The sequence below is a fragment of the Mesocricetus auratus genome, unplaced genomic scaffold, assembly GCF_017639785.1.
Source record: "Mesocricetus auratus isolate SY011 unplaced genomic scaffold, BCM_Maur_2.0 Super-Scaffold_100004, whole genome shotgun sequence".
Lineage (NCBI taxonomy): Eukaryota > Metazoa > Chordata > Mammalia > Rodentia > Cricetidae > Mesocricetus > Mesocricetus auratus.
This window is the reverse complement of record NW_024429189.1, coordinates 14,965,515-15,037,603: the sequence shown is the minus strand read 5'-3', so window position 1 is coordinate 15,037,603 and position 72,089 is coordinate 14,965,515. Positions and strand designations below refer to the sequence as shown.

Here is a 72,089-nt window from a genome sequence, read left to right as displayed (position 1 = left end):
CTTACAAGAAAACCAGAGTGAAAACACTGGAAATATGCAAGAGCTTCAGTTCTTCCCCATTTCAACATCTACTGTCACAAAGATAATACTATCACTATACATATGACAAGTGATTAATACCTAGAATATATAAAGAACTCAAAAAAAATACTGAGACAAAGAAGACAAATGATGCATTTTTAAAAGTGGGCCTAAACCCTGAACAGAGAATTTTCGAAGGAAAAAAACTGCTAAAAATTTCAATAATTGTTCATCATCCCCTGAAATTATGGAAATGAAAATAAAAACTACTCTGAGATTTCATCTTACCTCAGTAGAAATGGCAAAGACAGGAAAACAATAAAAAACAAATGCTAGATGATGTGTGAGGAAAAACGGAGCCCACATTCACTATTGGTAGGATTGCCACTAGGGAAATCAGTATGGAGAATTATCAAAAAGCTGAAGTAAATCTACCCTATGAAGCAGCTATATCACTCACTCTCTGGTATATGCCCAAAGAGTTTGACATACAACTCCACAGAGAATTGCTTAGCCGTGTTCATTACTGCTCTATTCACAACAGCTAGGGAATGGAAAGCATAAATGCCCTTCAATTGATGGATGGATAATGAAAATGTGCTACATATACACCATGGAATACTATTCAGCTGTAAAGAAAACTGAATTCATCCACTTTTCAGGGATATCAGTAAAACTAGAAAAGATCCTATTGAATGAGGTAATCCAGACCCAGAAAGACAGAATTGTGTGTTTTCCCTCATCTGAGACTCCTAGTTCTAAATCTTCAGAAGTGAGTAATATATCGTGCAAAAACAAGATGACCATCATTGGGGTGAGGGATATAGCAGAGTACAAGTGCTCTGATAGGGAAATGGGGTAAGGGGGCTCTAATTGGGGATAAGAAAGAAGTTAAATACAAAAAGAGAAAAGAGGGGAAAGCAACAATAGGAATGTCTAAAAAAGAAAAAAAACTATGATAAACATAAGAGTATAAATATGCATTTATAACTGAAATAAAAACTCTGTGTCTTTTTTTAGTTAATCTTCTGTCCTATCACTTTGTTGAAGGTGTAGAGTTTTTCGGGTCACTTATGTAAACTATCATATCATCTGCAAATAGTGAAAGTTTGACTTCTTCCTTTCCAATTTGTATCCCCTTGATCTCCTTTTGTTGTCTTATTGCTCTAGATAGAACTTCAAGTACAATATTGAAAAGATAAGGTGAGAATGGAAAGCCTTGTCTTGTTCCTGATTTTAGAGGAATTGCATTGAGTTTCTCTCCATTTTGTTTGATGTTGACTGTTAGTTTGTTGTATATTGCTTTTATTATGTTAGGGTATGTTCCTGTTACCCAAGATCTCTCTAAGACCTGTATAATGAAGGGGTGTTAGATTTTGTCAAACAGTTTTTCAGCATCTACTGAGAAGATCATGTGGTTTTCTTTTTCAGTTTGTTTATATGGTGGATTACATTGATGGATTTTCATATGTTGAACCATCCCTGCATCCCTAAGATAAAGCCTACATGATCATGGTGGATGATTTTTCTGGTGTGTTTTTTGATTCGATTTGCCAGTATTTTTTTAATTTTTAATTTTTATTTTTAAATTTAACTTAGAAACAAGGTTGCTTCACATGTCAATTCCAGCTGTCTCTCCCTCCCCTCCTCCCACACCCTCTGACCAACCTCACATCCCTCCTCTCCCAATCCCCATTCCTTTCCCCAGGGAGGGTGAGGCCCTCCATGGTGGGGGTCCATAGTCTGTCATTTTATCCAGGGAAGTGCCAAGGTTCTCCCCCAAGAATCCAGACTGAGAGATCATCTCTCATTGTGGTATGGGAGCCCAAAGTCCATTTGTATGCCAGGGATAAACACTGATCTACAACCCAAGGCCGCATAGATTGCCTAAGCCTCCACACTGACACCCACATTCAGGAGGTCTGGATTAGTCCCATGCTAGATTCCCAGCCAACAGTCTGGGGTTCAAGAGCTCCCCCTTGCTCAGGTCAGTTGTTTCTGTGGGTTAAACAAGCCCACTCTTTATCCCTATGTTCATCAGTCCTCCCTCTCTGTCACTGGGTTCCTTGAGTTCAGCTCAGACCCAGCATATACCAAAAGATGCATATTCATACAACAAGGATGTCTGTTTCACTGTATTCATAGCAGCATTATTTGTAATAGCCAGAACCTGGAAGCAACCTAGATGCTCCTCATCTGAACAGTGGATAGAGAAAATGTGGTACGTTTACACAATGGAATACCATTCAACAGAAAAAACAATGGAATCTTGAAATTTGCAGGAACATGGACAGTATTGGAAGAAACCATTCTGAGTCACAAAAAGACAAGCATGATATGTACTCACTCATATGTGGATTTTAGACATGGATCAAGGGAGTGCCAGCCTACAATCCCACTGCCAGAGAGTCTAGGAAACAAAACCTTCAACCAATGACTGATGGAAACAGAGGCAGATTTGCCAGTATTTTAATGAGTATTTTTGTATCAATGTTTATGAGGGAAATTGATCTGCTTTCAAAGTGTCCCATTAGTTTGGGTATGTCATGTCTTCATTCTTATTGAATTATAGGAAATCTTTAATTTCTATTTTTATTTCTTCCTTGACCCAGGAAATGTGTAATTGTGTGTTGTTCAATTTCCATGAGTTATAGGGTTTCTGCAATTTGTGTTGTTGTTGAATTCTAACTTTAAAGCATGGTGGTCTGATAAGATACGGGGTGTTATTCCAATTTTTTGTACCAATTGTGGTTTGTTATGTTGCCAAGTACGTGGTAGATTTCAGAGAAGGTTCCATTTTGGGTGCAATGTTCTACAGGTGTCAGTTAAACCAAAGTGTAGCATAACTTCTGTTAGTTCCTTTGTTAAGTTTCTGTCTGGTGGTCCTGTCTAGTGGTAAGAGTAGATTGCTGAACTCTCCCACTAGAAGTGTGTGAGGTTTTATGTGTCATTTGAGTTTTAGTAATGTTTCTTTTACAAACATGGGTGCCTTTGTATATGAGGCATAGATGTTCAGAATTGAAGCTTCATCTTGATGAATTTCTCCTGTGATGAATATGAAATGACATTTTCATCTCTTTTGATTGATTTTAGTTTAAAGTCTAATTTGTTAATTGTTAGAATTGCTACAGCTGCTTGTTTCTTGGATCCATTGATTGGAAATTCTTTCCCCAACTCTAAATTCTGAGGTACATTCTGTCTTTGAAGTAGAGGTGTGTTTCTTGTATGCAGCAGAAGGATGAATTCTGCCTTTGTGTCCATTCTGTAAGCCTGTGTCTTTTTATAGGAAAGTTAAGATCATTGACATTGAGGGATATTAATGACCATTGATTGTTCATTGTTGTTTGTTTCTGGATTTGGTGGTGGTGGTGGTATTCTGTGTGGATTTCCACACCTTTTTTGGCTATTGGTAAAGTGGGATTATCTATTTTGTCTGTGTTTTTCAGGGTGTAGTTGACTTCCTTGGATTGGAGTTTTCCTTCCATAACTTTCTATGCTGGATTAGTGAATATTTATTGTTTAAATCTGGTTTTGTCATGTAATATCTTTTTTTCTCCATCTATAGTGATTGAAAGCTTTGCTGGGCATAGTAATCTGGCCTGGTCCGTAGTCTCTTAGTGTTGGTAGAATAACTATCCAGGACCTTCTGGCTTTCAGAGTTTCCACAGAGAAGTCAGGTGTAATTCTGATAGGCTTGCCTTTATATGTTTGCCTTTATATGGCCTTTTTCTTTTGATTCCCTTAATATTCTTTCTTTATTCTGTATGTTTGGTATTTTGATTATTATGTGGTGAGGGGACATTTGTGGCCCACTCTATTTGGTATTATATAAGCTTCTTGTACTCTCATTGGCATGTCTCTCTTTAGGTTAGTAAAGTTTTTTTCTATGATTTTGTTGAATGTGTTTTCTGCACCTTTGAGCTGGGTTTCTTCACCTTCTTCTATACCTATTATTTCTAGGTTTGGTCTTTTCATGCTGTCCCATATTTCCTGGATGTTTTGCATTAGGGATTTGTTGAACTTATGATTTTCTTTGGTTGATAAAACTATTTCTCCTAGTGTATCTTCAATGTCAAGATTGGTATAGCTGGATCTTGAGTCAGATTTATTCCCAGTTTTCTCAGGAACCACTGTATTGATTTCCACAGTGGCTGTACAAGTTTGCACTCCCACCAACAGTGACAAAGTGTTCCCTTTGCTCCACGTCTTTGACAGCATGATCTGTTACTTGTACCTTTTGTCTTAGACATTCTCACAGATAGAAGACAGAATCTTAATGCACTTTTGATTTGCATTTCTCATGGTTAAGAATGTTGAACATTTCTTTAAGAGTTTCTTGACCATTTGAGATTCCTCTATTGAGAATTCTCTATTTAGATCTGTAGCCCATTTTTAATAGTATTATTTTCTGGGTTTTTTTATATCTAGTTTCTTTAGTTCTTTTTTTATTTTGGATATTATTCCTCTATCAGATATGGAATTGGTAAAAAAAAAACTTCCCATTTTGTATATTTTTCACTTTGTCCAATTGGCAGTGTCATTTGAACTGGAGAATCTTTTCAGTTTCATGAGGTCCCATTTATTTATCATTGATCTTAGTGCCTTTACTATCTGTGTTCCCTTCAGAAAACTATCTTCTGTATCAATGCATTTCAGGTTGTTCCCATCTTCTTTCCTATCAAGTTCAGTGTATCTGGTTTTATGTTATGTCTTTGGTCCATTTGTACTTGTTTTCTGCAAGGTGATAAATATGAATCTATTTACATTCTTCCCATATGAAGACATTCAGTTAGACCAGTACCATTTGTTGAAAATGCTTTCTTTTTCCCATTGTATATTTCTGGCTTCTTTATCAATAGTCAGGTGTCCATAGGTGTGTGGATTTATGTCTGGGTCTTTGATTCAATCCCACTGAGCAATGTGCCTGTTTTGGTTTTGTTTGTTTGTTTTTCATTTTTTAATTCATCTATTTATTTTACATCCTGGCCAAAGCTTCCCCCCATCCTCCCCTCCAAGTACCTCTTCCCCATTCCTTCCCTCCCACCTTCCTCTTCTGTCTCCATCCAGGAAAGGGAAGATCTCCTATCAGTAGCAATAAAGCATGGTATATCATATTGCAGTAAGACTAAGAGTCTTGCCATGTATTGAGGCTGTGCAAGGTGACCCAGTATGAGGAGTAAGGTCCTAAAAGCATGTGAAAGAGTCAGAGAGAGCCCCCATTCCCACTATTAGAAGTCCCAAAAGAGAACCAAGCCAATGTGTCTGGTTTTATGCAAACACAGTGAAATTCTCATTACTATAGCTCTGAGGTACAGCTTGAAATCAGGGATGATGACACCTCTGGAAGTTCTTTTATTGTTCAGCATTGTTTTAGTTATCCTGTGTTTTGTTTGTTTGTTTGTTTTTCCATATGAAGCTGAATATTGCTCTTTCAAGGTCTGTAAAGAATTGTGTTTGAATTTTTACAGGGATTGCATTGAATCTGTAGATTGTTTTTGATAGGATAGCCATTTTTACTATGTTGGTCCCACCAATCAATGAGCATGGGAGATGTTTCCATCTTCTGATAACTTCTTCAATTTCTTTATTCAAATATTTGAAATTTTTATCATACAAGTCTGGTTAGAGTGATCCCAAAATACTTTATATTTGTTGCTATCATGAAGTGTGTTATTTCCCTGATTTCTTTCTATCTGACATTAGTATATAGGAGGCCTACTGATTTTTTAGCATTAATCCTGTATCTAGCCACTTCACAGAAGGTGTTTCTTAGCTGTAGGAGATCCCTGCTAGAATTTTTTTTTCTGGTTTTTCAAGACCCTACTAGAATTTTTGAGGTCACTTACGTATACTATGGGGGAAGTCCTTCTGTGTATATATTTGTTTTATTGGCTGATAAATAAAGCACTGTTGGCCAATAGAGAAGCAAGATAGGTGGGACTAGGAGTCAAAGAGAATTCTGGGAAATGTAGTCAAGAGTAGGGAGTCACCATGTGATCCTAGGAGGAGAGAATGCACGAGCCTGGCATTCTCAGTAAGATAAGACCTTATAGAAATCTATAATAGTAGTCATGGGTTAATACTTAAGACAGACCTAACCAACGATAAGCCCTGGATATTGGCCAACATCATTGTAACTAATACAGTCTCTGTGTATTATTTGGGGTTGACACAGCTCTGGGACCAGGCTGGCGGGAAGAGTTATTGTAACACTATCATACCAAATGCAAATAATTAACATTTTTTATTTCTTTCTTTCCAACAAGTAAAAATTCAAAACTTGAGTGTAATGTGAGGTTTTCTCTGACTCGGCTGGGTCCCACTGCCCTTCTCTGCCCCAAAGAAACACGCATACACTATATTAGTTATAATAACTATTTACCCATATTCTAATAATACATGTCTTCCCATGTGGCCTTAACTTATCAGAGAAAAGGTCCAGGTGTCTTACTCCCTTGGAGTCTACATCGCATCTGCTCAGTGTCCCCACAGGGAAGGGAAGAGATGAGAGCGATTTCCTGCTTATATACTGATTCTGCCCTGATATATCACTTCCTGCCTGGATCACATGGCAACTTCTCTTTACTACATTTGCCAGAATCCTCCTTGACTCCTAGTCCCACCTATCTTGCTTCCCTATTGCCCAACAGTGCTTTATTAATCAACCAATAAGACAAACATATACACAGAAGAACATTCCCCATCACTTGGGCATTTTTGGGAGGGGGAACTTTGAATGCTGCTTCCATTTCCTTAGGGATTGTAAGCCTATCTAAAATTTTATATGATCTTGATTCAACTTTGGTGAGGGATTATCTATTGAGAAAATTACCCATTTCTTCTAGATTTTCTAGTTTTGTGGAGTACACTTTTTTTAAGTATCCAAATGATTCTTTGGACTTCCTTGGTTTTTGTTTTGGTAATTTGAATATTCTTTCTCAGTCTTTTAGTTAGTTTGGATAAGGGATTATCTCTCATGTTGGTTTTCTCATAGAATCAACTCTTTGTTTCATTGATTCTTTGTATTGTTCTCTTTGCTTCTATTTTTATTTATTTCAGCCCTCAGTTTGATTATTTTCAGCTCTCCACATGTCTTGACAAGTACTAGAGCTGTCAGGTGTGCTGTTAGATTTCTCTAATTTTTTATGTAAGTACCTAGTGATATAATTTTCCATTTAGCAATGTGTTTCATCATGTTCCTTTAATTTGGGGTATGTTGTATACTCATTTTCACTGAATTATACAGTCTTTCATCTCTATTTATTTATTTATTTCTGTCTTGACCAAGTTTTCACTTAGTTGATCAGTTTCCATGAGTTTGTAGGTTTTCTGTTGTTTCTCTTGTGGAAATCTAGCTTTAATCCTTGGTAGGATGCAAGGGTTATTTCAATTTTCTTATACCTGTTGAGATTTACCTCATGGTCAAGTATGTTGTCAATTTTGGAGAAAGTTCCATTAGGTGCTGAGAAGAAGGTATATTCTTTTGTGTTTGGGTGAAATGTTCTGTATACAAATTATCTGTTAGGTCTGATTGATTTATAATATCTATCCACTCCAGTATTTCTTTGGTTATTTTTTTGCCTGAACGACCTACCCTTTGATGAGAGTGGAGTATTGAAGTCTCCCACTACCAACATGTGAGGGTCGATGTGTGATTTAAGGTTTAGTACTGTTTCTCTTACAAATGTGGGTAACCTTGAGTTTGGGGCATAGATGTTAAGACTTGAAAGATCATCTTGGTGGATTTTTCCTGTGATGAGCCCTTCTCCATATCTTTTAATTTTGATTGGAGGTCTATTTTGTTAGATATTAAAATGGATACACCAGCTTGTTTCTTGGGTCCATTTTCTTGAAAAATCTTTTTCTAGTCCTTTACTATTAGGTGATGTCTTTCTTTGATGTTAAGGCATATTTCTTGTATGATGTGGAAGGATGAATCTTTTTTCTACAACCATTCTTTTTATTGGGGGATTTAGTTCATTGATGTTTAGACATATCAGTGACCAATGACTGTTAATTCCTAATTGTTTTGTTGGTCGTGGTAGGGGTGGTGATGATGATGATGATGATGATTATGATGTATGCATGTGTGTATGTGATTATGTGTGCAGGTTTCCCTTTTTTTTCCACTCACGTGAGATCATTTCTTTCCTCTATTTTCATGGGTGTAGTTAACCTCCTTGAGTTGGAGTTTTACATCTAGTACCTTCTGTAAGGTTGGATTTGTATATAGATACTTTTTAAATTTGACTTTTTCACTTAATATCTTTTTTCTCCCATCTATGGTGATTGAAAGTTTTGCATGGTAAAGTAGTCTAGGATGTTATCTGTGATCTCTTAAATTCTGAAGGACATATGCCCAGGCACTTCTGGTTTTAAGAGTCTCCACTATGAAGTTAGGTATAATTCTAATAAATCTTCCTTTAGATGTTGCTTTGTCTTTTTCCAATATAGTTCTTAATAGTCTCTTTTTGTTCGGTATGTATAGTGTTTTGACTATTATGTAGCTAGGGGAACTTCTTTTCTGGTGAAATCTATTTGGTGTTCTGTATAATTTTTATGCCTTTATAGGTATGTCCTTTTTTAGGTTAGGAAATTTTTCTTCTATGATTTTGTTGAAAATATTTTCTGAGTTTTTGATCTGGAATTCTTTTCCTTCTTCTATTCCTACTATGTATGTTTGGTCTTTTCATAACTTTCCCAGATTTTCTGGATGTTTTGTATCTGGAATTTTTTAGATTTATAATTTTTGACTGATGTATCTATTTCTTCTATTGTATGTTCATGTCTGAGATTTTGTCTTCTAGCTCTTGTATTGTTGGTAAAGCTTGCCTTTGTAGCTCCTGTTTGATTACCTAGATTTTAATTTCCAAGATTCATTCAGTTTGTATTTTCTTTATCACTTCTATTTCCACCTTCAGATCTTGAACAGTTTTATTCATTTCCCTCAACTGTTTGTCTCTATTTCTTGAATTCTTTAAGATATTTATTCATTTTCTCCAATTTTTTGTTTGTCTTTTCCTCAATCTATTTCAAAGATTTATTTGTGTCCTTCCTAAGGACATCTATCATCTTTATAGAGTTGATTTTAAGGTCTTTTTCTTATGATTTAGCTATGTTGGAGTATTCAGGGCTTGCTCTTGTACAATAGATGGGCTTTGATGGTATGTATTGCCTTGACTGTTGTTGATTGTGTTCTTAAGTTAGTACCTAGGCATCTGGGTTTAGGATGATTATAGATCTAAGTGACCCTTTCTGAGTTTGTGTTTGTTGGATGCATGTTTTATTCCTCAGTTTCTGTTTCTTCTCTGGTTTTCTGGCCAGTTTGGCCTGTGATTGATCTGGAGTTCTCAACCTGAGTTGGGGGCTGGATTTCTGGTAGCACACATTGCCTCTTGTCTGACTTGTGAGCTAGGACATTGAAACAAGGAGGGATGGAGATATTGGACACTGGAGGGGGGATGAGATTGTAAGGTTCATTGGCAGGCAGACTACTTGGAGTTATATATGGTACCTGTATAGCCACTTATAGCACAGGGGGTCTCCACCTGAGTTTGGGTTCATTTGTTTCAATCTAGCATATTTTGTTTTGATTTTCAAGGCCAATGATTGAATACATAGCCTTGCACATGCTAGGCAAATATTTTATTTCTGTGGTTTATCCCTTGTTCTTAGTCTTATATTCTATTTTAAGACAGGGTCTTATTAATGCCCAGGCTGGATGTGACCTCATTTCATGGTAATTTTGGCAGTTTTTCCTTTTATTTTTCTATGTATAAGTGATGTGTGTATACATACATGGATGTATATGTGCAAGGTGTGAAAACCCATGGTTATCTGTGCATATGGTGGCCTAGGGCTGATGTCAGGGATCATTTTTCTTTACTCTTCTGCCTTGCATCACCATAGCAGAGTTTATCAGTGAAAACTAAAGCTCAGTTTCACTAGCCAGCCTACTCTGGGATCCTCAGAATCCTCCTTCCAGGGCTAGAATTACAAGAGGGCTACTATGCCAACTCAAAATTTTTTGTGAGTTCTGAAATTGGAACTACCATTCTCAGGCTTGACTAGCAAGGACTTAATGACTGATCCATCTCTTCATCCCAATTTTGGCATTTTTATATATAAAAAACAATCATTTTTCATTTTATGGAATTAAATCTATTCACCATTCCCTTTAAGCATTTTAAGAAAGTCATTTAAATCTACATAGCAAACCATTTATATTTTTATATGTATATCTACAGAGCAAAGTAAAGTCATTTGCATCTTCCTTCCAGTGTTGTGTATTGGTTTTTCCTTATTTATCCTTTCTCTCCCTAGGACTTATTCTCTGTATGATTAAATGGGATTTGCTAAATTAATCTTTCTCTAAAGCTGAGATCAGTTGAAAATGATGGTGAGCTTTAGCCTGAGAATCCTCCTTACTTATCTCCCTAGACAAAGAAATGCATATTGCATGATATGATGGATATGGTGTGGGAGCTAATATCCATGCCCATTACATATGGTATGGTTCCTAATGCCCTTGTCACTTCAGATGTAATTGTCCAAAGTGCTGCTAATAAAATATAGGGAATTTTTAAACACATTTAATGTATGTTTTAATTAGCTAGAACTACTAAAAAATCAAGAATGTAAATACAAACAAGCTTTTGGTTTTGCCAAATAACTTTTCTATAGTGAAATATCCATCTTGACCACAGCTGTAGTGCTGACCATGCCAGTTTGGGTGTGGTCACAAGTGGGGATGTGATGGGCCGGGTTTAGGTCTGAGGTAGGGACAGGTAGCTGCCTCTCTCTTGCTTCCCATCGGGTCATAGAGGGAGCCTGGGTGAATTCTTAGAGCCGGAACTCTTGCAGCGGTCACCTGCTATTTGTGTAAGTTCATTCTCCCTGAATAAACTTCACTTAACCTGTACTGAGTCTAGTGAATCTTGATTCCCATGCAATACTTTTCTAGTTCTCAAAGGCTCCCAAACAGACCAAGTTTATTTCGGACAATGTCATTGGTAAGCATTATCATGGGTTTAACATAGACTACGCTAATTCTATCTGTGACCTAAATAAAGTTGATGTAGTCATTAAGTAGCATAACACTAGTGAGGTGATAGATCCTTAATGTAGCAAAGGCACAAACAATTGAACAAATTCTTTTGGCTTTATTACTCCTATCAAAACTCAACACAAAAGAGTAAAGCAATAGAGGAGAATGAAAACATATGAACAAAAACTTTTATCCAAAGTTTCAAACTAATAATAAATTTTACTGCAATGGTTGACTTCTATACCAAATGTAGGAGTTTTCATAGCTTGGGGCCCTAAATCCTTAGGGCTACAGAAATCACAAATATAACACAGTTTCTATAATTAACATTTTCTATTTCTAATCCTGCTATGTTTCTGCTCTAATAAAAATATGGAGATCCATAAAAACTAGTTCCTAAGATCAGATGGTTTTCATGAGTCAGAGTGTTTCAAACTCCAAGTCCAGGATAGGGATTTTAAAAATATCAAATCTATAATCAACTTATCCTAAGTTTTATCAAAATAAAAACATTTGCTGAGGAAAGGAATTGACTGGGAGATAGACTAGAATTTCACCTTTGTCACTTTCATCTAAATCAAACAAAACAATATCCATGCAGCTTTAAAGGCACAAATAAAACATGTTCAAAAATGCAGCTGACTTCTTAGTGACTAAATTTTTTGTTATATAATGCTAAGCTTTTAAACTGTAAATCCACCTTCCCTGTTAGAGCCTCGGCATCAAGACACTCAGCAGAACTTCAGTGTTCCTGTTCAGAGAATATATTTTGGTAAAAGACCCCCAAGGAATGTTAAAGGATCATCAAGTGACCAAGTTAATCATCTAAGTACTCCAGATGGTGCACTTCAAAACTATCTATCTTTATGCTTGGCTCAGAATCCACCAGAGCAAAGGGGACATGAGAAATGGAGATACACTTTATCTATAGACACTGCAATACGTCTTTTTGTGTTAAATTATATTTAATAAAGGTACTTTATTTAAGACATGCAAACAATAAACTGTGGTGAAAAGAGATCGTTCATAAAATAGTTCAAAAATCCTTCTTATTTACAGTAAAACCTACATCATTTCCAAGCACAGATAGACTACTACAGACTGGGACATCACCAAAGAGCATCAGGTGTTTTTCTGAACACTTATTTCTCCGTGGTTGGCCTAGAAGATAACAGTTCTTTTCCAAGCCAAATGCTCAGATTTGGCTTTAAAATCATGGTTATAATCATGTCATCAGTGGGAACTAAGACAGTGAAAGTAAAATTGGGTTATGGTGAATTTTAAGTGGTTAACTTAAGCCTTTTCTGGTGGGCTAATAACATCTTTTGGACCTAAAAAAAAGGTCATTTTCACAGTGGTTTTAGAAAAAGTAATCAAGTGTCCATAATTCTGGTCACCTGCATAACATCTGAGAATAATGACAATGTTAAATATCTTTGAAATGCCCCAGTCTGGGTGCCCCTGTCCACTCAAGCTGAAATACTCAGGGTAAGTCGAAGGGACTCTAATAACATTAAATCATTGTGTCCTGCACATGCTCAGAACCAATCCCTTCCAAATTTGAATGCATATAAAAATTTGAAGAGCTTCAATTATTTTAAATCGCCATGTGCAGTGTAGAGAGAGAGTTCGCATTGTTGTAGTGCCTGGCATTTTTTAAGTACTTCAGCTTGGAAGGGAGTCAGGAAACATCCTGTCCGGACACATCAGCTTAGCTGAACACATCAGAAGTAGAAATATATATATATATATATATATATATATATATATATATATATCTTAAAAACAGATTTTTTTAATTACACAACTTGAAAAGTGGGCATCTTACAAAATAAAATAAATACACTGTCTCAACCCATTTTCCTTGAAAATTGTGGCTGCCACTAGGCCAGGCCAGAAGAGAAAGATCAAAATACCATTTGGAAGCAGGAAAAAAGTGATTTTCAAAGCAGAGCAAGATAGAAGCAACACTAGCAGACTCTAGAAGCAGAGCAGGAGGATTCATGCACTCCCGCGGAGGACTGTTGACAGCAGGGGCATTACCCTTACTGTTTCTTCTTGCTTTCACTGGCCTAGAGAAGGTGACTTCTTGGTCCCTTCATGGAGGAGTGATTGTACAGCCTTGTGTTTCACCAACACTCCAAAACCACTCTCTCTATGTCCCCTTTGTTAGACTGTGGGAGAGGGTGAGCACTTTGACATTTTACACAGCTCAGAGTTCACGCTCAACATACAAACCCTTAAAGAGCCCAAAAAATATATCTGCACAATCAGGCTTTTTAAACATGACCTTTCTTCAGCGTTTCTCGTCGTCTCTTCTAAGGAAAAAGTTGTGGTCGCCTTTGGGTGTTCACGTACTCTAGGCTTGGCACTGCCCAGGGAGCTGGATACTCTCCATAATTGTGTGTCAGTGAAAACATAATGTCCTATAGTTAGTAAGGGGAAAAGGGGAAAGGGAAAAAAATGAAAGCAAAAAGCCTGAAGGCACTAGAATAATTAAGCCAATGCAGTGACAGCTGTGGCAGGTCCTGGGCAGAACTGGCCCCACTGAGCTGAATTAATACCATCAACAGCCCCGTGTCTCCATTAACACTTGATCATTAATTATTACCCTCTGACAGTAAGAGCCCAAACCTTGTTAGGAGTGGTCTGTTATTAATCTACCTTACCTGCCCTCCACACTGACACCTCAGCGCAGTTAGTGGAGCTCTTCCAGTCCTTGGATTTTGTTGGGCAATTTTTTTTAAACTTCAACCACTGCTTAGTTTACCTGGGTAAAGAGTGATGGCCATCAGATCATAAAGTCTGCTTTGAGTCACTAGGTTTCATGCTCTGTCATCTAAGGCAGGGGTGGGGCGGATACCTGGCTAAGCTGCAGTGACTTTCTTTATCCAGTTTGGAAGGGTCAGGAGACAGTTTACCTGAAGAAGTGCAGACAGCAGCAAAGATGTAAATTATTCACTACTGTCCTCTTATCTGCCCCTATGATGACAAGAATTCCTCAGATTCCCTTAGAGTTTTGTCCGTGGAACTCTGGGCACTGGGCATGTGTCTTTCCAATTCCGAGAGCTGTTCACTTCGACTGCTTCCAGGAGGTCAGGGAGATTGCTCAGTGGTTAACAATGTTCGTTATGACAGCTGTAGGACCTAAAAGCAACCCCTCCCCTCCCCCACCCAAATCATAGTGGAAGAAGAAAGCAGACTCCAGAAGTCACACTTTTGAGCACCTAATATACACTGGGAGAGTACAATAGACACAGGAAAAGAAATTCTATGGAATTCCAGGAGGATTGGAAAGTCCATAAATCAAATAGCAATACCAAGCTCTGTCCTTACAGCATAGCATGAGTGTATTTTACTCACTGAAAACTAAAATTGGGGAATGCAAGCCCAAGCTCATGAGTTAAGTGCTCTCCTCACAGCAGCAGGCAGTACAGTACTGGAGTGATCATTAACCTTTACCAAAGACTTCATAGAAGTCCAGTACATTAATTTGCTGATTGTTCTTTTCCTGCTAAAGACATACCCCAGAGTTCACTTCCTCATCATAAACATAGACACAGTATAACTTAATAGAGTGTCTGCTCCAGCTAATGGCCCTGGAATGCACTGAGAAGACCCCAGAGCTTCTAGGAGCAGATAACATGCTTCCAGACTGCATCAAGAATCTGTGTATAAAGAAACGATGGTATGAGCAGAGCTGACCACGTTCCTGGTCATTCTCTCTTCCATAGGCAGAACACATTCTAAGGAGCAGTTGTAAGGCTTAAGAAAAAAAATTCACTTTTATATATCCTACTTACTAACACATGGCATTTCATTATACCAGGAGGACTAAATGCTTACTTTCCCATTCTCAATCCTAGCCCTAAACTGAGCTCTGCTCTCTTGTCTGTGTTGACAACACCATGTAGATCAGTCCTGCACAAGATCCTCCTGGGTCCCTCAGTGTGTGACTTTGGTTCAGCAAGTCCCCTCACTGGAAACCATTAGCTGGAAATGACTGTATGTGGGATAAAGCCATTGGTTAATGCCTTTACTTGCTATCCAAAATAAGACAATCATAAAATGGGGGGGTTTAATTCCATGAGCCCCAATTCTCTCATTTAGGGAAAAAAATACAGAAAAATGCAAACAGCACAACTTCTTTAAAATGTAAAGTTGAGACACATGTTGAGTGATATAAATTTGCATAGCTAATCAAGAGAGGTGAACGGAGAGTCAAGAAAGAACAAGTAACCAGACAAAGTAGCATTTAGTAAACATTTAGCAAAGTACTGAGAGGTTTTGACATTCCAGGAAGTTCTGTGAAGGAAAAAAAAAAAACTGCTTGCTATCTGTGCACCATTTCCGCTGTTCCTCAGGGAACTTGTGCTTCATTCTTTCTCATCGGCGGACAGAGTAGCTCTGCTCTCTGCAGCTTTGTCCCTTCTGTACACTTTGTGGTGATTCCCAGGACTTAGCCCTACCTCACCTCATTTCAGTGACATTCTGACTCCCCACATCCACCCAACCAAAGGCCCAAATGCCCCACTCCTCTCCACACAGATATGTTTTGCCCAGCAGACACAGAAATGTTTGCTTGTTTCGACTTATTTCTTATAATTTCATTCACGTTTTCCCAGGTACAGCATTCTAAAAATATATAATTTTAACCTTTTATCCCATATAGTTTATTCCATAGTAGTAGCTTTGTATTGGTTTGGATTATTCTATCAAATTTACATTAGTTGACTGTCAATATTCCCTACTACCACTGTTCAATTTCTGTCTTTTGCATATTTCCAGAGGGTCCCTTGTTTCTGAAGCACCCAATTTCACATTAGGATGTTTAGTTATAGGTACCAGTTTTCCCGAATATTCCAACTACATTCATCCAATTCATGTTTGACAATTCTTAGCAAAAAAGAAATTAATGCAAGCAGACCATTACTGAGAAACTTTGATGACACTCACAACAAAAGTAACCACATTCTACATCGGCAATCCTCAAAGAAAAGGTCACTAAACACCATCTTTTTATATTTTTTATTAAATATTTTCCCGAATTTTCTTCATCTTATGACACATTCACAATGATCTTTTAAGGAATTAAAGTCTTGCATTTTGATTACCTCTTTTTAACATTTACCAGGAATAACAGAGAAGACATTGTTTGACATTGAATTTCTGTTAACCATGTCCTTCCCTGGAGCATAGTTGTACACATTGTTTCAGAGCTAACATAATGGGGAATATTTTCAAAGAAGGCTGTGTTTCAAGCCAGATGGTTTATCTGCTGAAACAATTCTCCCAGTAGAGAAATAGTGGCTGCACAGTTGCAGTAGTGTTCATAAGCCCAGTGCAGTAGATTCATTTGGCACCCACATTTTGGAGTCAAACAAAAGTATGGTTTGTGTGAATCGCAGACTCAGATATTCATGACTGAAAAGGAGTTCTCTGAACTGTGTGTTGTGCGTTATTGCAAAGACTGGGATATGTTTACATCACAAACACAATATGAAAATAGGATAAAATGTTCAAGTATACATTAGTAGTTTCACCTATACAGTGCAAAGGGGTGATGTTGTTAGGATAAATGCCTTAGAGATTACCATGGTCTGACTCAAGGAAAGCCAAATTGCCATTACTTGTAAGAAAAGCAAATATACTACCAAAGTTGAAGCCTATTGCATCTTCTAGCACTTGAAATGAAAAACATTAAATATGTATGGTCTCTTGGGCAAAGACGACCCATGGTCTCTGAATGATGGGGAATGACACAAAGCAGTTAGTGATGCTGCCGCATACTTCTCCCGACCTCCTCACAGAGCTCTCTGTTTTTTAATCTTTACTCTCAAGGGTGCCTTAAGCAGCGTCTTGGTGGCTCACTGAATTGGCTTCTCTAGCCCACAATGGTCCTCGGGTGTCTGGTGATGCATGTTGGGAATCATATCCTTTGTCACAGGAACAGTCACTGTCCATATTTTAAAAATAAAACGGAAGAGGTTGAGAACTCCAACAGGGGGTTGCCATGCCCTGGAATGTCTCTAGCATGTAGAGGGATGGGAAAATCCCTGAGATTCCAGAGATTAAAAAATAGCACATGGGAGGTTCTAAATAAAGAAATTCTTGGGTATGTTGGGGAAGTTGGCACCAACCTTGCAGGTCTCTCCCTCACAGACTATTTTTGTTTCAGTTAGCCAGAAGGCAAGTGCCATAATGGACATGCATGGATGTGCCCTTCTGTGCTTAAAGAACCTAATGAATATTAGTGGCATTCTACTTGGAAAATGAGATACTTTTAACATTTATGATTCTCCACTAATTTATTTTTATACGCCTATAGCTATATATGTATATAAGATACATCTTATGTCTCATTTATTCTATTAAAACAAATGATGCTATCTACTTCAAAACTTTAGGAAGAAAAACACACATACTTGTAAAATTCTGAATCTACAGAGTGAGGCTTAATTTGAAGTTACACTTTAATTAGCACATACAAACACAATTTGTGCACTGTAACAACCAAAACATAGGAAAGGAAAATACATAAAGCACAATATCCTAAAATTCACAGGTTGTTTAGAAGACTCGAGAACCCTGTACACACCTACATATCAGTGTTAAACTGGGTAGGAAACATTCAAATCAGAATTCAAACAAATGATTGAGACATGTACTAAGATGAAAGTCTTTATGTCTCTGTTTCCAAAGCAGCACCTCCAGGCAATCAGATAGAAATATAAACATCTAATAATGGCCTGCATCTCTTGGGAATCCTAAACACCGGCCTTCCTCTTTAGTCTCCTGCACACCACATCTTGACTTTCCTGAGTGAGGAGTGGACTTTCAATGCAGCCATTTGATTTGCTCAAACTAACCCAATTGTGGGGGGTTGTAAATGGCTGCTCTGGCGCTGGTTCTCATTTTTCTACTTTTCTTTGTATCCTCTTATGAATATCCTCAACTAACAGCAGACACATCATGGGATGTTGTAACATCAAATTCCAGCTTACACTCATAAGAGAACTTTGCAAACATTTTTATAAGCAATCTAATAGTACATATCTAAGACAAAGAAAAATCCTTTCAGCCAAATACCTAATGTAGCCAATTTTTCTGAGTAATTAATGCCATATATCCCTTAAGTACAAAGTCCTAAATACCAGGAGAACCGTCGAATGCTGAGCACTTAAGTATACAACTGGATGGCTTTCTCACAGCACATCATTTCCAACGATTTCACCAAGAAGAAACCAGGGCTTATATTTTTCCTACGTTTTGGCAGACAGTGTTACCAAAACTATACATATGAAATAAGGGAAAGGAGGTGAAAGACTCTTTGAAAGCCAAGTCAGGGCCATTTAAATACTTGTAGCTTCATAAGTGAATTGCATATATCTAATACGTGAACAAATGTAGCCATTCTCAGAGCTTACTTAAGTGATCTTAATTGTTTGCATGGCAACAAGGTGGAGTACAATTAAGGTTTATAAATATTACATGCAAATGAAGACAAGACTGGTATCTTGATAAATTGGTGTATTTGAAATATGACTTTCCTGAGGAAAAAAATAACTTCATGTTTAAAATGGAAAAAGAAAATTAAGTTCTTCAGCAATGTTGTGTAGCCTTAAAGAATATTCAGAAAATCATGTAACTGATGAGAGTTGGGAATAGGTCTTAATTATTGCCATTGGGGTAGCTGTAATAGTCCAAGGTAGTAAGCTTTTCCTTCTCTCTTTCTCTTCTCTCTCTCTCTCTCTCTCTCTCTCTCTCTCTCTCTCTCTCTCTCTGTCTGTCTCTCTCTCTCTCTCTCTGTGTGTGTGTACACATACCTGTGTATACTTTCATGCATATGTGTATGTATCTGCTATTGGACCTAGAATTTGATACATGCTAGGCAATAACTCTACACTGTTATTGAACCTAGAATCTCATGCGTGCTAGACAATAACTCTATACTGAGTGTAATCTCTAGACCCTACCTTAAAATTTTTTTCACTGAAAACAGTGAGGCATGTATCACAGTTTACCACTTAAAAGGAAAAATCTAAGACAAAATAAAGACAGAAGAGTGAGCGTACAAGAAAAGACATGAGATGTGAGAAGGCAGGAAGAAGCCAGCTCAATAGATCAGCTTTATTGTTGGCTGATTTCTTGGATGGACCACAGTGATTGTGCATTCCTAATACTCTCTGTGAGAACCTTCCAATAAAAGGGGAAACCAAATTTTATCTCCTCTATTATGCTCATGCTTCCCTTCCTAGATCACATGTTCAGAACCAGTGTGGTTTCCAGCAGGGCCGCCTCAGGCTGCACAGGTCTGCCAGGGTCTTCCTGGTCAGGGATGCTTGCACTCTCATTTAGCCTTCCCTACTCTCGCCAAGTGTGCAATAGCCACAGAACAGAGCCACGCTTTTTCATATGTGCTAACGTTTCCAGGTGGCCTGTTTGTGTTATGGTTGTGCCTGGCCTCAAAATAAAAACAAATTGACAATCCCTCACCTCTTCCAAGCCAGTGCCAAATTTTAAATAAAATGTCTAGTGGTGATTTATTGCCAATGCAGACTGCCAGACTGGCATCCTGTCCACTCATAAGCAGACAAATCAGCAAAAGCTATGTCAGCCTTGCCAGGTGCCCTAAGTATATTCTAGAAACATTCCAAATATCATGTTTATTCTGTTACCAGCCTTCAAAGTCGTGTATACTGAGAAATAAGATCTCTAGATGACCTTACTGGCTTAATAAAGTGGTCGTTCTTCCTTTAGGGACATCCGAGGACCATCCACATTCATTTTCCCTAGATGGCAAACTGACTTTCACACCATGCAAAGAAACAAAACCAAAAGAAGTTCTTTCCTCCAAGTAATTTCAGGTCAAGGATGGGTTTCCTATCACTTCCCCAGGGAACAAACACCTGCCTAGCAATTCACAAGAGATGCTTCTCTTCCTTATTCTTCATCATAAATAACAGCACCCCTAAGTGTACATTTCTACATGCTGATTTAGGCCATACGGGGCATTATCCATCACCACTGTTCCCCAGCAATCTGATCTATCACTGCCTCAATGCCGTGCGTTTGAGGCTTGTACTGCACCCATCCTTCTTCCTCTCCAGGGCTTGCAGTAGTATATCTAGACAGAAAAGAAAAGAACCTGAAGTTGTCACTTGCCATTTCTCTAAGATTACAGAGAAGCTGGGCTAGCACACAAACTGCCCTTACCATCTTACTTAAGCTATCCAAGTACCTACTTACCAAGTCAGGGAGAAGAACTCTCCCCAGGCTCATCTCCTTGCCTCTATGTCACTTGTACACAAACCTCAGAACTGTCTATATTTCATCAGCCATTGTCTACATGTATTATTTAATAACCTGTTTAACAGCATGCCTAATTACAAACATTTATTATAGAATTCAATTCTAAAAGTGTATAAGAATATGCTAAATTGTTTCTTACCTAAAGTTTTAATGAGAGTATAATACCTTCAGCCCATATGCTTCAAGAACGTTATCCTTAATTATGTAACATGGGTATTTTACTGATATCTGTTAACTGCTTGAGCAGCTGTGGTTTTCTGCTATTTTGCACAGCTCAGGAGGAGCAGTGAGTTCAGTTTCCCCTTTTTGGGGGTTGCAAAATCCATGCCCCAAACAGGTGTGTGCAATCACGAACCACAGTGATGAGCCCAAACTGCTGCCTTTCTAAAAATTCCACCAGCCGGTGACACACGCTGCTCAAGGTTGCACAACCTTGTTTTCCACCAGCTATTTTGATGATTCATTCCCCCATGGGGAGGTGAACTTCAGCCATTATTTCTCCGCTCCTGTTTCTGATAATTAGAGAAATCACTTCCTCATTTGATGATCTCTCTCTTCCTCTCACTCTCCATCCCTTCCTCTGTCCTTCTTTAAAATTAATTGACCTTTTAGAAGGTGGTGTTCTCTTCTCCATAGACTTCAAAGAATAGGAGAGGTAAAGTGTGAGCGAGTTCTCTCTCTCTCTCTCTCTCTCTCTCTGTCACACACACATACACTCTCTCTCACTCTCTCACTCACTCACACACTCAGAACTCTTTAAGTCGTCAATCTGCTGCAGTAACCATACCTTCACAACAAGTAAATCATTCATTAAAAGCACCTATCAGTATTCAGACCTATGAGCCTGTGCAGTCCACTTCCAAGCAGTGACTTTGCAAAGCTGCCCGCTGTGCTGAGGGAACTTGGTGGCATTGTCACCTGAGCCTCCTTCATGTCGTTTCAAATATCAAATGCAGAAATCACCTTAACAAGAGAGATTCTCACAAACGTCAGTGGTTTATTAGAGCCATGTCTGCTGACAAGCGACTCTAGTCTTCTTAGAAGCAGAAGTAAAGTTGATGATTAAATGACAAAATTTAAGTCTGTAAGAACACATCGATGTACAGCAAACCTCAGACCTTTTCAGCACAGGCAAATGACACTGGGCAACAGGGTCAGCCAGAAGAAGCCAATATTCTTTCAGAAATGTTCTTACAAAACTTAGACAATACAATTTTACCTTCCCATCTTGATTTTTCAAGAAAATGAGGAACTCCAATTAATGTTCTTTTCCTTGTTGAACAACAATTTAAAGTTCAACAATGATACATTTTGGGAATTGCTTTCTTAATGATGCCTAAATAGGCACAAAAGTACATCAACCACTTCACATTTCTCTCAGTATTTTTGTACTGGAAGTGGTGTTCACAATAGCAGTACAAACTGTGGAGTCTGATAATCCAAACACAAGGTGTTATTTTTAACCACATACTGTCCCCTTGAGCGAGCGACAGGAACTTTAAGAATGCCAGCTTTCTCATCTGTAAGTGTGGAAATAATAGAAGCCTCACCCAGTGCACAGGTGAAATAGTGTTTTTCAAATGCCTCAGTCACAGTGCCGGATGCATAATGGCTGCTGAGTGACGCTTCCCTGACATGTTATCATTCGCAGTCCTTTTCACCCAGAAGGGGTGTCCCTCTCGCATTACCAGAACCTGGTACAGCATGTAGTCCATGGTGAACGTTAACAGGTACATATTGAACCAGGACAAATGCATTCTTCTGAACATATGGAAAATCTTAAATTGCAGATGGAATGTTAAAGGTTTTCAATGGAATTACTGTGAAATTAGTTCAGGGACAAGTGTGGTTTGACTTAATTCATAATACACCCAAAGCTTGCTATTAACCAAAACAATAATATCATTATATATTGTCTCTCAAACAATTCATCCCTATGACATCCTCCCCTCCTTCTACTCTTCCCAATTTCCCTCCACACCTCCTCTCATCCCCAGATTCACTCCTCCTCCATTTCCCTTCAGAAGAGAGCAGCCTCCCAGGGTTATCAACCAAACACAGCATAACAAGTTACAATAAAACCAGGCACAAGCCCTCATATCAAGATTGGACAAGAGGAAAGTAGGAGTGGGGGGTGTTTCTGACTTTTTTGCCTCTCCTGGGCATTTTTCCTTGCACTGGGTTACTTTGTCCCCACTCCTACTGTTAGCAGCCCCACAAGAACACCAAGCTACACAACCACAGCATGTATGCAGAGGGCATGGCACAGGCCAATTCAGTCTCTTTGATTCCCTGAGCCCTGCTTAGTTGATTCTGTGGGCCGTGTTCTCCTGGTGTCCTCAACCCCTCTGGCTGCAGAGATGGGGAGGAAGGATTGTAAGAGTCACTATATATTCTAAAGTGGCTGATTTCTTCCTTTGTACTTTTTTGTTCTTTATATATATATATATATTAAGAGGTTTTTTGCTATCAATGAGAAATTATTTCCCTAGACATATTCACAAACATTAGGTGAGTAGGTGACTTTAGGTGGATTCGGTGGATAAGATAGCAGAAGTCATAGGTTAGGGCCAGATGGGGAGGTGGTGGGAGGAGAGTCCTAGATAGGAGGAACACTCAGCCACCACTTCTATAATTCTTGGTAGCTGTAGGGGTGTGGACTCCATAAGGGTGGTGGAACACTGAAGCAAAGTCACACTTCCCCAAACGCAGAGGCAGTGGGGTGAAGACTCCTGTCTCAACCTGCCCCATATACAAACCTGGGCACTCACACCTCACAGCTCAGCCATGGGAGTTAAGGCTGTCTGTACTGGACTTCAATCACACTATCAATCAAACACATTAATACATGTCGTGTCATCATCATTTTATTTCCCCATACTGTCATGTGTCTCTACCTTTGACTATGTTTCAGAAATCATAAGACTCTTTAAATAACTCAAAGATGAGGCAACCTTAGGCTTAATAGACAACTAAACAAGGTGTCATTTTTTTAATCTGAAGCTATTGTTGCCTGTGCATCAATTTACAGGTAGAAAATTGAGTTGTTTCTTTCAAGCAATATCACACTACAAATTGTTAACGGCTCCACAACAACCAACAGTCAAGGGTACTGGACCTTGATGGATCTCCAGTCAGCATCAAGATAAGAACAAGAAATGCCTAGGAGAACATGAATACATTCCAAGATGGACGGCTGACGTTCTTAGAGCTCTTTAAAAATGGAGAGACAATAACAAAAGAAACCCGCACAGGTATCCTCAACTCTTCCTGAAGCTGCTCACTGCTTAACGGTGCTCATCTTGCTTCTGGAACACCTGGTTACAGGGACATTAAAGGCCATCTTCAGTTTACATAGGTGCCCTCTGAAAAGAGTGTGCTCTGTCATGGCGCTTAGAGAAAGGAGAATTACAAACAAGGAACAGAAACTGCGGACTTTTTTTAAATCTTAGGTTGGAATCCCATGACCCAAGATTTTGCAAGTCCTGAAGGAAATTCAACTCAGGCAATGAAGAGTCTTATGATACAATACCCTGCAATCTGCTAGTGCTTAAACCCCTGATTCATAAAGGCAGAGAGAGAACCAGTAAAACAGACACAACTCAACTCACCTGACAATTCATCATCCTGCTTCTTCCACCTCATAGTTTGGTACCACTCTCTTAGAAACCCTCTCATCCATTGTTATGTCTGTGAGTTGCATTTGGGCAAAGACAGAATCTTATGCTTCCCTGACACACCAACTTCTGGTATAGAAACGGACTCAGATGAGATACTAGATATTTGTTAAATCAGTTAATTAAATGACAGATATATAGCAATGTTTTTAAAGGGGTTTGTCTGTGACATATTTTTCAATTCAGCAACAAGTAACATGTAGGAATATCATATATAGTATAGCAAGGAAAGTTGAATGTCTTACACAGAATCTTGGGGCCAGGTTTCTTTCCCATGCCCATTTTGACATCTCCTGCAGACTGTGGTTCATCAGGGGTTGTCTTGGTTGAATCTTAAAGATTAGAAATGAGAAAAGAATAGCATGGTAAGCCCTGGAAGCTTCATCCTCATAGCCTTAAAATTTCTGCTCTGATGGTACCATCGACCTCCTATTAACCATCCCTCTGAAAATAAGAAACACCTTCTCCTGTTTTTTTTTTACCCCATCTCAGTAAGATAACTTCTATCGTTTGTTATTCATACCAAAATACATAGGCACTATTAACTTCTCTTTCTCCCTAATTCATATCTAAGATCAATTAGGAGATCCTTTTGTACCTATTTCTAAAATATCTCTAAATTCAGTCACCTTTTGTTGCCTCCTCAGCAAACTTGGTACAAGCCAACACTGTGTTCATGTAGGTTTTAGAAATAAGTCATATCAAGTCCTTGCCCCCTGTAGTCCACTCTTGTAGGAGAGGCGGGGCGACACACTTTAGTCATCATCCATACCATTCCTTCAGTGTGAGTTTTGGAAAGCACACAGAGGGGAAGATCGTATTCTTTCTATGATATTATAGTTCATAGATTACCTGTATCCTCCAAACTGCCATACCCATTGCCTGTCTGAACTCTCTAATGAATCCTTCATCTCTCTGCTCCAGGAGCACATTCTAGGCACCATTCCTAATAAACTATGGTTAAGAGTACTGACTGCTCTTGCAGAGGACCCTAATTTGGTTCCCAGCACCCATGTTGGGTGGCTCACAGCTACCTATAACTCCAGCTCCAGGAGATAGATATATCTGGTCTTGCACTCAGATATACATACATATGCAAAATTTAAAGTAACAAAATAAATCCTTAACAAAATATATAAAGAGAACTTAAGAAGTCAGCTACATTAATTTAAAAGCCAAATACATTCCCTTCATGGAACAATAATCCATCTAGAAAATATTATGGCATGGGGAAAATTCTATTAAAATATAAAAAAATATGAAATATTGCAGAGGAAATTTTTAAGTCATAAAAATAAAATGTTCAAATGCTATTAATAAAGGTAAAGTAGCTTTAAACTCACTAACATAGATCATTCTTAAATTATCAAGAATACTTTTGCATTCACCAAAATTCAGGGAACTACCAGGCAACAAGGACTCAGCCATGAACAGCAAGTAGTATCCCACAGCACTAAGCATTCAAGTAGTTCCAAAAGTAACTCACAGGTCTTTTTCCTCCAATACAGCTCTAGCCCATTGGCCCACAACTGAGAATGGCACTAGAATCTATGTACAGTAAGGTGTTTCCTTTTGACACTGTTCTTTGTCTTGCCACACAAATCAAAGCCACCAACAAACACCATCAACTTTCTTGCCTGAACATTTCTGAAGTGTGCTTCCTCTCCACCACCACTGCCAATACCTGAGCCTGTCATCATCTCTCTGCATTGTCTGCCTCAACTTCTCCTAAAGGGTAGATATCCTTTATGAAAGACTTCGAAATGACTCTTCATCATCCAGATCTTAACAAAAGCATCAGTGCTGTGGAGGGAATATGCATACAGGATGACAGGTTCTCTTCCTGTCAAAGAGCCATTCGACTCTAACTTGCTGATGACTGAGTCATACTGTGGTGGTACGATGACCCAATCACCTTTGTTCTCTCCTGACAGCCTATATGCACTATTAGGATAGGAAAACTACCTACGGGTCTCCATGTGCTCTAGTGTTTGGCACAGGAACTGATGTACAGTAAGTGTTCAATAGAACATTTTTAAGTTCAGTACTGCCTTTAAACTGCATACAGGTGGGACCCTACAATTCCTCCGTCACCTAGATTCGCACTCTATACAAAGTTCACAAACATACACATATACACACATAAATATATGTGTATACACACAAATAATAGAAGAAAAGAATGTGTGAATACATTGCAATGTGGCTCTCAGTAGCTTGACCATATAACAACAAAATGCACAACCTGTAAACCTTTTCTTATACTTAATGCCTTTCTGAATTCAGGGTAATGCTCCTTCTCAACTCCTGTCCTAAATCTCAAAGCAAGAAGTAACTCACTGGTTGAGGATTACTAGAAAGGAACTCTTGATTCAAATGAGAGTAAACTGTACAATTAAGTAGGATGAAAGGCAAATTAATCATCTTGGTAGATCCTTACTTTCAGACAGTATGATGTAAGAGGTTCTTGCAAAGTAAATATACTTTCAAAAATTTTTCTAGCATCATTTTGCTTCTATTCAGGTAACAATTCACAAACCAATGCATGAGAATTTTCGCACCTCAAGATGGTAAAATTTAAGCCAACTCAAGATTAACATGGTTTAGGTAAACAGACACTCCTCATGAAATGTGGCACTAAAATGTTTTAGAGTAATTTTTAAGTGTATATCAAAATTTGACATCTCATACCCTGGAACTGAAATACATCCTTCCTAATTGGTTCTTCCACGTCCTTGCTCTGAGACCTCAATTGTGTTTCTTATGCAGAGTCACCCAATAAGAAAGCTTCATCATCTGTTTGTACCAAAATCTTGGGAGACTGAGGCAATGAGCACTATGAGCATGAGACTGCCACATTCACCACCTAACTGGAGCCTAGGAATGAATATTCATAATCAATACTATGGAGCACGGTAGGTGGCTGGTATGAGCGATCCCCCACCACTCATGGAGAAGATGGGGAGTGGTGGCTCGCATCTGTAAGCCCAAAGCAAAAGAAGTGGTGACAAAAGGATTCCTGGGTCCCTGAACCTTCCTGTTCAACCATTCTCCTGAATTGGCAAGTTTCAGGTTCAGTGAGAGACCCTGTCTCAAAAATCAATTGAAGAGCAATCACACCACACACACACACACACACACACACACACACACACACACACACACACACATGGGGAGGGTGGGGTAACATGATTTTCTTTAACAACTTCAAGGGAGTGTTTGGATTCTGTAAGACGCAAATTTCGTTTTGAAATTTCACAAGTCCCCAAAGATGTTTGTACTAAAATGTAATTTTTTTTCTCTTTTTTATCAAATGAAGTGTTTTGAGCTGTGTTTGCCCATGTCTTCTCACGGAGCTGTAATTCTGTTTAACTCAGCTCTGTCTATAGTTGGATATCAGCATTTGCACTGCTGTTGGAGCTCTTCCGTTACGTCTCATCAGGGATTGGCAAATAGTGCTTAGGTATTTTAAATATGTGAAATTCAGTTCAAAATCAGATTGATGTCCGTATAGTAATTTAACTGAGAGTCATGGCTGTAGCCCGCAGAGATGGAGGTGTGATCAGATTGCGTCTGAGCAGAAAAAGGTAAAGGGATGCTTGCACAGCATGTTTGCCTTCCCCACTTACAGGATAGCTACAAAAACTGCAGGTTAAAATTGCACAACAAAGTAAGGCATAAATTACATGAAACCTTGTATTTCACATGCATTTCCTCACTTATTCCTGTAATAGAATCGCCCTTATCACCTGAACTCAGAGCTAACCGTCCCCAACAGTGACATAAAACTTCAGTTTGGATTTTTTGCAAAGCACACAAAACCTCAGCAGGTGGAGACCAAAATTCCCATGTATGTAAGTTTAATGTGATGTGATCATTACTATACAATGAATCCTTGCCCACATTTCTGGATGGCTCTTGCTATTGCGGGAGGCCTTAATCCTGTAGCTGTAACATTTACAGCCTCATTGACAGAACCACCAAATCAGAACATTCCCTCTCCGACGCTGTTAGTGGCTTTGATGTTAGAGATGAGCTGCTCTTTTGCATTGTTTCTTTTGGGTCCCCAACCACTTGTTTTTTGGAGTTGCTTTTTTTTTTTTTGGTCTCAAAACCAGTCTCCTACTTTAATTTCTCCTCTAACAAAAATCTTAAACTCATGCTTCAGGCTTGAAAAATATTTTTATATTTTTAACACAGAAATGGAATGTTAGTTCTGCTTCTGGGAAAGCACTGTAAGAAAGAAAACTAAGGCAATGTGGTGATGCTCATCAAGGCAGGGTCTCCAAAAGAGAAATGCTGAAGATGACCTCAATGTCCAGAAAGATGGAATCACACACACACGCACACACACACAAAGGTTGACAGCCATTAAAAGGCATGATCCTGCAAGCTGGCACATAAAATTATTCACTACATCTACGGAAAGCAAAAGCAAAATAAGTGAACTACTACGTTCTTCCGATTCTGCAAAGCAGATTCAGGAGCACTGTTGTGCACAGATGTGGCAGTCAGTCCACTTCGTCGCAATGACCCCAAAAGGAATACATTCATCATGTGCGTAGAAGAGCCAGGGACCTGAATGGAAGAGGGCACGCCCACTCATCCTATGCCCTGAAGAGTTAGGCTTCCTTCATTATTTGAAGCAATCTAAGGTTCCACTGAATCAAATTTGACTTTTCCTCCTCTAAAGTTTCTGGTATTCAGTCTCAGCTGGAAACGCTAATGGAAAAGAACTACTTTCTCCCTAAGTCCACGCAGGAAGCATAGAAGTCCTACACACAAGTGTATGACTTCTGCTCTCTCAAGCAGATCTTCAATGCGAACAGCTTAAATTTGCCTCAGGCAGCTCTGTATTTTGATTTTAAGGTGCCTCCTTTTGTTGATCTGAATGAGAGCAGCCATGATGGCAAGCTTAAAAAGAGAGGAAGCAGAGGTGGGGTTCAGCTACCAGAAAACATAGAAAGTGTAGTCCAAGGTCTTTAAACACATCAGCAAGAAGACGGTGGCCCACAGGCAGTTCTCTCACTGAAGGGAGTGGCTTTCTACCTGAACTGACTATGCCCTAATTTCCCCTTTCTCTTTGAAAAGGAACTTTTTCTTATCACCTTTAGGATCTTTTTGTCTTTACTGTGATGATATTTTATTTTTAAATATTCCCATAAAACAAAAAAAATATTCACTGCATGTTGTTAACAAATTAGACCAGATTTTTAAATTGTATTATCCATATGTTTCCAAGCTTATAAATAAATGAATATCTAAGCAATAAAAGGTTAACCCCTACTATTTTATTTTTACTTATTTCCAAGTTTCCTAGAATCCCCTCAATGGACATGTTATTTAGAAGCATATCATGTATACACAAATGGAGAGTTTTGTATCTTTCTCTGGAACTTACAACATCTAACTGGTGTCATCAATTCCTAAGCAGAATGAAGCAACTTATCCTGTAAGACTCGACCACTGTTCAGTGTAGGAAGGACAGTTATCTGAAATACTCAGACTCTGCCAGGTCAGAAAAATGAGAATTACTCAAACTCCTGATGCTGACACTGAACTGTGTCTACCCTACAGCAACCAGCCAAGTGCTGACACTTCAATTACAAAGGCCCTGTCAGTTCCTGTTGGCTCAGATCCTCCTTGGACTTGTTCTAGTCTAATTTAAGTCAGTGTTCTTTTTTTAAGCTGTACACATACCTTAGCTCTTTCAGTAATGTTTTGACTACATTGGTGGTATGGAAACCCACCAATAGTCACCCTCCCATGGTGAGTCTACCTGTAGATCTAATTAATATTGGTCAATTCACTGGTTCTCAGATTTTGAAATTTTATGCACTGGCCTATCTTTAAAAATAAATAAATAAGAGCTCTCCTTCTGTTCCCACCTAAATTTTATTTCTTTTTTAAGAGGCATGATTTCAAACAAGCAGCATCTCAAGAAAAAGTGTTCTGGGCATCACCATCCAATGGAAACATCCCTTAGCAAAAGTCATCCCAGGGACTCCTCTGGAAAGCCGTTCCTTGCAAATGAAGATGGTTTGATCATCAACTAAAAGTTTTATTTAAAAAAATGAGTTAAATCAAAAAGACTTCTTTTTGTTCCCATAAAGCCAACATATTCCAAAGAAGAACCAAGCACTTCTCTACATGGTAATTTACTTTTAAACTTTTAGCTCTTCAAAGCTAGAAGGATGGTTTAGCACTTTTGATCAAGACCCCCTGAATGTGGGTGTCAGTGAGGAGGCCTAGGTAATCTATTGAGCCTTCCGCAGCAGATCAGTACCCGTCCCGAGTATACACACGGACTTTGGACTCCCATCCAACAATGTGAGGTGCACTCTCACCCTGAACTCTTGGGGAAGGGTCTAGGCCCTGCCCTGTATGAAATGACAGACTATGGACACCCCCATAGAGGGCCTCACCCTCCCTGGGGAAATGAGGGGATAATGGGGGGATTGGGGGGAGGGCACGGGAGGAGGGGAGGGAAAGGGAGAGGGTCCTGGAACTGACTTGTGAAGCAACCTTGTTTCTTATCTAAATTTAAACTGAAAAATAAAAAAAAGAACACTGTCTATTCTCCCAGAGGAGCCTTGTTCAATTCTCAGCACCCACATGATGAATCACAACCATTTGAAGCTTGAGTTCCAATGGAACTGACACCCTCTTCTGGCCTCCCCAAAAACCAAGCATATATCACAGAATACTTATAAACATAAAGCAAACCAAATTTAAAAGAATTTTACCAATATTTCATGGGCAAGGAAAACAGGGCTGGGTTTATAACCCAGTGATAGAATACTTGCTTAGCATGTGCAAAAGCCTTCACTACGAAGCACAGGAAAAACAAAAAGTAGGAGGGTGTTCAAAACCTAACTTTTTTAGTACTTACTGTCTACCAGTACAGACATTGAGGTCTTGAGAAAGCTTGCTAGGTAATTTTCTGAGTAAGTTTAGATTACTTGCTGGGCACCAGAATGCACTTCTGTCTTGGTTTGGAACCCATTACATATTATCAAACACACAATAAACTTATATTACCGACAAATGTGAATATATATAAAACCAAGGGATTTAGTGGAGTTTTTCCTGATTGTTGCTACATGTTGATCTTCACACAATAAATGATCCTAAATATGAAAAACTTAAATCTCAAATCTAAATTTCATTTCTGTTGCAATAAAATCTGCTCACCAGGAACTGAATCTTCTTCCCCAATCTCTTAATATTTTCAAAGCCACCTGGATCACCCATGCTGAATTTCTGGCTAAGTCCAGGCTTACTTATCATCGAGTAGAGGGCATGTAACATGGATTAATCATGGACTTTTGTCTGTTTCAAACTCATCACGTAGCAGTTTAAAGGTAATGCAAGTTTTAACAAGAACCAAGGAGCAAAAGAAAACAGAGGCAAAATGAAAGTAGATTCCCTACAGACATTTGGTTTCAGCTAATGGGCTTTAGGTAGCTCATGGACAAGGGTCAACATTCATAATCATGTTTTTTCCAGCTCCCTAATCCAAATCCAAAGGTAGTGGTTTCTTTTATGAATATTTTATCAGACAAGAATAAATGCAACATTTTATTTGGATTACACCACTCAGAGAAAGGGGGAAATAGAGAAAGGCCAATAAATCTTAAAGAGTTAATTATTTATACAGAGAAAATTTACTTTCTATGTTGTGACTTGTTTTATTGGTACACTGCAGCTCAATTTAGATTAAGAAGCAAAAGGATTATTGTTTCCCAACAGAGATGTATCATAAATAAATACAGCATATTTTGTATTTGCCCTAAACAATCTGAAAATCTTCAGAATAAAGAGGGAAATACGTCCTAAAAATTCTTTGTTTTTAACTCTTCATCTAACAACTATACTGAGTATCAAAAATGTATCAATAATGGCTATATAAACAAAACCAGAACAATGATATTAACAATGGATGAATTAACTTGGAAGGAAGAAAATTTCACCCCTCAACAAAGAAGTATAGGCAAATATTGACTGATGGGAGGAGAATTCAAAAATGCAGAGTGGTCAGCCCTGAAGCCATATGCACACAAACAAATACACTCAGAAGGTTGTACTTACATGTGCATACACATACATGCATTTATATGTAACAATAACAAAGAATATGAGGCTTTCAACTTGAGGAAAGGAATGGGGAAAAAGATGTTATTCAATTCCAGTTTTTAAAATGTGCTTTGTTTTTAAAGAAAAAATGTAGTAGTCGGGCTAATCAGGGCAGAATCTTTGCCTAAGAGATTAGGCCAATGGGAAGGCTGTTGTCATAATTACCCCGCCTTTGCTCATTGTTTATCTTACCAAAAATAAACAAAGTGCAACATCATTCTGTGAGGAAGAATATACCAGCATCTATTGTAACTCTTTGGGCCTGTCATAATCTGAACTGTGGGCTTTTAGAAATCATTGCCTGAGGTAGAGAAAACTGTCAGGAAACAAAGAAATATGTCACCTGGCACAAAGTGTATACACAATCAATATTATTAAATTGGACAGGAGAGTGGATCAATGGATATAAAAATGGATGGGTCTATGGATGGATGGATGGACGGACGGACGGACAGACGGATGGATGATGACTGGGGGAACAACTGTTAAACAAGAGATTATTTGAAGCTATTGGAGACATGCCAAAAGACACATCCCTCCTCAGATCTGTTTAAGTAGTGAAACTTCCTCAAATAGTTACAATTGAATTTAAGTCACAAAATTCTTACAACTTTTGGAAGTTCCTTGGAATAGGAAGGAATTTACTAAATCTTAATTTAAATTGGGCCTTCAAATCCACCACAGGTTATCTTCCCCTTAACTCACTTTTTGCATACATCTTAGAATAAAACATACCTTAAAAGGATTTCCCACATTATCCGGAAGTGGAATAGTCTTTCTCTGTGTATGCTCTTATGTATGGTATGTGTGTTTATCTATGCAGGCATGCACAGACACACACACACACACACACACACACACACACACACACAGAGGCTAAAGGTCAATGTATGGTATCTTCTTCTATCCCTCTCTACCCTCCAGACTTTGTGAAACAGTCTCTCACTGAAGCTTGAGCTTACTGCTTCTCAACAGTAAAGGCCCAGGAAGCCCTAGGAAATCATCTATCTTCTTCTCCAGCACCAAGTCATAAGCAGTCAGCCATTTTACCAACTAGGCCTTCTCTCCAGCCCCTCAGCTTACCTCTCACTCTCTATCCAGGATTATAAAAAATAAAAAAGAACACTCATTGAACCCTAAATACAGACCACTCTTTTGTGTGATTGATTGAAAATCTATAGCTTCACGTGATGCTCACAAGTCTTGTACTTATGTTTGTTTATGCAAAGATCAAATAATTTCTGCATTATGTTCTGAGAACTTCAAAGTAACAAAGACCTCTGTCCCTGTAGAGCTCACATTGTACCTAGAGTGGAGAAAGGAGCCAAGAATAAATAATGACCAAATGGAGTAATAGTGGTATTCTCTCTTTAAGGATGAGAAATTGTTTAAATAATAAAACAATTTCACAGGGAATATATCTGCCATAAACAGAATATGGGAATATTTAAAAACCAGGACTTTGTACATCCAAAGCGTGGTTTATTTTTCTAGGAGTGACACAAAATGTTCCAAGTATTTAAAAGAGGAGTTAGGCTGGCATAAGTGGCTGGGTCATAACTAGCTACATGGGGATAGTGTCAGTCTCCAGGCCTCTAAACTGTTGCCAAGCAAAGCATAGCTTCCCAGTATCCCGCCTCCTGTCATCATGACCTTTGCCTATCATCAAGGCATCGTGGCTGTGCCTCTTTCTACAGTCCCAGCCCATGACCGCCACGGAGGATTGCAAAGATTGTCTCCCCACTCATTATATGAGAACATGTACCTAGTTCTGTCCAAGATGTTGTGACCACTAATGAGCATGTCCCTTGTAGAAGGACACATACTTTCCCTCTTTTATGAAACCTGGACATGCTTCCGAGGCTGTGTGCTCTGCAGCGGGATGTGCTGAACACTGACAAGGAGCAACCTTCAACTGGGCCTGACAGGCAGGACACAGAGAAGGAAAAGAAGCCCTGCACTTTACCAGAGATGTGTAGAAAGTCTTTCCTTCAAGCTGGGCGGTGGTGGCGCACACCTTTAATCCCAGCGCTCAGGAGGCAGAGGCAGGCAGATCTCTGTGAGCTTGAGATCAGCCTTGTCCACAAGTGCTAGTTCCATGACAGCCTTCAAAGCCACGGAGATGCCCTGTCTTGAAAAAAAAAAAAGCAAGTGTTACCTTCAAAACTGACCTTTTGATAACCACACTACAATCCACAGTCCCAGAGAGGCTAAGTAACAAGGAGGTCCCAAGGAGGGACCCAGGGATTTCCCTGGGAAGGGGAAATAGAAGAGATCTCCTGGGTAAACTGAGGGGGAGGGGTGAGAGTGATAGGAACATAAGGAATCAGGTTGGGCAGGTTGGGAGTGGGATGGAGGAAGAGAGTAACAAAAGAGGTGTCTTTATGGGGGGAGAAACCTGGTGCCAGGGAGACTACCAAGAATCCAGAAGGATGACCCCAGTTAAGTCAGTGGAGAGGGTGCCTGAACTGTCCTTCTCCTGTAATCCCATTGGTGATTACCCCAATTGCAATCAGAGAGCCTTCATCTAGTAACTGATGGAAACAAATGCAGAGATCCACAGACACTACAGAATTTTAAAGAAAAGTTGTGGGAAACATGTATTATGAAGTGTTAGTAAGCAAGGAAGGAGATATGATGTCTAACATAGAAATCAAGATGAATATTTGTCCTCTGAGCCCAGGACTGTGTACAATCTAAAAACAATATCTGCTTGAGGTGGTATGTGCTCATACCCCAACTACTCTGGGACTTGGGTCAAGTGCATCATTTATACCTGAGAGTTAGAGAAAACCCTGAGAACATAGTTAAGATCTCATCTCAAAATAATTAATAATAATAGCTCAATATTCACTCTGTTAATGTGTATGTTTCTTTATAGATTTCTTATCAGGTGAGCACTTTCCCAATCAGAAGATAGGCTCCAGGGAGGCAAATGACTTATTTGCCATATGCCTAAATTCCCAAATCTTCGGAAAATCCTTGAAAAGTTGAGATGCAAATCTGAGAGCACTTCTTCTTTACAGAATCAGAATGAGAAGAGGCCTCAGGAACACGAGCGGTGCCACCTGCATTTGTAACTTCCAAATGGAAAGTGAAAAAGGAACAAATGTGGTCTCATTGCTTTCCATCAAGGGAAAACTCCTTACCACAGCAATATTCATTACACAGGTTACCAAACACAGCGTCTCTTTAGAGTTTCTGGAAATGACAGAAAGTATGTACACAGAAGAGAACCAAAAAGACCCCCAATGGTATGCCTGATCTTCCCTATATGTCATAAACAGAACTCCAACTAAAGGGACAAAAAGAGAATTTGGTATCTACGTATACTTAGTTTTTCTTACAATTCCTAATTCTCATTTTTAAGAGTGGCATTGCCACCTTTGCTAAATTTTAGCATTTGATATACAAACTCAGTCTGGCAGGATTACATTAATAACCTATTCCATAATCCTAATTTTAAATATTTCCATGATTCCACCTAGAAATTAAGATGGTTACATAGTAGTGTCCGTTTTATAAAAAAAGAAAGAAAAAGAAAAGAAAAGATAAGACAGAAGCATACCCATAGAGTATGTCTGAAAGTATCTAGGACCTCATGGGTTCTCAAGACCCATGAGAAAACTAAGGTATATATCCACAAGTCACAGATGTCATACAAAATCAATAAGCCAGTACCCATTGAGAATGGGAACACTTCATGCTTTCATTTACTATCTCCAAAGAAATAAAATACAGACTGATGGCAACCTGACAGGAGGAAGAGTTAACATTAGTTTGTAGAACTATGGAACTGTTCTAAATGTCACAGATTATTTCAATGGAGCTAAAGTTTTCTATCCAAATTTCTTAGATAAAAATCAGAAGCCCTCCACACCTTTAATTCAGGGGCAAAAGCTGGTGAAATTCTGTAAGTTCAAGGCCAATCTGGTCTAGAATAGCAAGTTTAAGGTCAGCCAGGGGTACACAGTAAGACCTTGCCCCCCCAAACAAAAAAATAAACAAGAAAACAAACCATTTTCACAATGCATATTACTTTTACAATTAGCCAAAAACATCAACCAAAGAAAGCCAAAAGGCTCACAAACTTGAAGTACTAACAAAACTGGCTACTCAACTAAGAACAATCTACAACATACTTGGAATTCTAAAGTTTTACTTCCTGGATATGGTTTGCACTACTTATGCCATCCATGGTCTGTAGATAGATCTTGGCTTGACACTGTGTCATGTTCTGCACACAATCTTTGGCTAAAATGAAGTTCATATATTGTCTCCACAAATTAGTGTCTTCATAGATTAGTTCATTTGCACAGCATATTGACTTAATGAAGGTATGTACTGGCTAGGTACATGGCCCCACTATTTGCCCTCATTTTAGCTGCTACAAAACAAAACCTTATGGTTGAACAACTCTGCCTTGTTTCTAACATGGTCCCATCAGATATAATAATCAGTTCAGTACATACACATGATATAGAATTTTCAGACTATTTCACATATATTACTTGATATATATTTCATATGGTTATTTTACATATATTCTTGAACAAATGGGTTATGTATTACAGAGAAAGAAATAGAAAAAAGAATATTTAAAGGTTCACTTACTGCACACCTGTTATATTATCTTTGTCTTATATTATCTCACTAGAAACAGCACTGTGGGTAGTATGTCACTCATACAGATAAAAATAATAAAGCTCAAAGTGTCTAGTAACCTCTGCAGAGTTGCCCATTGTTACACAATAAGCAATGCTTGAACTCAGGTAGATCTGGCCCAAAGCTCCTCCCAATGTACTGCTCAGCTAAATCTCACTTATTTCTGCATCCCAACGCTTATTTTTCCTTTCAAAAACCCCTGGTTACTGTCCGACCTGCAGTGAGACTCATTGCAACAGTCCCAATTTACAGGATACACACTTTCACATCAGGTTTTTCCCCTTAATTGGATGTACTTCTTCCTCCCTAACTATGCAAACATTATTCTCCCTCCAAGGGCCATTTTCTACATGAAGTCTCACTTCCTTCTCTCAGTATACATTGCACAATTTGGTTTCTGTGAGCATGTTAGGAGAGGATGATCTTCCTTGTGCTGTTGTATAATTAGATTTCAAGTCTGATAGCAATATAAATTCCTGTGTTGTAGCTCTCCTTGAACTCTGCAGTCCTTTCCTTCGATGTTCACAGCCTTAAGTCACAAAAATGCCTCATGGCTGCTGCAAATGTTATCATTTGACCACTTCGTAATAAATTAGGAAGCTATAGCATGTGCGAAAAATTGGGTTGAACTAGCAATCAAGAGACTTGGTTGGCATTTTACGCCATCAATTAGTTGTGCCAAGTGGGACAAGGGCTATAATAAGAGTGCATCCCACCTTCTGCAGCTATGAAGGGACAGGCGCCAACTAGATGTTATGTAAACATAATTCTTGCCCTTATTTGCTTTAAACTGTGATTCTAGAAAGAGAAATTATATTCTATGAAACCAGGTCTACTCATATTTTTCTCCCTCTCTGGTTTCCTTTTCACTGATAAAGTTCAGCAGATTGAGTATGAAAACTATAGACACTAACAGAAAGCCCTTTTCAAATTCAAGCTAGTTTCCTGAAGCAAAACCAACAGCCACTCCACATATACTTAACGTATGCGTTTCTGTAAACGTGATGTGTTAGCAAAAATCACACTGTTCTCTACTCTGAAACTCAGACGGCCACCTGTCATAATGCTCTAGTGACAGAATGCGTCCACATGTAAAACTTGGGTGAATATCACCCCATCTCTCCTACTGCTCTCACCTTCCGTTACATTTTAATTTTTACTTGGTTTCTGTTTAAGTTGTTCACAAAAATCAGAGATGAGAAAGATTCAAATCTATTAATGAAGTATCGCTTGTTATTAATATTGTGTTGTCATTATGCAATCTTAATACTATCAATTAATGTTATATAAGTACTTATATGTTTATATTAATATTGATATTATGCAACATTATATAGTATGTTATTAATTTAATAAATACATATATTAATATAAGGTTGCATCCAAAAATAGACAGGTAGACCAATGGAATTGAATTGAACACCCTGAGATTAATCCACAAACTAATGAACACTTGATTTTTGACAAAGAAGCTAAAATTATACAATGGAAAAAAGAAAGCATCTTCCACAAATGGTGCTGGCATAACTGGATATTGGCTTGTAGAAGAATGCAGATAGATCCATGTCTATCTTCATGCACAAAACTTAAGTCCAAATGGATCAAAGACCTCAACATAAATCCAATCACACTGAACCTGATAGAAGAGAAAGTGGGGGGTACCCTTGAAAGAATTCATACAGGAGACAGCTTCCTGAATATAACACCAGTGTCACAAACACTGAAATCCACAATTAATAAATGGGACATCCTGAAACTGAGAAGATTCTGTAAGGCAAAGGACACAGTCAACAAGACAAAAAGGCAGCCCACAGATTGGGAAAAGATATTCACTAACCCCACATCTGACAGAGGACTGATCTCAAAATTTACAAAGAACTCAAGAAGCAAGTCTCCAAAACACCAAAGGATCCAATTAAAAAGTGGGGGAGTGAACTAAATAGACAATTCTCAATAGAGGAGTCTAAAATAGCTGAGAGACACTTAAAGAAAGTGTTCAACATCCTTAGCCATCAGGGAAATGCAAATCAAAACAACTCTGAGATACCAACTTACTCCTGTCAGAATGACTAAAATCAAAAACACCAATGTCAGTTTATGCTGGAGAGGATGTGGAGAAAGGGGAACACTCATCCATTACTGGTTGGAGTGCAAACTTGTACAGCCACTTTGGAAATCAGTATGGAGATTTCTCAGGAAAATGGGACTCAGTCTACCACAAGACCCAGCAATTCCACTCTTAGGCATATAACCAAAGATGCCCATTCACACAGCAAGGATGTTCTTTCCACTATGTTTATAGCAGCATTATATGTAATAGCTAGATCCTGGAAGCAACCTAGATGCCCCACAACTGAAGAGTGAATAGAGAAAATGTGGTATATTTACACAATGGAGTACTACTCAGCGAAAAAAACAATGGAATCTTGAAATTTGCAGGCAAATGAACAGCACTAGAAGAAACCATCCTGAGTGAGGTAACCCAGTCACAAAAAGACAAACATGGTATGTACTCACTTACATATGGATTTTAAACATGGAGCAGGGGAGTGTCAGCCTACAATCCCAGTGCCAGTGAGTCTGGGAAACAGGGAGGTTCCCAAGAGATATGCATGATACCCCAGAGAAGTGGAATGAGGCAAGATCTCCTGAACAAATTGAGAACAATAGGAGAGGGGAGGCGGATCCAGGAAAAAGAGGAGAAGAGAAGAGGAGGGGAGAAAAAGGCATAGGGGAGCAGGAAGGTTGAGTCCAGGTAAGAATAGAGGAGAGCAGGATGATGATACCATAATAGATGGAGTCACTATAGGTTTGAAGAGAGAGCTGACACTAGTGAGATTTCCAGAGATCTACAAAGATAGATCTGGCAACTGGCAAACTAAGAAATAGCAGAGAGACTATATTAATAGCCCCTCCCTGTTGATAAGGTTGATGACTATCTTATATGTCACCCTAGAACCTTCATCCATTGACTGATGGAAGCAGAGACAGATACTCACAGCTAAACACTGAGCTGAACTCTGTCTCAGTGACAGAGATGGAGGAGGGATGAGCAAAGAGGTCAAGACCGTGCTGGTGAAACCCACAAAGACAGCTGACTGAACAAGGGGGAGCTCTTGAACCCCAGACTGATCGCTGAGAGGCCAACAGGAGATTGATCCAGACTCCATGAATGTAGTGTCAGTGAGGAGGCCTCAGAAATCTCTGGGGCCTTGAGTAGTAGATCAGCGTTTAGCAGCATATGAATGAACTCTGGGAGCCCATTCCACATGGAGGGATGCTCTCTCAGCCTGATCACATGGGGAAGGGCCTAGGTCCTGTCCTGGATGAAATGATAGACTCTGAAGATCCCCCCCAAGGAGGGCCTCACCTTCCCTGAGGAATGATATGGGGAATGGGTGGGGGGGTTACGGGGGTGGGTGGAGGGACAAGGGAGGAGGGGTGGGAGAGGGAGCTGGGATTGACATGTGAAGCATGCATGTTTCTAATTTAAATAAAAACATATATTGAGGAAAAATATATATGGTTACATCATTCAAGATGTTCTTGAAATAAAAATAGCAAACACAAATGCTGTAAGAAGGATGGTGAAAGTTTCAATGGGATAAAGCATTATTTACAAACTATTTTGTCTCTTATACATCTTTCCTTTAATTCAGGTTTTACTTATTCATTAACATGAATAAAAACTTACAAAATCTACTTTGATTCAGCAATCAAATTAGCTACTTAGTTTCAGTTTTGTCATATGAGATGAAGTACATTAAATATTTTCTAGAAGACACTAAAGATTTAAAAGATACTTAGAGAAAAATTTAAATATTTAAAAAATTTAAAGATGGGCAAAAAGTCAGAAATTCCTCATATTTAGCTTTGTTTAAAGTCTGAAAAAGCTAGAGGTAAAAGGGAAAAACTATGGAAAGAACAGAAAATCTATCCTATATGTGAAAGGAAGTAATGGTTGAGAAAAACCTTTAAAGTCATGGTTTCAGGAAAGACTGGGAAACTAGTCAAACGTGTTGGGGATCTTAATTACATTGGGCCTAAGTTATTGACATTATACAATGAAAGTTCATGTCTTGTGTAAAAAGGTTTGTTTGCATTTCTTGTCTTTGCTGTGACAATTGGTCTTCTCCTACAAGTATTCTCAATAACTAAGTGCCTAGAGTTGATATTGGTACACAGGGACCCCCAAATATTGAAAGGAATGAGGATGCAAGAAAAAATCTGAGGTACTGTGTAAATGTATTAGCTATCTCTGTTTGCATGAGGAAGAGCTATTCATTTTCCATTTCTTTTAACAAAGTTAATGGTAACTGACTTGTTTAAATGACTCCTACACATCAAGTGTACTAGAGGGTGCCTTGCAGAGTTGTTTTCTCTGATGTCATTATATCATTTTACAGGAAAGGACAAAACTCGGGGAAGTTCAATGAGATGGTGAGTCTCTAAGCTAGTATGGGAGAAACCAGGTAAGTCCTCATCATGCCCGACTTCTACAACTGTGATAGCCACCTGGGCTCCATGGCTCTCTTTTCCCAGCCATTCACCTGACTCACCACTCCACCTCCTGTAAGCAAGATGTATAAGAAGCTAAGACTGTGTGTTCAATTCCCACTAGGCCAGTTCACTTATCAGCAAAGGAGAAATTGGCTTCAGGTTGTGTTGGCAATGTGTTCCTTTGGTTATTCAAGGAACCAGTGTCCCAGTATAAATTTGATCCTTGATAGCTGAACTTGTCAAGGTGATTTCAAGACCACTGATCACAGAAGAGGGATATGGTTGCTGGCAGAAAGCAGTGTGCATTCCAGTAAGAGCTGTTCACTGGACGAGGTGACTTCATATTATTCTTCAAGTTTAAAGTGCTAATAACCATGTGGTTGGGCCATCTCCTTGGGATTCTGCTTATATTGAGTGAAGTTCTCTTTGTGACTTCACACCAAGTAGGTTTTTTTAAAAGGAAGCACCACCGTAACAAATTATGTGAATAATTCAAAATGTTCTCTTGTACATCCCTCCCTGCTCTTTGTCAGTCACCCAACAGTTTGCAAAAATAACCAAAGGAAGTGTTTTTGGTGGGCTTTTGAAGGTATTTTTAGCAAAGCAAGCAGAGGTTTAAAACACAAGTATGTGAGTGCTGGCCATTTAGAGAAATCACCTGCTCACAGAGTTCCGTGGAGAAGTGGAATGTTTTAACGTGTGTCATTCAGACAACATGTGGACTGCATTAAGTCAGGTTATTGCAGGGCATGCCACGTGACACGGCTGAGCCACATTTAATCATCAGCAACACAACTTGCTCAATGCAACATAAATTTAAACAGGAGTGGGATTTTCCCCTCAAAAAGGCAACAGCTGCTGTAGATAACAAATGCCCACACTACCCCACACTGAGAGGGGTTTGTGTTTGACATGGTCTGAATTATATGTAGGTAGATGAGTACATCTATATTTAGGGGCATCTCTAAATATGGACGATAGTACATAGGACACATTCTCTAAGTGGCACAAACCTTGTCGTTTGTTTTTTTTAATAGTCAGTCTTGTAATTTTTTCTCTAGTAAATAAAAAGCATCTTAAAATATGTCCTTAAAATTGGACAACACAGACAATTTGGGGGCTTAGATAAAGTTGGCTTCAGAGCCAGTAGGCTGAATATTTCAATTTTTAATTTGAAAATAAAATACCCTGCAAGCAGCATTAAGGGCTCAGGAAAGCAACCTGAGCCACGGAGAAGCAAGAAAAAGGAGAAAATAGAGAGATGTGTTGCTGACACCATCAACAGTTCATATCTAAGAAAAGTCAGGGCCCACGGCTGCCCAAACCAGCACTGTAGTCCTGAGAATAGCGTGTGTTTTTCTGGGTTTTTCATTGCCTCATTACTCTTTTTCTCCGCAGAATAGGATGCTAGTTAATGTTGTAACTTCAACTACCTGATGATTGTTTGTTTGTTTGAGACAGGGTTTCTCTGTATAGCCCTGGAACTAGCTTTGTAGACAAGGCTGGTCTCGAACTCACAGAGATCCTCCTGCCTCTGCCCCCGGAGTGGTGGGATTAAAGGCATGAGCCACCACCACCCCTGTTTCAACTACCTTGATTTTTGACACCACTTTTGACCTTCCGATTTGAGAATATGGGAGAAGGAAGAAATCTCTTCTACAGTTGTCCCTACCTCTGGTCACTCCCACTACAACACAGTGAGCCCATGCACAGTAGAGTCACCCAGGTGATGGTGTGTAAAGCTCTCTGATCCTAGCTGTCTGTCAATGAGAACAATGTCTGCTTTTAGTTCATCGATAGAGACCTATTTTATTTAGCATAATTAATTGGAACATTAAAAGCAAGCATATATATCATTAAAGACGCAAAATCTAAGCTTCAGAAACATTTCATGGATAAAAATAATAATAAAACAAAATAAAATAGAGTTCAATTTCTCAAAGTATAATCCATGAGTGTGTCTTAGAGATTTATAGAAGCATTTTGGGTGTGCTAGGCACACTGACTGCCTGACCTAATGTAATCCATAAGAAAATTATAACAAAAACAAGAGAAGCTTGTACAGGTTAAGGCAAACTTGTGTAGCCAGTATGTACATAATCTAGATCCCAAATCCACAACAGAATCTTATTGGAAAGACCACAGCTTCCAAACAGTTGTCCTTTCAAATGGCCTTACAACCTCACCCACACTTTGTGGGTTTTCTGACAGTGTTCAGATGGTTTCCCCTGGAACTCACATTTGCTCCTTGTATGTAGCATCTTATTCATGTGACTAGTCATACATCTAACACAAAGTAGATACGTGTTTGCTGGATTTAAAGTATTCTCACACACTTCCCCATCTGTAAGCCTGTCTTCCTTCTGCCACAGTTGAGGTTCCTGGGGACAAGGCCAGGCTTCCAAAGGACCTGGATTCCAGGAGCAGCTTCGTGTCTCCTGTTGGGATAATACTATGAAGTTTATCACTTATTCCATTTTAATTTTGGTTCCCTCATTTGTAGCTCCAAATGTATATTATAAAATCTGTTTCATGGAAAGCAGTGTCACAGTTTCCTTTCCTATAGAAGGGAAGAAGCTGAACTGATTGCCCCCTTCCCCAAGGATCTGCTAATCCTCCTAGTTGGAAGTCTCACTCATTCGCTCATGAGCTCCTCCCTATGCAGGATATGCCAGAGGATGGGTGTGCCATTGTGAGCAAAGAAGCCAGAGCCTGCTCACCTGGGACTCAGATCCAGGGCCAGGCATCAGCAAACCTCTTATTCCAATGCTTCCATTATTGAAACATACCAACAGTTTTCATTTTTATTAGAGGAACTTTCGGGAACCGATTTAACATTCTCCAGATCTGTAAGGATAATAGTGGAAAGTTCTTTAAAAGTAATGGGTAAAGACTGTACATGACACAAGAAGCACAGTTCCCCAGGCTTGAGAAATTGCTAGCAATGAGGAGAGTGCTAGACAATGGCAAGAAGGGTCCTAAAAGCTTGTCAACACTCTTACTGTGGAAGTACTCTAGTTAACATCCTGCTGTTTAACGCAGACGCTACTTCAGTAGGATGAACCATCCAGCCAATGTGCACAACTTGGCTTTGGACACCTCCATTGGTCAAATGAAAGCAAGAAAACCATTTTGCCACTTACATACTGATATGTAATGTAACATTAACTATTATGGAGAATTTCACCTCATTATTGAAAAAAAAAGCCATCCCTATTTACAGAATTCATCATACTAAGTAGGACATTTCTTTGGTAAACAGACCTGGCATCACCCTAAAAGTGTGCTTATATTCAGTGGCATTTCATTCTGTAGAACTGCAATTTATTTTTATTGCTCACAAAGAAGTATGGGACATGTAATGTTAATAGCCCTATACCATCCCGTCAATGGGTACTTAAGGAAAGAATTTTTTGTAAGAAAGGAAGGACTTATTTGCAATGGATGTCAACCAACTCCTGAGCTGGCTAAACACAGAGTGGGAAAAACCCTTCCATGGAACACTTTCAAGGCCTCATCATTTATAGGCACACTCTTTGCCCTTCTTGTCTTCTTTTCAAATGCCAGGAGTGTATGGATAAGGCACACATTTCCTCTGCCAGTGCCTGCTCAAGCAGTTTACTAATTTGTAGCTCAGTAAACCTTTCACTGCACTGAGCACCTTGAGGTTAGCACATCCCTAATCATTACTTGATAACAGAAATCTGCAAGCAATACAGCCCTAGTAACAAGAACATTGTATCTTAGCAACCAGCCTTGATATTCAAACAATTTCATTAAGGCATCCACCTCTTAGCAGGTGGGTGAGTGCGGGTGTTGATAAACATTTATAACATGATCAGTCATTGTGTTTGCCAACACTATAATCAGCATGACAAAATCATGAATTTGTTTACAAGCTCCTAGATAGCCGATCTAGGAAGGTAAACTACTTCTCAGACAGGTTAGTGGACCCAAATGTCAGATTCTTATTTGAAACGTACAGTTTTCTTAAAAACCTATCAATTTAAGGGATTGGCAGGCAGCTTTCAGTACAAAGCCATCATTAATATTTCCTTTGTGGTTTAATCTTCAAATAGTAGCATTGAATTTAAATGTCTCAGGAGAAAGATGTGAATAGAAACTATAACAACATTGAGATTCCTGAGGACTATGTGGAAAGGGAGCTGTTTTTCCTTCTCCACATAGAGAAAAGCCAGATAACACAGGTCTGTGCTACTGATCTTTATGGTTAATGACTTAAAGGAAACAAAAGTGGCAAAGCCCACGTTCTAAGAAGAAAATTTGACACCCAGAAATTTGTTACATATCTTGGACTTCATTATGTGTATGTTTACATTCTTTGAAGGGGTTACTGATCTGTCAGCATCATGAGTTGGTCTATGTATGAACAAACTCCTATCAATTCAGTTTAACCCACACAGACCTTGAGTATTTGGATTTGTCTGAAATGAGATTTTAAAGAGATTTATTCGCTCTAGTGAACAATCAGAAATACACACATATAGATGTATGATATATGATTTTTTTCTTTTTACATCCCAACTGACATTATGGTCACAAAACTGAAAAATCTTCCAATCTTTAAAATTCTAAGACAGCACATTTCTTCCTTAAGTTACATAACACGGCTCCTAAAATGACTATAAGTCACAAACCTGTGATTGTTCAAGTGTTTCCAGGTCTAAAGTTCACCACAGCATGCCCTGGCAAATAGGTAGAAGAAAAACAAGAGGTTTCTACTTTCTGAAGTTTGAACCTTGATCTCACAGCACATTCAGGTCCCCTGGGCTCCTCATCTTTGAACAAGCTATTAATCTACCTGGAATAGGTGAACTTCAGTGAAGCATTATCAAATAGGTAACAAGTTTCCTTTCAAATTAAAACCAGCCATGTTGAAAAACAAGTCTGTTGACCTTGCTTGTTCACCGTGAACCATGACACGTCAGTTAATAACGGCCACCTGCACAGTTCCAGACTTCTTCAACAGCTAGCATCACAAATTTAGAAACATTCAGAGACCAAAATAATAAGCCTGAAAGACCAACAGCTTCACAGTCATATATAGCTGGAGAAGGAAGAAATGGAGGAAGATGGAAGAAAGAAGTGGGGAGAGAAGGAAGGAGAGAAGAAGGGGAGAAAGTAAAGACAATTCTTCAGGAAGGGGAAAAAACAATAAAATCTTCACCAGTTTTGGCCATAGCATGATAGTGAGGCTAAATTAAAAGAAACAGCAACTTTAAAATGGTGTGTTTATGTGAATAATACCAGCACGGCAGGGACAAAAAAATCAGAGATGTGTTAGGGAGGACTGGGGAGAAGTTGTTACATTTACAAAATCCACTCTCACACTACAATAGTTACTTCTGCTGATTTCTTGAAGGCTTCAGCTAATCATTTTTTTATGATTTGTTCATGTGTATATAAAAAAAGAAACTGAAGAAAACAATACTTGAGATTGAGTTGGATGAGTCTGACATAGCCCAAAACAAAGATGTGGTTGGAACCAGGGCTTATGTATCCAATGAGTCTTTAAAGCATGCTATTGGAGCATTATTAAGTTGTTTTCCTAGTCTAAGTCTTCTTTAAAAGTCTTCATTTCCCATGACAGCTTTAAAATTCATTCTAACTGAAGTTTGAGGCAAGAACCAGTGGGTTCATGAATGTGTCTGATTGTATGTGGATGAAACAAAGACAGAGACAGAATATGTCCTTAGTTTATTTTTTATTTAAATCATCAGTAATTGCATCTTACTTTTCTAAAAGACCTGTGAAATTTGCTGGCTTCATATTTGATTAGATATTTCTTATAATGTGTGAGTATCACATTATAGAACATATATGATCCAAGCTAAAATATGAACATAATGCAATTGCTACAGAAGCAAGATTTCTTCTATTTGATTTTGCCTTCTGAACAGCTTCCTATGTTGTAGATTGTCTTGCAGCAAAAATAGAAAGAATATACATTGTTCTGCATAGCTCTGGCTGGTAAAGGCTCCTTTGAGATGCCCTTCTTCACTTGAGCTTAGCAATTAAGGCAAGATATATATGGCCCACCTTAGAAACCCACATCACAGAGAGGTACCCACTAGCATCAGGCACCCATGTAAACTTTAGGTAACCAACAGCAGGTGGTATATGCTCAAACAGAGGAATTCAACAAATACACAGCTTGTATGTTTTCAACTTGGCTGTTAAAATATTAAAACCTGGTCCCAGAGACCACAGGTAAGAGCTGATTTCAGCGATGACTTGTCATAGTATAAAGCACTGCTCTGTGGTCCCTGGCAAGGAGCCTCCTTCCCAGCAAGCCCCAGGGCAACCCCTGTTAGCAGATTGTAAGGATTAGAATTTTGTCCAGTTTCGAGTGCTTGCTTTCTGTGTGGTACTTTCCACCTGTGGGTATCAAGGGGGCAGAATAAATATTAACTCCCAGATCCTGTCAGCTTTACAAACCCATGAAGATGGGAAACTATGATGTGGGGTTAAAATTTCTTCCTAAGTCCATTTTTCCCTATTTCTGGAGACAAAATTCAGATTTGTATTTCAGCAAGGTTTGAATTTCATAAAAAAAAATTAAGATACCCATGAAACTAAAATTTCAAAGTTTTAGGTGTTTTTTTGTTTTGTTTTGTTTTATTGGAGTTTTATTATTTTGTTCCTTTTGTTTTACTTATTTTGTTATTTTCTCTCTTTCTCTCTCTCTCTCTTTCTTTCTTTTGGAGACAAGTTCTCACTACATACCACTGTCATGACTGGAACTCACTATGAAGTCTTGGCTGGCCAATCCTTGTTTTAGACTGAAAATTTTCTAATCAGAATTACATTCATAGTCAATTCATTCAACAAAAGTAAGGAAAAGGTATATTTCAAAAACAGCAACAACTCTTAAAAATAATGTTCACAAAAATATTTTTAAAATGTGTTGCAAATATTCTAGGTGATACTGCAAAGGTAAGAAAACCTAACATGGAAAATCCTTCACAGGCTTACCCAGAGGCTAACATAACCTAGAAAATCCTTCACAGGAATACCAAGAGACTAACCTAACCTAGAAAATCCTTCACAGCTGTGCCAGGAGGCTTGCCTCCCTAAGTGATACTAGATTCTGTCAATTTGACATATCAGTTACCAATATAAAGGAAAAAATTACCTAGAAGGTCTCTGGTGTTAAGGCATGGACTTTAGATGACCCGTTACACTTCACAGTTATTTCTATGCTAAACTTCAGAATGTAAGTTTATGGATAAGAAATATATAAAATAATAACAAGTAAATGTTCTCACATAAGACTGTAGAGCACCAATGATGGATGTAGAGACCCAGTCAATATTAAAACATTGAGAACTTGTTCTTAAATAAATGATCAAGTAACTCATGACCTAAATCCTTGCTAGTCACAACAGTCTGTAAATTAGCAAGACCCACCCAGGGCCACTTGGTATCTACAATTTAACAAAAGCACCAGATTAGTCTTATGGCCACTAAAGTTTTGAAAACACCAAACTAAGAAAAGGGGAGAAAAAAAAGGAAAGGAAAGAAGGGAGTGGGAGAAGAAGGAGGGATGTTCTATATTTCTTGAGTTGTTTTAAGGAGGTAATATGCTTTCACTCAATTTCCCCCACAATAAGTTCACAGGGGTATGTGTTAAGACAAGCCCACATTGTCTAATACATAAGGATGCTTACAGTGATGTTTATGACTAGAAATAACTAGCCTTTCTGACACTCCCAAGTAGACATGTGCTTTAGAAGCGGTGATGACCTTGGCCTGTGGCATACTATCTTTATAACCTTCTATTTTTGATAAAGAAGCAACTGAAGAAAAAAATCAGACAAGATGTTCCTTCTGGAATGAGTGGGAGGAGCTCTTTTGTGAAATGTTCCACTCTACAGAGGCCAGATAAATTTCCCACTTTAATCTTCTCTGTCCTCACCATGTTGTCTTACCTCAAATTTGGAGAGATTACAAAGAAAAGTTAATTTATATATGTTCTTTACATTTCTACATATGTCATAAAAAACAGACAGGAGTGTTTCATCTGTTATTCTTGGTAATGGTCTAAGATTTAATAATTTCAAAGTAAAATAAAAATGAATTTTGAATCTAATAAAGGGAAAGAGAGCATTTTTCAAATCATATCTGCTTGAAAACCGGACTTCTGAAATTTTAATAAGCTATCCCCTTTCAAGAATCCATGAAATAAGTAGCCTTTGCTTATTGTGTCTGTGTTCATGTTGAGAATGGAATGTTGTATATCCTGTGATGGGAAATAATTCTAACTAAATTAGAAGGCTTAGTCCCTTGGACACAGACCTGTCCCAAAGTTTCTCTTATTTGACCTAAGTCATATGTTAAAGTCATTTAAAATAATCATCTGAATCCATCCTTTGACTATTATAACACTTCTTTAAATACCACTGCATAATAATAACAGAAAATTATAGTTCATTACTTATAATACAAATACTAAAAGTTTTTCTGTTGTTGGAATTGACTTTTGTAGTTACGATAAACAGCTAGTTTTATTAACTCTTTGCTTTGACAGTGCATTTATGAAACCTGAGAAGATTGTTAAATGACTTCGAAAAAATTACAAATGGTACACTCAATCATTTCTTCAGATCTACATAAAATACTGTTCAAAAGCATTTGTTTGTTGGTTGTTTTCTTTTTGAGACTGGGCTCCAACTCTCCTTCTTCCTGCTCCCACCTTTATAGTGCTTTGATTATAGATGTATAGTAAATCATCTATGCCCAACTGATTTACAAAAATTTTATCTGTTCTATCAAGTAACCATGAGTTATATCATACTTCAACCTTTTCATGCTTTACAGTCATCTCTAGAGCGTATTCTTCAGATCACAGTGATCACAGAAAGCTTCCACAGTGATTGTGATTCTGTTCACATTCTACATTTCACATTAAACTATAAGCATCAACAATGATTACCTCTGACATCTTTGTATCATTGAGCCTCTGAAATTTTATTCCAAGCTCTGAAAACTTCACCCAGGGTACTATCAAATTAGGCAAGCCTAGTTTTCCTGTGTTTACTATCTGAAGCACATACTCTCAGAACTTCAAAGTGAATGCCTGACTGGGTAGTCATACCCAGTTTTCACTATTTATCATTTTAATGGCTTTCTTTTAATACCAAGGAAATACTCTATCTCTTAATTTTGTGTGAGTAGTCTTCACCTGAGAAAGTGGAAGAAAAATGGCAACACTTGTTAAAAATTCATTTCTTACTATTCCCGTAGTGCAGTATATCTAAAGAAGCAAAGCTTATTGAATCAAGTTCAACGACATAATAAATTCTTCCTTTCTGAAAATGCCATGGCTTAATTTACTAGTGCACTTTAAGCTTTTGCCTTTAGCATTGGATGGGTCATTAGCCTATATGTAATCCAGCAACTCGAACTCCTCAGAGTCTAAACTCAATCAGCAAAAACCCAATCTGTAGTTACTGAAATATGACTGGTAGGTCAAGTGTCCTCAAAAAGAGTGCCTGGGGCATCCCAGATGCAGAACAGGGCATGGCAAGGAACAAATGAGGCCAGAATTTGATGCCAGCACTCATTAAAGACTTCATTCATTCTAACTCACTAAACAACTATTCTTCAAGTGGCCCAACTGCTATTTGTTTGATGTCTGCTAGCAGTAAGTCCTGCAATGAAATCAGTAGATAGGTGTGGGCTGCTTTTGTAGACACGTCAAGTTGAATATTCTAATCAGACATTTGCCCCCAAAATGCAAGCAGGGAGAGAGAGGGGATAAATAAGTTCAGGCTACAGAATAACTATCAGTTGTCAGGAATTACTACTCATCAACCCTACATGTGAAATAAGCTCTTTAACTGCTGGATAAAGTGAATTTCCTTTCTTTGACAGCTTCTTCTATGGCTGAAAAAGAGAAAAAAACAATACTGCTAAAAAAGTTTTCTCTTAAATGTCATAACAACTTTAAGTGAAACATTTTTTCTTTCATATCTTCAGTGGCTGAAATAGACAACCAATCCAAACTGCTTACATCTGCTTTAGTCTGCATATATCTATTCAAGTGAGACTACACACTGGAGATGGAGGTCAAGTTTGTATCAAGGGCTGAATAGTATTAATCAAGTGATGTAAGAGTGTTTTGTCACCTATATCATCATCAATAGTATTTTAACTGCCATCTCAGGACACACCAATGTTACCATCAATTGTGTTATTACCATAATCACACTAGGATGTGTCTTTGTTTTATATGCTTTTAAATAATTAGCAAAATACACAAGAAAAGACAGTAGTTAAAATTTCTATCTGACATTATGCTTGGAAAAATAGCAGGGAAAATCTTCCATTTTCCATGGACCCTCTAAGTTGAGATTTCTCAATGTGCAACTTTAAAAAAAAATCTCTCACATCATTATGGCATCATCTTCCCAAAAGAACTTGATAAAAAAAACACTACACCCAATACTTGAATTGAATCACTTTCTTTAGAAACTTAAAAGGCAGAATCTAAAATTGCTGGTTGGCCATGGTCCCTATGAGCAGATGGGGAACAGCAAGGGCCAGGGTAGTAGGAGCAGATATATAGAACTGAGATTTTCTAAAGACAGTGACCATGAAGACATGAAAAAAAGATGGAGAGGGCATAACAGGGAGCCTGAATGAGAAGTGAGTAAAACTTGGAGCAAGAAGGTAGAGGAAGCAAGAAAAGACTGGCAAAAGGAGAAGAGAAATTGGAGAGTGGGTGGGAGGAAGAACACGTGAGAAAGAAGAGCATTAAACTACAGCACATATGCCTAAACCCATGAAATTAACATATTGAAAATATCCAGTGCTTCCTTAAAGAGAAAACAGTGGTTGGATCAAGTGGCTGGTCCTCATAGATGAGGACGCCAAGTGACACATGGTGGTAGGCAGCCTCTAAAAAGGCTCCTGCCATACTGTCCATGGATAATCCACTCCCTCTGAATGTGGGCATGGGCCAGGCCTACTGACTCATTTCTAACTGAGAAAACAACGGCAAAAATTGATGGGGTGTCATTTCCAAGATTCAGTTACAAAAAATGTTCTGGCTTCCATGTTGCTCACCCTTTCTTGCTTTCTCTCACTTGCTTACCCTAAGGGAATGCCAGCTGCTGTACTGTGAGCTACACTTTTAAAGGGACTACATAACAAGAAACTGAGGGAGATGAGATCACTGGCCAACAGCCATGGAGGAAACGGAGCCTGACAGCCTACCAGGGAAGAACACCCAAGGAGCTGAACCCTGAACTACCTTGGTAAGCTACACGAGAACCCTCCTCCTGCTGAGCTTTCAAATGAGACTGCCCCTGTGGGTAACACTACTGTGACTCTGTGCAAGTCTCTGAGATAGAAGCACCTCAGCCACTTGTCTTTAGTCACACAAACTATGGGACAATGACGATTTGTGATTCCAACTGCTGAATTTCATAATCATTTCCTTGCATGACAGTGGATGAGTAGTGTGTTCATTTAACAGAAAAAATAACTTTGAGCCAGATTAACTCCAGATTTGTAATGAATTATTAAGGTAATCCTAACAGGATTGAATTTGGAGACCTACCTATAGGAAAGGTACAAGTGACACTTATATTAGTAGCGAAGCTTCCCTTGTATTTTGCATAGTGACCTGGATTTGAACAACTTTGGGCCAGGTCTCTACTCACGTTTAATACATCTGAAGCAGTCTTTTCTTGTGGAAAATGGAGCTTGTAATTATCCTGGCTTGTCTGAACTGTCCTGAGATTAGTTTTCATCATGTGACAAAAACTATTTTGGATAATGTAAAAAAAAATCACAATATAAGTACTATGGACACCAGAAGAGTCTCACTCACTGAAATTTCTCCAGGATAGTAGCATTGTAAACATTTGCAACTCTCCAGGATAGTAGCATTGTAAACATTTGCAACTCCTTTAAAAACTGCTTCCTCTTTTTTTTGTAAAACTTTACAATATACATTGTACTTTTTAATTTTTGTCATAGTTATCTTATTTTTTTTTCTAATGCTTTCTTCCACTGATGCCCACCTCAAAACAGACAATTTAGTGTATAATAAAGATGTGGTCAAGTACTTCTAAGATTATCTTGTTCATTATTTTAAAGGCATATATCTTGGCGAGCTCCCCAGATACATAGTCTGAGGTACTTGCTGAAATGATCTAGTCAGAAAGAGTTCTCAAAAGAAGAGGGAAACAAGAAGGGGAGAAAACTGAACAACAATGTGAAACCTGCAAAAGCAGACTAGAGTCCATCCCTAAGCCCTGAACCCCAAAAATCATACCTTATATTTGGTAGATTTCGAGGCAAAATCACTGGCCTTCCTTAAACTTCTTCCTACCTATTTTCCGGTCAGGCATTGGCTTGATGACAGACTCACCACACTCAAACCATCTACACGGATTTAAATCTAAATGCCAATCACTACGAGAGTCCTAGCAGCATCTACTAAAGGGTGTATACTGTGTGCTGAGTTCATCCCCCCCTCTTTGGTGTATTATAGTCATTTTTGCAAATGGGTCTTGATATGCTAAACAGTCTTAGTACTCGGTGGTTTTATACACCAGCTGAGTTAAATGAGACAGCAGAAAGAGTGGCAGTGTGGAAAAGTAAACTGTCTCCAGTCGGGGTTGCAAAACTGAATTTAAATCAGATAAAAAAAAGAAACGGGAACATTGGAGGAGTCACTCCTAAAATACAATCATGAAGAAATGTATGAACTTGGTCCCTGAACAAGGCTGAGGCATAGAAACCACCCAGAAGTGTGGTTCCTCAAAATGCCCCCAGAGAAGACACAGGGGCGTGTCAGCGAGGAGTTCGGGAAATGGGAAGATTCTTGAAAGAAGCAAAGGCCAAAGAAGCCAAATCAGTGGCCAAGGGCACGGGAGGAAGGAAGGAAGAGATACTCATCGCCTGAGAGGAACAATGAAGGCAGGAATATGTGTAAACAGTTTACGCGGGCGGGGTCCTCGAACTCCGTCCCCTGACAAAGCCTCGCAGTTTTCCCATCAAGCTTCTCTCTATTTCTCAAACCTGACTGGGCCCACTCTTCCTTATAAATTATTTACGTTTGAAAAGCTTCATCTTGAAACAGAAGATGGCAAAAAGTCTGTTTACCCCACGGTTATTACTAACACTTCAGCCTCTGCTTCCTGGAAGGGAAGATTGAGGGCGAGGTGGTCTTCGTCGGAAGTGTATTTTCACTTCATTAGCCTCGTAGACATTCTGAAGCTTCCAAAACACTTGGGAAGCCTCACAGAGGAGCTGAGATGAGAATGTCAGGTCCGCACAGCTCAGCCTCCCGCCTCCCAGCACGGTCGTGTGTTCATTGCCAGCCCTCGTTTGTGTTTCTGACATTAATTAATTTTGGCTTTTTTAGTATATCTGGAAAAGACTGGAGATTCTCATGTAAAACTTTACAGTGGCCATACTACTTTAAGCAGAATTCGGTCCCTTTCCATCATTCTCAAGCATGAGTTACCCACTTTTTAAAATTATTTCAACCAGCACATGTTTTTATGTGTGACAAAAGTGAAATGTAAACGTGGGTTTAAGGTCATTGCCCAGCTTGCTTTCTGTAACAACATTTCTGTTGGTTTTTAAACGTATATTGAAACAGCATATTAAATTCAGTTCTGACAGCATATAAAGATATGGGCTTTTCTAGACACATAAGCAGAGTCTTTTTTTATGGGCTCATAAAGGCTAGAATTAAGGAATAGTTAAGTAGTGGGTAATTCATAGAACAATATCTCCCATCACTCAGTGAACATAGAGAGCAACCACAATTTATTCTTCTTCAATATCTTCCCCTCCATTTTTTATATTCTTTGGAGGTGAAAAGTATGTAGAAAAGACCTAAATACATTTTTTTGTTATTATTGAACTATCAAAGATATACTCTCTTTGGGACTGCCTTCCCACCCTCATCCTGTATATGTTAACCCACTTCAGAGACTGGCGAAATGAACCCAAAATGCCAACTTACTATTTGCATTATAAATGGAGACACAAAGGGATATTTTAAAACTTTTGGTTGATCTAGCATATCAAAGATTTCTTTCTAAGCCACTTCAGTGACTGCATTGAAGTAAACTGAAAGCAACAGCTTAAAAGTGTCTTTTTTAAAGTCATAAGAGAAACAGCTTATTTCCATGGAAATCTTCAGTTTACTCTCTGACCTCCCCCACCCTGTTCTGAGTTGCTTCTCTTTCTTACCCTCTTCTCTAGACACAAGAGTCAAACCAAAGGGAATCCAGAAATGTCCACATTCAAGTGTTGAGTTAGTTCTGACTGTCACGCACCCATCTCCCTCACCTTGTCATATTCCTAGCCCACCTCCCAGCAGGGAGTTGACCCCATCATTTTTATCATGCTGAGTTACTTACCCATGCCAGCTTTGGCTTTTGCCGCATGCTTTGGAATGACTTCTCCTGCTTTGTGAACTATTCAAAAAGCCTGATTGTCCACGCTGAGGCAGATATAAGAGTAAGGCTGAGGATCTGCTTCAGCAAGAAGTTGCCAGAGCTACGCCATCTCCACAGCTTTCTGACCATCCTTTCCTACTCCACAATCTCGTTTTTACTCTGTTTTCATAAGAAAATGAAAATTAATTGTGAGTGAATGGCATGTTGAAGTAATAAGGTACCTACTGCCCAGGATGGAGTCTTCCATCCTCTTCTCAATACTCAGGCTGCTGGGTTACTGGTAGTGACTGAAAGAACCTAAGTTTTCCCTCTTGCATTGTCTTGAGCTAAGAAAATGATTAAGAATTATAAAATACTTGCAGAAGGAGATCTTAGTACAGGATAAGGAGGGGAAGGTTCCTTAGTCAAACTCTAAAAAGTAAGATGCACACCATTGCTGAGATCTCTTTTGGGCGCTGCCTATATTGGATCATATGTCCTTTCAAAGTGTTGCTGGAACTACATACTCTTGAGATAAGATATCCTATTATCCTATGTTCCTCTCACTTCAAAGTGTTACTTAAGCTGCCCTATTGTAATAGTTAACAAGCCCTATCCATAACAGCAAGCAGCTTCAGAAGCATCGCAAACTTTCATTATTCACAATTAATCATGCTACACTTCTATTAAAATTTTATAAGCAAGTCTTAACATAATTTATATTAATAGAAAAATAAAGGTTCAAATATCTGTGACTCTGGGTTTTTGTTTTTTTCTGTCAATTACCATTTCTTGGATATGAAAAGTTGAGTGCACATAATTCTGATTATAATTTCACCAACTAGTTCACTGTTACACAGTTGGCCAAATGGACTGTTACAACTCATAACTTTCCAACTGCATGTATACACATACACACACACACACACACACACACACACACACACACACACACTTAATCACTGAGAGAAAGGAGGAGTAAATATTTCCATAGTATAATATTAAGAATAAATTTTGGATAAGACCGGTGAAGGGGGATGCTAACACTGAGATTTAGCAATATAAAGTTTTTAGACTGGAGGATCAGCCTTTGTCTCTAAGTTAGGGAATACAGTATGAAGCCATTTGAACTCCATAACAAAATTTGGTTTCTAGGGTGAATTGATTTGGGATTTGGGTTTGTGAAGCTGTTATCCATCCTTGAACCACAGGGAAAAGTTTGCTTCCTATTTCAGCCTCAAATACTTAGTTATCTGTTCAATTGTTTTTAAATAGAGACCCTTGTACGGGCATCAGCATCTAACTAACTGTGGTATCACATCTAGCTAAAACAGGGCCACAGATGGGCTTTGTGTAGTCTGTGAGCATTTATGCCTTGTCGATCAGTCTGTCAACCTTTCCAAAGTGCAAGCCCATAAAAATCATAGAAACTGCTCTTTTCTTGGGGCTATATAAAGCCTCAAATTACAAATGTGGTGATGGAATCCTGGAAGAGAACTTCAGTAGTGATCCAAAGCCCCCACATACCCTGTGCCCGTGTTAGAAACACCTCAGAATTTTTCCCTTTCTGCCACCACCTCCTACCTGCTCCCTCCAGTCATGAGACTCAAGGCCATGTTATGACCTCAGACAGTCACATAGACTTGTTTCCAAAGACACCACCAGATTCTCCTGGAAACACTCCTCCCTTACAAGCCCCATCTGAAGTTCTCAGGGGAAAGCTGCCCGTCAGGGAAAAAAGGAAGCAAACAACACTCATAACAATCCAAAGCAGTCAAAGGCATTACATATGAGCAGTGTACTCCAGCACAGCTCCAGCCAGCCCCACTGAAACTGCCTGCTCCCATGACCACTCCTGGAGGTCACAGATTACCTAGGATGCTTCTTGCTAGTCCTTAAGAAAGAATTACTGCTGGCCTGGAGAGATGGTTCAGCTGTTAAAGGCTAGGCTCACAACCAAAAATATAAGAAATAATTACGGCAAAGAGTAATACAAAAGACTTCACTAGCACTATTAATACCCACCTGATTAAACTGTTTTACAGATTTTGAAAATGCAAGAAAATAGGAAAAAGAAAAGAATGAGACATCAAAAAGTAAATGGCAAGAAGCAAGGATGGAGTTTCCCAAAAATTCTATCTGCGTCCATGTACAGGATAAGAAAATTTTAAATATAAAGGCTTTCAAATTTTTATTTTACAGAATCCCTGTGCTAGGAGATTGGGGTGTTGCCAGACACAAAATATAGAAAACAATGAAGACATTTTTCCTTCTGAGAAACATTATCAGATGTCCTCATAGTATAGTTTAAATTTTTATTTGGTATAATTTCTTAAGCTTCTGAATCAGCAGTCTAAATGTCACTTATGAATCCCTGCATTTGAATAAATTTGATCAGTAGATACAGAGGTATTAGAAAACATTGGTCTGTAAAATTATATCCATTAAAACATGACAGAAGGCCGGGCGGTGATGGCGCACGCCTTTAATCCCAGCACTCGGGAGGCAGAGGCAGGCGGATCTCTGTGAGTTCGAGATTGGGCTGGACCGATAGCCTCCAAAACAATACAGAGAAACCCTGTCTCGAAAAACCAAAAAAAAAAAAATGACAGAAGAAAAAGCCAGAGAAACTTATGCTATGGTAGAGGACATTTGATTGAATGGGCATTCATAGACACCTGCTAAACCCAACAAAATATAACAGACAAATCTGATTATAGGATAAAGATGTTATTTTTTCCATTTTTACCATCTGAAATAATACTGGACTTTATTTAAACTCCCGTGTTGCTAAAGGTTCCAGCAAGGACTCAAATCTAGAACATTCCTCGCTCCAAGAACACACGACTGTGATCGTGCCTGAAAGAAACTGCACCCTCCCCCACCTCAGGTGCAGACACCGTAGTGGGTTTTCCTGTTTTTCTGCGGCATGCCTTTCTTCCCATATTAACTAGCAAACTTGGCTGTGCTATCTGCCTGCAGAAGTTCCTTCCTGAGCACAAGTGTGTCTTATCTGTTGAGAAATTCGAACACCAGGTAGACAGTTGTTTATGTCAGAAAAAGAGCTTACGCAGATAACTGTTGGAAGAGCCTGGACATGAGCGAGTTCCCTGTGCCACTGTCCTAAATACTGCTACTGTAAGATGGCTTTTTTCTATGCCTGTCTATGATGGACGTTTCTACAGACAAGTCCATGTTTTTAAAGCTCTCCAATTATCAACCCCCTACTTAACCCCTATGTGACTCAGATCTGCTCAGTTCCCACATTGTTGTCAACAGACATCTTTAAAAAACTCCTGCCTTTTCACACAGGGGCCATCTAAGAACAGAACAGTACAGGTTTGCTCAGCCCCTTAGCTTGGCTTCCCTCCTACAGGTAGCCAGGCCTGCCTGACAGGCTGCTGCTTACCCACCCCAGATGGCTTGCTGCACCAGGCTGCTTCACCGATGCTCCTGCTTCTAGAAAGGGTCCCACAGACTAACTTAGGTATTGTCACATCCACACCACTGGCTACATCCAGGTCACTAAACACCGTGTCCAAATTTAAATTTACAAATGGCCGGGTAAGATTTCGATCACCCACTTATTGTCTCCTAATCAGTATGTTCTAGAAACCATGCTGTGGTCCCAAAGATGAGTAAAGGAGTCCCTACCATCGCAGTGATAAGAATTACACGAAGGGAGCCTGTATAAGGCAGTGCAGTCAACCCTGTTAAAGTTGCATAGACAGTAGTGGGGAGCATAGCTGAAGACCTAATACCTGTGGGACGGTTGGGGAAAAGGCTGAGAAAGACACTCTAGAGCCACGCATGACTCCTGACACCACATAAGATGAGAGAGTGTGAGCAGCGAAAGAGCAAGAAGGGCAGTCCTGAGGCTGAGCAGAGGCACAACAGTGGGACCCTCTGTGGCGTACAGCAGATGAAGGCAGACTCCGGGGATGTGGTGTTAGGGTCTGGTGACAAGGGGACAGATATTTTTAGATCTGTGTGCACTGTGAGGGCTTTTAGTCATCATCAGCTTCCTTTCCTGCGGAGAGGGCAGTCCTAACTCCAGGATTCCCGAGAGCTCTCAGACCCCTGCAGTGGGTAGCCTTCTCTTCTTGAGAGTCTGATCACCCAAAATCCAGTCTCTGCCTTCAGATAGTCCTTTCACACCACTGACATGGTCACAGGATCCTTGGCACCTATGTTTGTCATTTTTGATTACTTCCTTGTTTCCACTACAACGCATTGTGACTGGAGACTTCCTCTTCTACCTTACAGCACATTCTAGACCTCTGTGAATGCTGTTACTTTAGCATTGTCACAAAGGGAAGCAGAAAACTACATATTCATGATAGTTTTTCAGAAAATACTTTCAGAATCGAAGCATTAGTAAAGTAACAAGTGTTGAGTTTTGCTAACTTTCTGCATTTGTGTGTCTCCTCAGACTCAAAGTGGAGATAGGTAGAGAGCCAGGTGTCTACAAAGAACAAGTGTTCTGCGATTACCATCATCTCATTTAATCCTCATGTGATACCATAGCCTCGGTGTTACAGATTCTGTTTTACAGATGAGGAAAACTCAATCTGTGGAGATCAATGTGCCCTAGTAAGAAAGTGTCAGAACGCATCCCTGCAGAAGACTCCCCAGGAGCCAAAAGTGGCAGGGACTTAGCCTTGGGACAGACAGAAGACAGACTCTTTGCAACCCTGCAGATTCTAGATTCAAGCATACATCATTCTAGCTACAGCATTCACATCCCACATATCTCTATTATTGAAAATGAGTTTCTTTCATACAATGTACTCTGATTACAGCTTACCCTCCCACCTGGATCCACACCCTTTCTGTCTCTCATCAGATAATGAGCAGTCTAAGGAATAACAATAAAATAAAGATTTTAAAACATCAGAAAAAGGCAAACAAACAAGAAAAAGACTCCCCCCCACACACAAGAAATGCACATACGAAGCAGAAACACACACACATTAGTGTACACAAGAATCTCATAAAAACACAAAACAAGAAGCCATAATAGATACACAAAGGACTTGTAAGGTAAAAAGCAAACAAACAAAAACCTCTGACTTAACATTATGAGGAAAAGAACCTCCAAAGATGTAGTTGAGTTTGTTCTGCATTGGCTATCTACTGCTGGGCAGGGAGCCTACTCCTAAGCGCAGCATCCCCAGTGAGATGCCCTGGGAAAAAAACTGATTTGATTTGCAAGTGGCTATCTGCTGGAGACAGCTTCTGGGTTAGGAATGAGGACTTGTTTCCACTTCTCTTTTCAGCTCAAGGACTCCATCTGGTACAGACCCATTGCAGTCCCTGTGCAAGCTACCACAGGTCTCTGTAAGCTCAGACGATATTCTACTCATCTTTAAACCCAGGTATTCAAAGTAGTATCATTTTAAAATGCACACACAATTTTCACTAGTTTCCTTTGAGAAATATTAGAAAATGAACTGCAAGCTAGTAAACAAATGGTTAAACCCAGCATTTCTCTGGAGTTTCTCCTACAAATAGTAATGAACATAAATTCCCTCAGGGTAATCAAACAGTAGAAGTTACTCATAATAGAAATATTCCAGCTACTAGGTTAAAGGGGGATTATATTAATAGAATTAATATATTACAAACTCTAATGAATTAAGGGATCTGGACAATGATTAAAAACAGCTACTAATACGACAAAAAGAGACAATTGGGCATTGTTTGCCTCCTGATAAAGATACATTTTGTATTCATAAGGCATAAAAATATTTATTGTTATATGTAATCATGATTATATATCACATAAAACTCTTTTAACCTGAACCAAGCCATACCTTCAGGTATCAATTTACAGTAGATGGAAGCAACTAAGAAACATGTTGAAAGACAAGGCAGAAATTTAATCCTTAAAATCAGAACATTCACAGGAAAAGAAACTGACCCATTTTCTTCACCAAGTAGCTGTTAAGGAAGGAAATACAGAAGGAAACTTATAGACTGAAAGAGCCTTAAGAAGCAGAGTCACCAAGTTATCTGTGAACCTCATTAGGTTGAAACAAATTGTGTGAGACACGTGTGTAAAGTCAGAAAAGCTATGCCTTGACCTTGGCTATGCAGCATGAAGGGATTCTTGGGAATGTTAAGGCATGTTATTATTTCACTCGCCCTTGAAATCGTTCATACATTCAGAGACACACTTGGAAGTATTCACAGATAGACTTGGGGGAGGTTGCTTACCCCCACAGAAATCATTGTCAGACCAGATTGACTGGATGTAAGGCTGAGGCAGAAGTTGCCCATAGTTCACTTTTGATCATGAGACCTTGGAGATTCATTATGCATTTCATTCACTATGTTTGTATACTTTAGAAGCAGAGATAAGTTTCAACAACAAATTTAATATGATACATTATGAATGAAATCACATTTTTAAAGTCACTGGTACTTCTCTTCCACCTCCTTGGTAGACTCTTGGCCCTGTGGTAAGTGAAGCATTCTCTCTTGAACCCTCAGGGAAGCAATCATCCAAGGCTTTTCTCTATTAAGAAACCATGATAACCTGATTCTAGCAAACTGTGCTTGTGTTACCTATCAAACCAAGTGTAGTGAGGCTAACTCTGAAATAAGCTAGCAGAAGACATATTTTCCAACTCTGAACTTCAGCAACCTAAAAAGTGCACACCCTTCAAAACAGTTTAGATTACACCCTGTCACACCCCTTCCTCATTTTTCAACTTCACTTTTCACCGTCCTGGGTTTTGACATCTTGGACATTTACAATGATGAGCAAGGACCTGGTTCTGCTTCGCAACCCTAGGTTTACTTACTGTTTACTCAGAAAAGCCAAGCCCACAGCATGCCAACCTAAATGAAGCTCCAGAGATTATAGGGTTGAGGCCCCTCATTTCTCAGGTAGGTTAGGCTCCCAAAGGTGAGTGAAAATGATAGACATGCATCGTCTAAGATTACAACCCAACTCTCCTTTCCCTTTCCAGGAACAGAAGAACCCTCAGAACTATGATTTTATTGTTCATTCTCTTCAGTGTGTCCTCAACATATGTATTCCTAAGCAATGTAGTCTGTCCTGAAGACTACCTCCTCTGGCACTGGCTAGAAGGACAGAGTCTACAATGAACAACAGTTGGCCCTGGCAGGAGCAGAACTCGGGGGCTTAAAAGGTCTTGGGAGATGACATGAGTGGACAGCTCTGTGTACAAAGCAGGAAGGACCACGTTTCCATGATCTTCTCCCCAGAAAATGATGGGTGGATACTTCTCTTCTGTTGGCCCTCTTTTACGAGTCCTGCATAGTTTTCTAGATTTTATGCATGAGTTTTAAATGTCTTGTTTGAAAAAAAATTACTTGTAAACATCACAAGCCCTCTTTTCCTCCTACTTGACACTAAACAGACAGAAAAATTAATAAGATTATCATCTGTAATTAGTGCTCTTGCATCAGCCATTCTTCAACTGGAGCAACTGCCTAAGTGACTGTTGAAGACAGTGTTAAAACTTCTGTGTTAACTTCCCATAAATGCATAAAAATACTCCCATCTCATTCTATAAGTTTTATAGCTTTCCAAGAAGTAATGAGTCCAAGAATAATAAGTGAGTTTCCCACAGTCTTAAAGTTGGTAAATGCATTATTGAGAGCTAGGCTGGGGCCTAGCTAACCCTAAAACCCACCCCTTCCCTGCAAGACAGGATAAAGGAAAGAACCATTGGTATCCATCATAACCCAGAAGTTGCAGCAGTCTTCTCAGGAAGAGAGATACTGAGTATTAGGGCCATCTGCTCCTTAATATTCCTTCTCGATGGCTCAGTGAAGAGGTCAGAATCACTTCTGTGCTTTTGAGAGTGGGAGCAGCAGGGCCTGTGGAAAAGACACAGCAGGAACCTGGTCCTGGGTGTGTGCAGATGGCTCACGGCTGTGCGGCTGAGTCTGCATGAGTCATGCAGAACACAGTAAGGCTCCAACCCAAACCGTGTCCTCATGGGGCCTCATCTTCAGCCTCTGCCACAGGGCTACTCACACTTGATTCTGGCTTGACAGCTAAATCTCCCAAATTATTCAAGAGCAAGCATTCGTTCCTTCAGCACTCAGACTTGCTCCCCAGATGATTGGCTCTGATTTTTGTTTTCTTTTTCTTTTTTTTTAATTTTTTAATTTCATTTTACAATCCAACCGCAGCTCTCCCTCCCACACCTCCTCCTAACCCGTCTCTCCTCCCCCTTGGTCCACCCCCAGTCCACTCCTCCTCACGGTTAAGGGTTCTCATGAGGAGTCACATAGTCTGGCACAATAGGTTGGGGTAGAGCCTGGCCCCTCTCCCATGCATTAAGACTGAGCATGGCATCCCACCATAGGGAATGGACTCCAACAATCTAGCTCATGTACTGAGATTATATCATGGTCCTACTTCCACTGAGCTGAGCATGGCCTCTCACCCTAATGAATGAGCTCCAACAAGCTAGCTCATGTACCAGGTCTGTATCATCGTCCTACTGCCAGGGGCCCCTCAGATAGCCCAAGCTTCACATCTGTCTCCCAACTGTTTCACCTGAATCCAGGCGAAGAGAGGGAGGAGGGAACATATTAGCAAGAGAGGTCAAGATCATGATGGAGAAGTCTACATAGACAGCTGAACCAAGCTGGTGGAAACTCATGAACTATAGACCTACTACTGTGGACACCCCAGGAGCCCTAACTTTCTTAACTGAACCAAAGAAAGGAGCATGGAAGTGAAGAGGCCACACTGACAGTAAAGGATATAAAGTAGGACCAAAGAAGTAAAGACAGAAACATTCCAAAGAGGAGCTCAATAGGTGGCTCTGTGGTTAAGAGCACTGGCTGTTCTTCCAAAGGATCTAGATTTAATACCCAGCGCCCACATGGCTCATAAGTGCCTGTAACTCCAGTTGCGGGTGATCTGACACCTTCACACCGACATAAATACAGACAAAACCACAGTGTAAGCTAAATAAATAAACAAACAAATCTTTAAAAAAAAATAAAATCTTTCGAGAAAAAAAAAAGAAAGAAAAGAAACATTCCAAGGTTGGCAGCCCTAGAGGAAGTCAAAGGTTCCAGAGCCAGAATGCTGAGTTTGAAGACCATTTCTGTTCCTTAGCAAATGGTGATGTGGCCCATGCCATCTCTATCCTGGCTTCCTCATCATAAATCGGTTTATTTCATAAACAGCGTACTGCAGCTAAAATAGCAGTAAGTAAAATGTGTACACAAGTTGACCCAACTTTTATTTAGCCTTCATAATGACTTTGGGTAAAATTATCTGAATCATTGGTGTACAAACTGTGAGGTTTGCTCCACAGCTGAGTGCAACAATGTATCTGAACTGGATTAGGACAGCTCAGTTTATGATAGGCTTGCTCTCTATTTGGTACCTAGAGAGAAAAGAAAATAGGTCGGACACTAATAACCAGCGTCAACCACAGTGTAATGTTTACAGAAGCTGCAATCCTTAAAGAGAGACCCTTTCATGCAATTCTAGCTTAAAATTATATCTAGGTATTTTTCTATAACTTTTGAGTTCATGAGCTTATTTATCTTCTCTGTAAAGTTCAGAATCTAATTTCTAACACAGGTTACTTACGGCAATAAACTCTGCAAGCTCTAAAATGACAAGTTGAAAGATACAATTTTTTAGAGTTATGAATTAATAGCTGTATATGTCAAATACTTTGGAAGTGCCAACTTCTTCATATTTATAGATATATTATTGAAATGATAAAAAATGAACCAAGGAAAGAGGAAAGAATGGGGAAGCACATACAATGAATCAAGTGTACTTAACAAGACATGTACAGACACTTTGGTGAACATCTCTTTTATTGCATTACATTAATCAAATACTACTAAAGACATCCATCTGAACAAAGTGGCACAATGATATTCTATAAAAAAAAAAACCACCCTCTTGGAAAGAGTCCGCCCTGACAGCTGTATCGACGGTATTGTCTTAAGTGATTGCCAGGCCTACACTTGTCAGAAATTAAGACATTTGCATATGTCCCCCAGCTCTGCTCTTCTTTCATCCTAGTCCCACCAAGCTAGCCTTCGACAAAAATAATAATTTTGATGGAGAAATTGCACAAACACTTACAAGGACTCATAAACCTGAGTCTAGATGATGTTTCCAGTATTTTTTAAAAGAGTGACATAATTTCAGTTACTTCCTATGAATGTAAAAGAACATTCTGGCTACTGAGCAGGTCAATCTGACCCCACCAGGGCTTTATTTTATCATCACACAGACCCTGTTGCTGTTCACTGCCCTGTGGCACTGCCTGATGACCTATGTAAGGACTGCAGCTCTTACATGGTTGATTTTTGTTGTTCTTATTATTGATTTTGTTTCTTTCTTTTGAGACAGGATTTCTCTGTAGCCTTATAATTTGCTCTGTAGACCAAGCTAGCCTAGAACTCAGATCCACCCACCTCTGCCTCCTGAGTGCTGAGATTAAAGGACACTAAACCTAGCTGCAACTCTACCTTTATATAGGTCCAGTTTTTCTAGAATTAGTTACTTGCTTGCCCTGAAGGGAAAAAAATCATCAACTAATATATAAGCAGATAATTCTGTGGTTGGTGTAATATACTTAGAAATCTGCTTTCTAAGACTGCAGTGTGTGCATAGAAAAAAACATGAAATTGTTAACGCAGTGATTTTAGGATTGCTGAGACCCGTCTGGAATCTGTTCCAATCTGTGACACATGCTTGTCTGCACTCCATGGCACATTCAAACCTACCTCTTCTTGCTGCTGTCACTCCCATGCAAACCAACACGCTCTATGTAAATATGACCAATCACTGCTAATCTTCATTGATGAACAATTTCTTATTCGTGTATAGAAGAAAAATAATATGCCTTAAGAGAAATAACTTTCACAATTTTCTTCAAGGCTAAGCCATAAAAGATAGAAAATTCTACCTCCAGTTTTCACATGGAAAAACTAAACTTACATTTTTGTGATTGACTTTTGACCCCTGCTTTAGAAAAGAGAAAAATCATTTAATTGTGCTAGTATGCTAGATGTCAAAACATGAAAGTGTTCAATGGCATTCAAACTGAAAATGAAAAGACAACTTCCAATTTCTCTTTAAATATTCAGGAAAGGCATCAAAGGGTTTAGACTGGTGTCAATATTAAATAGAAAATATGTCTGAATGTTGATTCCAGAGACTAAAATGTGCTTTTTTGTGTCATATGAGTGTTTGAAGATTTGGCAGAGGGACGTAGGATCCTACTCTTTGCAGGAGCTGTCGCGCCATTGGATGGAATGTCTCTACCAAGGCTGCAGCAGTACTAGATAGCGTGTAGCCGGGCCTTCTGAGAGACTGCATTGCCAGCCGGAAAGAAGCCTGAGTTAGCAGGTGCGCTTCACAATGTCTTTTTCACAGCTCGGCTCAGAAACTGTAGAGCAGGGTCTTTGAAAAGGCCCCCTCAGTACTTCCCCACCGAAACCCTCAGCACTTAGAGAATACCCCTAACCAAGCAGACCTGATTGGGGGAAATTCCCTGGAAGAGCCACGTCTAAGCATTGGGACATAACAGTGAGAAACGTTTTAAAAAACAAGCCGCGTTTATTCTATGTGTAAGTTAACTTCCGTTTTCCCCTTTAATATTTGGTTAGGATTCAGAAAAAAAGAAAGGTAACAGAAAAAAGGGGGAAAATCTAGTTGGAAACAGAATATAATCTATTAGCTTTTACACTGCAATCGGACTGCTGGTTTCTTTCACACGAAGTGCTAACTTTTTAAACTTTTTTTCATGGTATGAATGTATTCGTATAAAGTTATAAAGTTCCAGACTCTGTGACTCCTATTAAAAGTGCTGGCAGTCTGGCCACTCTGTATCTATACACGGCAACTGACTGGAGAAGAATACATGTCCCTCAGTTCTAAAAGTTACATATGTCCAGCTTGCCTTTACTCCCTCTCCTCCTACCCTCCTACTCCTAAAGTATTCAACTATGTTACTAACTTGGTTAATAGACTTCTAGATGTTCTAGACCTGTGTGTGTGTGTGTGTGTGTGTGTGTGTGTGTGTGTGTGTGTGTGTGTGTGTGTGTGTTCATACTGGCTTAAGATAGTTACAGGATTCTTAGACACCTGGTCCAGCCTCTATTTAGCACAAGATCCTTGCCCAATTTGTCTTGCTTCAACATCAACAGCTCTCCATGAAGTTGGGAAAAGCTCCTGAAAGCAAAAGAAGTGGGTTGTAACGGGGAAGTGAAATCTGGCTTTGAGTAATCCGTGGTTCTTTTCAAGCAAACTGAACTGCCATCCTCTCTCGATCCCAATTTCCTAGCATACAGGCTAAATCTGAGAAGGTTGGTTGGCTTCCAAAACAGCTTAGAATTTCTCAACAGGCACCATCTCTCCCAGTCGGAGCAGCAGGCAGGTAAAGGAACCTGCCAATTCTCTGTGCCTCTTTGGAGCCACTCAAAGAGCGCCTGGGGGTAAAATAAAAACAAATAAGGAGATGGTCTATGCAGAAAGAGACCCCTGGGTCGTGTCCCTCCCCTGTCCTCTATTTGCATCCTTACAGACCCCTATGACTTTCCACTCTTCCTGAGTTTTGAAAGAGAGCAAACGCTCAGAAACAATTGGCAGGTGATTTCCAGTCATTACCTGCCTGCCACGCTAATTACAAGTCATTACCTGCCAGCAGCATGCAGTTTTGTACAGTTTGTGAATCATAGGGAGGGTGTACTTAACTGGAAAGATCATTTTTCTCAGACTAAAGAATGCCAGCGTTTGGCAGCCCTGTGCAAACCAGTATGATGTAATGTGTAGCGGGCACACACTATGTTAAGACTCATCCTTGAGATTTACACACATGCATCTTACATGGATATGGCTAAAAGGAAATCTGTGGGTTTTCTATCATTCATTACCATGTGCCCCAAATTTCATATTATTTAATGGAGGGGGCAGGCTTTCCTGCAGAATATATACCAAACACAGAACATACACAGCATCATGGTATCAAAAGTGCATCTTGCAATAATCATGGTTTGGATTGCTGTATACTTTTAAAGTTTTATAAGATATTGTAGTCTTAATTTCCACATGCAGAATGGGTATTGTTGATGCATATAAATTATGCATGTCTCTGTTGCACAGACATCTATCAAAATTGTCATTTGTATTCCATATTATACATAAACCGTGACTCAGTGGTTAATTACAATTTTTAAAGATTTCTGGTTATTTTTTAAATTACTAAGAGCCTAGTTCTCCTGCTTTCACTTTTAAGTTTAATTTTGTTTTATTGTTCCTCAGTCTCAACACACATACACACACACACAAAACTGAACATCATGTAGTTGACTTAGCTACATTCCCTTTGTTTTACAGGCAAGGAATAAGAGTCATAACAGGTAAGATATGCATTAAATTTTGCCTGAACTTTGAAGATAATCACAGGATTTTCCAGAGTGACACTTCCTTTTTGTTCAGCAGCTTGAACATGAAGACAGGATACTTCTTTTCCTGCAATACAGCAATTATACCAAGTTATGCTTTGACACTCTTGCCACAGGCAAGTGGCCAAAGAGCATCCACAGTCAAAATATCTAAGCGACTTAACAAGCTTCCTTTACTCTCAGAAGAGGGAACCCAACCCTTGAGAAATGTTAAAGTGAAGGATACAAAAGACTGTTGCTGTTTGCTAATGAAAATGGTGTCGGTGGTTTGGGCTGATCAAGGTGTATTCCTGACAGACATTCAGACCTATATTTGACACAAAGCCTTTCTCCAGTTAAGGCCTTCTTGATGGTACCAGCTAATGAATGACTCATCTGTGAGCCCTTTCCTTGGAACTACTTGTTTTATGGCTTGGTCACAATGGGTCACCCTCCCAGTCACCAGTCCCACCACTCTCAAGACTAAAGGTAACGCCTCTAGTTTCCACCCCATTTTTTAAAATACCACCACAGTTACCTCGCAGAAGACATCAAAACTAATTAAATATACTCCAAAAAAACTATTACAAATCATTTGCTTCAGACAGAGATAATCAGATTTAATTAGGTGACCAGTGTTGATGAGGTACAAAAACAAAAGCCATTGCTCCTTGAAAAGTTTCAGGTCCTGTAGAGGCCCAGTCTACTCTCTGTGACACAAATAGTAATTGGGCATTTCTAGAAAAAAAAAAAAAGGCAGGCATGAAAAGAGGTTTCTCTGGAATCAAACCTTCCACTTACGGTTCATTTTCTCTTTTTTCCAGGTGATTCAAAAACAAAACCTACAGCATATACAAAGAAATAGCTATGGCCTATGTTGATACCACCACGGCACAGACTATACCTGGCCTTGTAATCGTGATTTTTGCAGATGATTCATCAAATATATTTACCAGTCATCTTCAGTGATTATCAACAAACTTGATTAGTACCACAATGAAAATCTTACATTTCCCCAGTATTCATCAGTTAATACACTTTCTTTGGCAAACAAAGCAAACTGTTCAAGTTAAAATTTAATGCAATGAAAGTCTTTCTCACAAGGAAAATATTTTTTAAAAGCTGTTGATTCTCCACAGCCCCACACCTGGCACTTCATTGTTGTCTGCAGTCAGCCCTGCTCTGAACATTCATTGAAGGCTACTTTTCATGTAATGACAATAGATGCTATAGAGTGGGGAAATTATTTTACAAATCCTTGCCATGAAGTAGTTGTCAATCCCTGACAGATGTGTTAAACATAAAAGTAGGTAGTATTCTTAAAGAATGATAATTTATTTTAAGTATATATGCACATGTATACACACACAGGCACACATATATATACACATGTATATGTGACAAGAAATTGAAAACAGTGCCGTTCTCGTATTTTCATACCATTGATTCTTGATGGTTAGGCTTCCGGCAGCTGCCTCTTATCATCTTAAGTCCTATATTGTGTTTACATAAACATGTAAGTTCACAGATTATTAAAGTAAACAAGTACCAATTATTGATACATGTTCCACAGTGAACTTTTCTGGTATTATAGCATGAAACAGCTCTGAATAATGGCTCTTTATATGCTATTGTTAAGCAATTCTCCTAGAACTTTTATCCAACAAACGCACATAATTTTACATGAGAAATTGCCTTAAAGCAAGTCTGAAACAGGCGTGCAAGTTACCAAAAAGGCCAATGTATTATTTTCCAAGTTTAAGTACACCTCAGAATTCTTTTCCCTGCCTCATAAAATGTTGAAAGGAAAATTATTTTCAATGCTGGCATTTAAATGGTATCATTCCGTGTGGAAAGAGTTACTGAGACATTTGTTAGAAGTCAACAGAAATAATTTGGACATATTTTGAACTTATTTTATCTGACTCCTCGACATTTAATTTGGTGTGAAAAACAGCAACGGTAGAAAACAGATGTTAAGGGGCCAAGTATACAACAGAGGTCAAAACAAGCATCAAACACGGCTTCCATTTCTTAGCGGAAAAGCCAGGATTCCTCCAGCAACAGGTTCTACGGAAAGCTGCCTTTTTTATTGTTCTGCTCGTGATATCTGTAGACTACACAATGCAATACTGTCTGCCATGGAGCAATACCTCTCAGCACCAGTAATTTAAGACTTTCTTCTCTGTAATACACTGAGCCATCATAACCTGTCTCTTCCCATTTAGTTTAACCTACAACCACCACATACTGATTTGGCTGTGTGTGGCTTTTTCTATTGCCATTTATTACTCTGCTCGACTCCTGAAATTCTGTTTGCAATTTAAGGCCACAAATTAGAAGCGTAAGTCATCTGTTTCCTATAATCCCCCTGTCAGGACTCGAATCGCATTTGGAGCTCAGCACTGAGCCTGGGCCTGGGCCCGCGCAGGCGTTCTGATTGGCTGGCCTCTCTACAAGCAGCAGAATAAATAAAATACCCCGGAAAAATAGAGCTTTTGGGGGAAAAAAAAAGAGAGAGAGAGAGAGATGAAAGGAAAGAAACTGGGTTTCAAACAATTTCTTCTCCCTTTCATAATTATTGAATTAATTGTTAAAATAGTAGGGTTTTTTCTTTCTTTTCTTTTCAATGATCAGCGGAGCTGAATATACCTTTTTTTAAGGACAAAACAGTGAGTGTCTAGGACACCATGAGGGAGCAGGAGCAGTCTGCTTGGGGAATATCTTTAAACCCTGCCATGTTTCCTACAATACTCACCTTGCTGTGTTGCATGTGGGTATCTTTAAATAGTGTTATAGATCTTTTGCTAAGCTAAAAATCTATGAAATCCTAATCTACTCGTTGAACCAGACTTTCCCTTGTAACACATTTTGGCAAGATCCAGATAG

The 72,089-nt window shown here is 39.0% G+C and overlaps 2 long non-coding RNA genes across 8 annotated transcripts in view; both read right to left on the bottom strand.

Annotated features, from left to right (window-relative positions):
* Positions 1-16,082: 16,082 nt before the first annotated feature.
* Positions 16,083-56,195, bottom strand: LOC121140340. 2 transcript variants are annotated; one of them, XR_005877125.1, is made up of 3 exons: positions 55,770-56,195; positions 24,303-24,389; positions 16,083-20,195 (listed from the first exon to the last, which is right to left on the bottom strand). It is a non-coding gene; the product is annotated as an uncharacterized LOC121140340 (long non-coding RNA). The 2 variants fall into 2 exon arrangements; XR_005877126.1 differs by lacking the exon at positions 55,770-56,195 and adding an exon at positions 44,079-44,192.
* A 9,359-nt stretch (positions 56,196-65,554) lies between these two features.
* Positions 65,555-72,089, bottom strand: part of LOC110340700 — a 125,953-nt gene continuing 119,418 nt past the window's right edge. For 4 of the 6 annotated variants that reach the window (XR_005877121.1, XR_005877119.1, XR_005877122.1 and 1 more), the window contains one exon: positions 68,253-69,288. This is a non-coding gene — a long non-coding RNA (uncharacterized LOC110340700). The other 2 variants (XR_002382503.2, XR_005877120.1) reach the window with 2 other exon arrangements.